The 72,089-nt window shown below is 43.5% G+C and overlaps 3 protein-coding genes across 5 annotated transcripts in view; 2 read left to right on the top strand and 1 right to left on the bottom strand.

The window, feature by feature from the left end:
* LOC115157517 (ski-like protein) overlaps positions 1-11,310 on the top strand; it is a 38,243-nt gene extending 26,933 nt beyond the window's left edge. The window contains exons 5-8 of one of the 2 annotated variants that reach the window (XM_029705833.1): positions 4,597-4,763; positions 6,161-6,450; positions 6,786-7,007; positions 10,450-11,310. In XM_029705833.1, the coding sequence (XP_029561693.1) occupies positions 4,597-4,763; positions 6,161-6,450; positions 6,786-7,007; positions 10,450-10,719 (949 nt within the window). In that variant the 3' untranslated portion in view covers positions 10,720-11,310. The remainder of the gene's footprint in view (positions 1-4,596; positions 4,764-6,160; positions 6,451-6,785; positions 7,008-10,449) is intronic. The other variant, XM_029705834.1, reaches the window with a different exon arrangement.
* Positions 11,311-27,815: 16,505 nt separating this feature from the next.
* On the top strand, positions 27,816-45,211 carry nadkb (NAD kinase b). 2 transcript variants are annotated; one of them, XM_029705831.1, is made up of 12 exons: positions 27,816-28,070; positions 28,587-28,850; positions 29,597-29,680; positions 34,508-34,637; positions 34,965-35,073; positions 35,214-35,299; positions 37,964-38,066; positions 38,165-38,370; positions 43,845-43,944; positions 44,054-44,211; positions 44,450-44,532; positions 44,991-45,211. In XM_029705831.1, exons 2-12 carry the CDS (start codon positions 28,588-28,590, stop codon positions 45,151-45,153), a joined length of 1,485 nt encoding a protein of 494 aa, XP_029561691.1. In that variant the 5' UTR covers positions 27,816-28,070; position 28,587; the 3' UTR covers positions 45,154-45,211. The 2 variants fall into 2 exon arrangements, with proteins under 2 accessions (XP_029561691.1, XP_029561692.1); XM_029705832.1 differs by lacking the exons at positions 27,816-28,070; positions 28,587-28,850; positions 29,597-29,680 and adding an exon at positions 34,164-34,305.
* Positions 45,212-59,396: 14,185 nt separating this feature from the next.
* On the bottom strand, positions 59,397-64,207 carry LOC115157515 (protein shisa-like-2A). Its single transcript, XM_029705830.1, has 3 exons — positions 63,841-64,207; positions 61,384-61,520; positions 59,397-59,607 (listed from the first exon to the last, which is right to left on the bottom strand). The coding sequence occupies exons 1-3, from the start codon at positions 64,020-64,022 to the stop codon at positions 59,432-59,434; spliced, it is 495 nt and encodes a 164-aa protein (XP_029561690.1). The 5' UTR covers positions 64,023-64,207; the 3' UTR covers positions 59,397-59,431.
* Between the last annotated feature and the right edge of the window lie 7,882 nt (positions 64,208-72,089).

Below are 72,089 nucleotides of genomic sequence, written 5' to 3'. Positions count from 1 at the left end.
TGAGTACTGGGGACTGGCTAGCTAGGTTTCTTCCTCGTTGGAAGACGTTGCCCTTGACAATCCATGCCAAGTAACTTTCCAAGCAACTTCCTAGGGAGTGTTGCTGTAGCAGTGCTGAAACCCCTGCTCTGCTTCCTACCCTGCCTCCAGTTGGACCCACCGTTGCATGTGTGTGTCAGTGTGAAGTTGTGGTCTACCACTTATTAATCTGGTCCAGATGAAGGCTGAGATTAGCTGGATTACAGGAGGCAGGGCAGCACGTGACATGGTAGACACAGGCAGGTTAGACTACGGGATTACAACTGGCCCCTCATCTGGACACCAGACCAGGGCTGGTCAATGGTTTTTACGGAAGATTTGCTACTAAAGTGCAATGTTAACTTGTGTTTTTCATGTAACAGGAGTGAGTCCCTGTAACATGTCCTATAGTATAGAAACAGTCATTTGGTTTTGGGACACCTGCTTGTAATTTAACAATGCAAGTCAAGTGGAATCTAACAATGAAGTCAATTACATTACTAAGCGACGGTGTTCTCTCGCTCTCTATTTACGACCTATATAGAGTGCTGTCAGAGTATTCATACCTCATGATTTATTTCACATTGTGTTACAGCCTGAATTCAAAATTGATTAAAATATATATATTTTTTTATACACACAATACCCCATAATAACAAAGTGAACCTGTTTTTAGACATTTTTAGTAATTTATTGAAAATTAAATACAGAAATGTCAAATTTTTTTTGTAGAAGCACTTTTGGCGGCGATTTACATCTTTTGAGTCGTCTTGGGCATGTCTTATCAGCTTTACACATCTGGATTTGGGGATTTTCTCCCATTCTTCTCAAGCTCTGTTAAGTTAGATGACGGAGTGGCGGTGAACAGCAATCTTCAATTCTCCACAGATTTTCAATAGTATTCAAGTCTGGGCTTTGGCTGGACCGCTCAAGGACCTTCACATTCTTGTTCTGAAGTCATTCCAGTGTTGCTTTGGCTGTATGCTTGGGGTCATTGTCCTGTTGGAATATCAATCTTCGCCCCCAGTCTAAAGTCGATTGCACTCTGAAGCAGGTTCTCAAGAATGAACCTGTATTTGGCTCCATTCATTGTTCCCTCTATCCTTACCAGTTTCCCTGAAGCTGAAAAGCATCCCCATAGCATGATGCTGCCACCACCATGCTTCACGGTAGGGATGGTGTTAGATGGGTGATGAGCTGTGCCTGGTTATCTCCAGACAGCGCTTTGCATTCAGGCCAAAGAGTTACATTTTTGTTTCATCAGACCACAGAATATTTTGCCTTTATGATATGTCTTTCACGTGCCTTTTTGCAAACTCCAGGCGTGCTGTCGTGCCTTTTTCTCAAGAGTGGCTTCTGTCTGGCCACTCTTCCATAAAGCCCAGATTGGTGAAGTGCTGTAGAGAGATCTATTTAATCAATTTTGATTTCAGGCTGTCACACAACAACATTTTGAATAAGTCAAGGGGTATGAATACTTTCTGAAGGCACTGTATGTATGATAACCATGTGTCTCTGTCTATCTCTCTGTAATGTCTGTATATGTATGATAAGGTAAATGTTCTGATCTGTCTCCCTGTCACGCGCTCTCTCCCTTTCAATTCAAAGGTCTTTATTGATATGGGAAACATGTTTACATTGCCAAAGCAGGTGAAATAGATAATAGACCAAAGTGAAACAGTAAAAAATAAACCGTAAACATTACACTCACAAAAGTCCCAAAGGAATAGAGAGATTTCAAATGTCATGTCTATATACAGTGGTGTAACCATGTATAAAAGTGAAAATAAATGTGTTGTATTTACAATGGTGTTTATTCTTCACTGGTTGCCCTTTTCTTGTGGCAACAGGTCACAAATCTTGCTGTTGTGATGGCACACTGGTATTTCACCCAATGGATATGGGTTATTAAAATTTGGATTTGTTTTAGAATCATTCAAATCTCAGGCTCCCGAGTGGCGCAGTGGTTTAAGGCACTGCGTCTCAGTGCTAGAGGTGTCACTACAGACCCTGGTTCGATCCCGGGCTGTATCACAACCGGCCGTGATCAGGAGTCCCATAGGGCGGCACGGCGTCGTCCGGGTAAGGAGAGGGTTTGGCCGGGGTAGGTCGTCATTGTAAATAAGAATTTGTTCTTAACTGACTAGCCTAGTAAAATAAAAAATGTGGGTCAGTGTAATCTGAGGGAAATATGTCTCTCTAATGTGGTCATACATTTGGCAGGAGGTAAGGAAGTGCAGCTCAGTTTCCACCTCATTTTGTGGGCAGTGTGCACACAGCCTGTCTTCTCTTGAGAGCCAGGTCTGCCTATTGCGGCCTTTCTCAATAGAATGTCTATGCTCACTGAGTCTGTACATAGTCAAAGCTTTCCTTAAGTTTGGGTCATTCAGTGGTCAGGTATTTAGCCACTGTGTACTCTCTGTTTAGGGACAGATAGCATTCTAGTTTGCTCAGTTTTTTTTTATTAGTTCTTTCCAATGTGTCAAGTAATTATTTTTGTTTTCTCATGATTTGGTTGGGTCTAATTGTGTTGCTGTTCTGGGGCTCTGTGGGGTCTGTTTGTGAACAGAGGACCAGCTTGCTTAGGGGACTCTTCTCCAGGTTCATCTCTCTGTAGGTGATGGCTTTGTTATGGAAGGTTTGGGAATCTCTTCCTTTTAGGTGGTTGTAGAATTTACCAGGTCTTTTCTGTATTTTGATAATTAGCGGGTATTGGCCTAATTCTGCTCTGCATCCATTATTTGGTGTTTTATGTTGTACCCAGAGGATAATTTTGCAGAATTCTGCATGCAGTCTCAATTTGGTGTTTGTCCCATTTTGTGAATTCTTGGTTGGTGAGTGGACCCCAAACCTCACAACCATAATGGGCAATTGGTTCTATATCTGATTCAAGTATTTTTAGCCAAATCCTAATTGCTATGTCTTTTTCTCACTCTTTGTGCTCTCGCTGTCTAGTTACTACCTGTATACGTATGGTAACCATAGTTACTACTCTCCCCCTCTCTAGTTACTACCTGTATACAGTGCCTTTGGAAAGTATTCAGACCCCTTGACTTTTTCCACATTTTGTTACGTTACGGCCTTATTCTAAAATGGATTAAATAAAACACATTTTTGGAAAATTTTGCAAATTGATAAAAAATACAAAAACAAAGTATTCAGCCCCTTTGCTATGCGCCTCGAAATTGAGCGCCGGTGCATCCTGTTTCCTTTGATCCTCCTTGATGTCTCTACAACTTGATTGGAGTCCACGTGGTAAATTAAATTAATTGAACATGACTTGGAAAGGCCTGTCTATATAAGGTCCCACTTTTGTCAAGGCAAAAACCAAGCCATGAGGTCGATGGAATTGTCTGTAGAGCTCAGAGACAGGATTGTGTCGAGGCACAGATCTGGGGAAGGGTACCATAAAAAAATTCTGCAGCATTGAAGGTCCCCAAGAACACAGTGGCCTCCATCATTCTTAAATGGAAGAAGTTTGGAACCACCAAGACTCTTCCTAGAGCTGGCTGCCCGGCCAAACTGAGCAGTCGGGGGAGAAGGGCCTTGGTCATGGAGGTGACCAAGAACCCGATGGTCACTCTGACAGAGCTCCAGAGTTCCTCTGTGGAGATGGAAGAACCTTCCAGAAGGACAACCATTTCTGCAGCACTCCACCATCAGGCCTTTATGGTAGAGTGGCCAGACAGAAGGCACTCCTCAGTAAAAGGCACATGACAGCCCGCTTGGAGTTTGACAAAAGGCGCCTAAAGGACTCTCAGACCATGAGAAACAAGATTCTCTGGTCTGATGAAACCAAGATTGACCTCTTTGGCCTGAACGCCAAGCGTCACGTCTGGAGGAAACCTGGCACCATCCCTATGGTGAAGCATGGTGGTGGCAGCATCATGCTGTGGGGATGTTTTTCAGTCGCAGGGACTGGGAAACTAGTCAGGACCAAGGCAAAGATGAACGGAGCAAAGTACAGAGATCCTTGATGAAAACCTGCTCCAGAGCTCTCAGGATCTGACTGGGGTGAAGGTTCACCCTTCCAATAGGTCAACTACCCTATGCACACAGCCTAGATAAGGACATTCAGACCACTCATGCGTTGAGTGGCCCAGCCAGAGCCCGGACTTGAACCCAATCTAACATCTCTGGAGAGACCTGAAAAGGGCTGTGCAGCGACGCTCCCCATCCAACCTGACAGAGGATCTGCATAGAAGAATGGGAGAAACTCCCCAAATACAGGTGTGCCAAGCTTGTAGCGTCATACCCAAAAAGACTCGAGGCTGTAATTGCTGCCCAAGGTGCTTCAACAAAGTACTGAGATTGTATCTGTAATACATTTGCAAACATTTTCTAAATCTGTTTTTGCTTTGTCATTATGGGATATTGTGTGTAGATTGATGAGGGGGGGGGGGGGAAACAAGTTAATCAATTTTAGAATAAGGCTGTAACGTAACAATGTGGAAAAAGTCAAGGTGTCTACTTTCCGAGTACACTGTACATATGATAACCATCTCTCTCTCCCTCCTCTCTGTAGTTACAACCTGTATACATATCACCATGTCTCTCTCTCCTCCTCTGTCTCTGTAGTTACTACCTGTATACATATGACAAGATGGTGGCTCCTAATGTGTCTCTGAGGGATCAGCCGGAGGTCAGCTCTGAGGTTCTGGGGGTGCTGCTCAAACACCACTACAGTAGGAGACTGGCCCACGGCCACCAAGACACTGCTATGGGTCAGTACCACACACACACACGTAAGTTATGTTCTTCTATCCTCGTGGGGACCAACTTATCCTTTTCATTCAAAATAATGTTTTCCGTAACCCTAACAACTAACCCCTTACCCTAATTATAAACTTAACCCTCAACCGAAACCTAACCCCTAAGCTTAAAATAGCCTTTGTTCTCATGAGGATTTGGGAAATGTCCCCACGAGGGAGAATTTCTTGTTTTACTATCCTTGTAGAGACATTTCTGTTTTAAGTGCCCACAGAGACAGAAGAACTTGTGCGTGCACGCTGCTGCTGTTTCCCAGTCTGTTGACCTTGAAGGGCTGAGTGAGACACAGCTGAGCTGGTGTGTGTGTGTGTGTGGTGTGTGGCCTAAAACGGTTTTGTTTACTGTGGCAGGTAGATAACATATTTTCTTTTTTTACTGGACACGTTTTATTTTTGCGTTAAAAACACAACAAAATGGATGAGCATGTTTAATGTTTTTAAAACGAGCAATGTATTTCTATTAAGTAATGTGGTATATTGCTACATTTAATTTTATATTTTTTTTACCAAAAATATCACAGATGAGACGATGTTCTAAGGTTACCTTGGTAACGGGGCCACCTTGAGTCATCGCCTGTGAGAATCTGAGCTGAGAGATGTTTCTTCTCTTTGCTAGTAGTGGAAGAAAACGCAAACATTTTGAAAAGCAGCTGAATTTGTGAACTAAACAATGTAAATATCAAAGGAACATGAGCATAGTCTCACTTTAGTAGTTAAACCAACTTTTATGCCTGTGCGCATTGCTAATAAAATACATCTTTAAGCACTTCACACAGGCACCCAGCCAGATAGTGTTGCTTGGATAGCTATAACGTTAGGATTCCTATTTCTTTGTGTATTACAAGATATGAAACAAAATGGCAGAAATACTTTTGAAAACAGCTACTGCAGCATTTATTTAGCTATAAATCACTATTCGCACGTGTGCCCATACTAGACTTTTTAGCTATTTTTATGAACTGCTTGCACTGTAGAGCCCTGAGTGTCACCACCCGCCAACATGGCTGGTGAGTTAGACATTCTTACCCCCAATACCTAAATGTACCTGCATTTGGCTCGTAGCGGGTGTTTAATTTTAAGGCCCTGTGTGTGTGTGTGTGTGTGTGTGTGTGCGTGCGCGCGCTCTCCATCCATGTGGGTGGCTGTGTATTTGCGAGTACATACAGTATACACTGAGTGGACAAAACATTGTACACGGTCTTATCTTAGTTACCCATGCATGTGTGTGGGTTGACTGCTGTGGGTGTGTGGTGTGTGTGTGTGTGTGGGTTGGTTGACTGCTGTGTGTGGGGGGGTTGACTATACTGCTTCTGTCTCTCAACCTCTCCTTGCTCCCCCTCTCAACCTCTCCTTGGTCCCCCCTCGCTCCTCAGATCTCCATGCCTCTCCCCCTGCTCCTTCCGTTGTCAACGACGCCAAGTCTCAGCAGCACGTTGTTCCTACTGCCGACCGGGACCGGCAGCAGCCAGTTTCCATGGAGACCATCCCCGGCAACAAGAGTTCTTCTGCTGTAGCGATGACCGCGGCGCTGGGGAGTAAAGATGTCCTGTCTTCTGTCTGTGAGGACGACAAGGAAAGGATCGTAGTGGAGATCGTTCAGATGTACAGCAGACAGCAGGAGAAGCTGCATTCCACCCTGCACAACCAGCTGCAGCTAGAGATGGTGAGACACTACAGACAACTAGAGATGGTCAACTCCAGACAGAAAAAATGGCATCAGCCACGGTCAAAAGCGTAGATCAGTGTTTACCAATCCCCTCCCAGGACTGCTCTAATTTGTTCCTGTCCAGCAGTAACACTCCATGTCAGCTGGTTGTCTTTAAATTTTGAATCGCCTCATTTAATTGTATTCAACATATTACATTAGTAATCATTCCTGATTTTATAGTGTACCGTTTAGCTGAACTTTGAATTGCTCCAGTTACTGAACAACTAACATAAACCATAAGGGGTATCAATCAGAAAATGTAACCGATCATCCTGTGTGTCTCTGTGTAGGAGTTGGAGGCGCTGCGTGGAGGCGAGGCTGTCAGGCTGCAGCAGTTGGCAGCAGAGCAGTGTGAGCTTCAGAGTGAGCTGGAGGCGGTGCACACTGAGCATGCCCACAGGCTGGGGCAGGTGAGGGAGGAGCAGAGGGAGTTGGAGCACAGACTGGAACAGCTGAGGCAGCAGAGCTGTGTGTGTGACAACAGACACCAGGAGGAACACTATGCTAACCAGGTATGGGATCGCTATGCCAACCAGGGGTGGGATCGCTATGCCAACCAGGGGTGGGATCGCTATGCCAACCAGGGGTGGGATCGCTATGCCAAACCAGGTAGGCTTGGACCAACAGTGTGTGTGTGTTCAGACCCCTTCACTTTTTCCACATTTTGTTACATCACAGCTTTATTCTAAATGTATTAAAACTACATTTTCCCTCATCAGTCTACACACAATACCCGAACATGACAAAGCGAAGTATTTTGTAAATTCAAAAAAGATATATATTAAAAATAAAAAACACCTTATTTACATAAGTTTTCAGACCCTTTGCAATGAGACTCGAAATTGAGCTCAGGTGTGCTCTGACAATGCATGTCAGAGCAAACACAAAGCAATGAGGTCGAAGGAATTGTTCATATAGCTCTGAGACACGATTTGTCGGCACAGATTTGGGGAAGGGTACCAAAACATTTCTGCAGCATTGATGGTCCCCAAGAACACAGTGGCCTCCATCATTCTTAAATTGAAGATGTTTGGAACCACCAAGACTTCCTTGAGCTGGCCGCCCTGGCAAACTGAGCCATCGAGGGAGAAGGGCCTTGGTCAGGGAGGTGACCAAGAGTTTCTCTGTGAAGATGGGAGAACCTTCCAGAAGGACAACCATCTCTGCAGCACTCCACCAATCAGGCCTTTATGGTAGAGGGGCCAGACGGAAGCCACTCCTCAGTAAAAGGCACATGACAGCCTGCTTTGAGTTTGCAGAAAGGCACTTAAAAGACTCTCAGACCATGAGAAAGAAGAAGATTCTGATTAACTTTTTGGCCTGAATGCCAAGCGTCACTTCTGGAGGAAACCAGGCATCGCTCATCACCTGGCCAATACCATCCCTTCGCTGAAGCCTGGAGGTGGCAGCATCATGCTGTAGGGATGTTTTTCAGCGGCAGGGACTGGGAGACTAGTCAGGATCGAGGGAACGCGGATCGAGGGAACGCGGATCGAGGGAACGCGGATCGAGGGAACGCGGATCGAGGGAACGCGGATCGAGGGAACGCGGATCGAGGGAACGCGGATCGAGGGAACGCGGATCGAGGGAACGCGGATCGAGGGAACGCGGATCGAGGGAAAGAAACGGAGCAAAGTACAGAGATTATTGATGAAAACCTGCTCCAGAGCGCTCAGGACCTCCGACTGGGGCGAACGTTCACCTTCCAACAGGACAACAACCCAAAGCACACAGCCAAGACAACGCAGGAGTGACTTCGGGGCAAGATGCAATGTCCTTGAGTGGCCCAGCCAGAGCCCCGACTTGAACCCGATCAAATGTATTTATAAAGCCCTTCTTACATCAGCCGATGTCACAAAGTGCTGTACAGAAACCCAGCCTAAAACCCCAAACAGCAAGTAATGCATGTGTAGAAGCACGGTGGCTAGGAAAAACTCCCTAGAAAGGCCGGAACATAGGAAGAAACCTAGAGGAACCAGGCTCTGAGGGGTGGCCAGTCCTCTTCTGGCTGTGCCGGGTGGAGACTATAACAGAACATGGCCAAGATGTTCATAGATGACCAGCAGGGTCAGATGATGATGATGATGATGATGATCATCATAATCATAATAATAATCATCATCAGAGTGGTTGCAACAGGTCAGCACCTCCAGGAGTAAATGTCAGCTGGCTTTTCATAGCCGATCATTCAGAGTATTTAAGCGAGCTGCGTGTCAAGAAGCAGTGCGAATTGGCACGGTCGTGTTTCGGAGGACGCATGGCTCTCGACCTTCGTCTCTCCCGAGTCCGTAGAGGCGTTGCAGCGATGAGACAAGACTGTAACTACCAATTTGATATCACGAAATTGGGGAGAAAAATCTGTGTTTTAAGAGGCACATGGCCCGAGGTTGCTTAACCAGAAGAAAAAAAGAGCCAGCCTTTTTTTCTTAATAATTTTTTTTATACTTTGAGGAACTATTGTCACTCAATGGATTCTAAAAACAGACTTTTACTTGCTGTTTACGGTGAAGAAAAAAATTACTTTGAGAAGCTCCACAGCTCATTAGTGGTGGTGAGTTAAGACGACCAGAAATGCTATCAGACATCCCCAAATGGGCACATGACCAGGTAGCCAAAAGGCCTATATTCTTCTTTGCGTAATCAGGTTCGCGTCCGTACTCCACATTGGCAGGAGCGCTCCAAACAAAAGACAATGAATAAATTGACAAACATGTCCACTCCGACAATGAGAACAGTAAATGACTGTAATAATAATGTTTTGAATGCATTAACAGAAATTACCATAACCAAACAAACATTGTAGATTAGATATTATGGAAATCAATAGTGAATGTAGGCTACTACTGGTGATGTCCTTGTTTTTGAAAGAAAAGCTAATTTTGTCCATTTAAAATAACATCAAATTGATCAGAAATACAGTGTAGACATTGTTATTGTTGTAAATGACGATTGTAGCTGAAAACGGCTGATTTATTTTAAAAATGGAATATCTACATAGGCGTACAGAGGCCCATTATCAGCAACCATCACTCCTATGTTCCAATGGCACATTGTGTTAGCTAATCCAAGTTGATCATTTTAAAAGGCTAATTGATCATTAGAAAACCCTTTTGCAATTATGTTAGCACAGCTGAAAACTGTTCTGATTAAAGAAGCAATAATACTGGCATTCTTTAGAATAGTTGAGTATCTGGAGCATCAGCATTTGTGGGTTCGATTACAGGCTCAAAATGGCCAGAAGCAAAGAACCTTCTTCTGAAACTCATCAGTCTATTCTTGTTCTGAGAAATGAAGGCTATACCATGCGAGAAATTGCCAAGAAACTGAAGATCTCGTACTACTCCTTTCACAGAACAGCGCAAACTGTCTAACCAGAATCGAAAGAGGAGTGGGAGGCCCCGGTGCACAACTGAGCAAGAGGACAAGTACATTAGTGTCTAGTTTGAGAAACAGACGCCTCACAAGTCCTCAACTGGCACCTTCATTAAATAGTACCCACAAAACACCAGTCTCAACGTCAACAGTAAAGAGGAACCTCCGGGATGCTGGCCTTCTAGGCGGAGTTGCAAAGAAAAAGCCATATCTCTGTCCAGTGTCTGTTCTTTTGCCCATCTTAATCTTTTTTTTTTGGCCAGTCTGAGATATGGCTTTTTCTTAAACCTAGCCACAAAGCCCTAACCCTAATTGTAACTGTAAACCTAAGTTTAAAATAGCCTTTGTCCTCACGGGGACTCAAATGTCCCCACGAGGGAGAATTTGTTTTACTATCCTTGTGGGGATTTTAGGTCCCCACAAGGATCGAGTAAGGACAGTCACACAGACACGCACACCTCCTGCTGTCTCCTTCATCCTCTTGGCGTCTGGCTTAGGCTGACTGGCTGTGTATGTGTGTGTACTGTTCAGACTAACCTGACTATATCTCTCTCTTTCTCTCCCCTCCCTCCCGTCCTCTAGCTGGCAGAGCTGCGTGGGAGGTTGGATGGTGCGGAGGCTGACCGGGATAAGCTCCAGGAAGAGTTGAGGAGTGAGCGGGATGCCCGGGAGAAGCTGGAGAGAATCATCTCTCAGCTCCAACAGCAGATGGGCCAGACGGCCTCCACCTCGGCCTCCTTCGTCGCTACAGGGAGCCCCTCTCCGCCCCCCACCCCCTCCTCTCACATCCCCCACACAGAGGGACACACCGCAGGCCCTGCTGAGCAGCCGAACGGCCATGCTCATAAGTAGAGGAACTTAAGAAATGCCCCTTCTGTCTCTCACCTCTGTTCTGTTCCTCCCTTCATCCCTCACCCCCCTGCTGGGAGAGACGGCAGCCCTTCAGACACAAACAACTCCCTCACCATGTCTACCCCCTTTTCCCCCAGGCTGCTTCTCTCATGTCGATTATGGTAGCCCCCCGTACCTCTCTGATTCAGAGGGGTTGGGTTAAATGGGGAAACATTTCAGTTGAATGCATTCAGTTTTACAACTGACTAGATATCCCCCTTTCCTCTGTGTCCTTTCTCCCTCCCTCCCTCCTTTAGTTTTTTGGATAAGGATTTCTGTTTGTTTATTAATTTAACACCAAATTAGTTTAATGTGTTGGTTTACCCCCGCCCCCTATTGGTAAACTGTATTTCAACTTTTTTGGGATGTATATGTTTGTTTGTTTTAATTTATAGTTTTACTGAACGAACAAACGACTGCTTGGCAGACCGATAAGAGTAGGGTGTTTAAGGACACTCTCCTCCCATCCTCTCCTCCTTCCCTCGCAGCCTCTCCTCCTTCCCTCGCAGCCTCTCCTCCTTCCCTCGCAGCCTCTCCTCCTTCCCTCGCAGCCTCTCCTCCTTTCCTCGCAGCCTCTCCTCCTTTCCTCGCAGCCTCTCCTCCTTTCCTCGCAGCCTCTCCTCCTTTCCTCGCAGCCTCTCCTCCTTTCCTCGCAGCCTCTCCTCCTTTCCTCGCAGCCTCTCCTCCTTCCCTCGCAGCCTCTCCTCCTTCCCTCGCAGCCTCTCCTCCTTCCCTCGCAGCCTCTCCTCCTTTCCTCTCCTCCTTTAGATTGTGGATTTGATGTGTTGTAGCCCACACAAAGTGTGGGAGGTCAGACACAGTTCTTTCCTGGCCCTGCCCCTTGATTCTGTTCTGAACTGCGGTTACACTAGCGTTCAGTTGCTCTTCCTACTACTACCTGGCACGCCAACTGGAGCTGCTTGGAGCTAAGATGGCGCCCACGTGGGTGTTCCCCATCTCATACAGACAGTCCAGTGCTCTGGCCCAGCTACCAGCCACACAGGACATTTCATGGATACACATTTTAATTTCACCTTTGTTTAAAAAATAATCATTATACCCATTACTTTCAAATAAGCGAAAAGTAAAAAATAAAAAAATTATAAAAAATAAAAAATTCTTAATGTGTAAATCATAAAGGTATATGAAAACATTTTTACCGAGCATTTGCAGTCGTCATTGTTAAACCTCATGAACGTGAATAAAGTGAGATCTATGAGACATGTAAAGCGAAAGTGATGAGACGGAGGGCTGCGGAGGAGAGGTTGAAGAACCACTGGGCTAGAACACACAAACACACCACATTTCCTCTCAGAAAGCTGTAGTTTGTCCTGATTTTAGTTTTGAGTTTGAGTGTTTGATTTCCCTGTTAGCAACAGTTGGTGTGTCCTGCCACCCTCTCTCTTCTGTGAGACACTCTGCATCCCAAATAGTAGACTATTCCCCGTATAGTGCACTACTTTTGACAAAAGTAATGCCCTCTACCCTATATAGTAGTGCACTATATAGGGAGTAGGTTGTTATTTGGGACGCACACTCTGAGAGCTGCAGGGGCTAGCTGTCTGCCTGGGGGAATATGGGTCACAGGTGAAAGGAATTAGTCCAGACTGACACCTGATCTGCCTGCCTAGGATCCAGGGCCCTTCCTCTTTCCCCTCCACATTATTCCACCTCACTGAACAAACAGAGCCTTGCCTGGCCCAGGCAGGGATGTACAGTCAGGCGAAGAGAGAGTGGCAGGGAAGAGAGGAGGGGGAGAGACGGGCGGGGAGAGAGTGGGAGTGCAGGGGGCAGACACCCTCTCAGGCTGGGTGGGCTGGGAGAGGGGAGCCCCTTTTGTCTCATCAGAATGTTGGCAGCTGCCATACCTCCCTCACACCAAAGCAATGCCACATGAGCCAGGGGAGTGTGATTTGTTGTGTAGAAGTCCAGGCGAACAGCACACCCAGCCCCAATCAGCTAGCTCACACAGAATGGATTTAGCCCCCACAGGCAGATCCTAAGAGGGCAAGGAAGTATTTTTATAGCCCCCCCCCAGACCCTAAGAGCCAGGCAGCATGTAAATAGTATTTAAAAGGGGGCCTTGGCTTAAACTCCAAGCATCTTTTTTTTATGCATCTGCTATACATGCAAATTGGTAGACATTCCACTGTGCTCGGACTTTTCAATGCAGATCTCTAAAGAAATAGTTCCCTTTAGAACTGTGTTTACACCATGCCCTGACACAATACTTACAATATAGTAGGTCTTATTTTGTTATTAAGCCGCAACGTTTAAACAAAGCTACAAAACCTGTTATTTTCATGAGGACAACCCCCCCCCCCCCCCCCCCCCCCCACAACTACAACGAAACAAACACCCTGGGTGTCTGACGTGAACTTCAGTCACATGCAGAACAAATCCAATCCATACTGCTCTACCGACCGTTGTTCCATATAAACTTTTGGAAATTATTTTGAGGGGAAAAAAATATATTTAATGTATCAACTAAAGATTTATATTCACTTTGTACATACATTAGTAATTTAATATATTAACTATGCCATGGGATAATATTCTAAATGTTATTATTAAAATTGACTGGACCAGGCAAGGCTGACGCTCTAAAACATCCGTTATGTTTCAGTTGCCTGAGTCTTTGAAAAATTCAGATTTGACTTGTCGTTTACTCTGATAAAGGAACACTCCGCAATATAACGTCATCGTACGCAGCAGGCATACTTCTTGTTTACCGTTATCAACAATAGCAGAATTCAAGACTGATTGGCTGTTAATAAAAAAAAATGTTACGGCATGCCTACTTTGGGACTAACAGATAGTGGCAGTCTTGGCAGATTATAATTTATTGTTGTCGCTCCGCTGTGTACACTGATATTGTGGAGCGCACTTTTTTTAAAGGGTGTAAAATTGCTGTTGGGAGTTCGGATACGACCGCAGGGTTGAATAGGGAAGGTAGTGCGTTGTTACAGTACTTCCCCAGACCTGATTACATTGATTTGTTTATTTCGTGGATAATGATTTCACCCTGATAGACTTGATGTGTAATCATAATGTATACGCTTTCTCCCTTAATCCCTTTTCGTACACTAAACTACACCCCCAGACAAATTTGAATATGCACCGAACATTTGTTTATATATAAAAAAAATAAAATAATTGAAAACAAAGGTTTGCATGTAACTACGTAAGTAAATGGATCCTTTTAATATGGTTTGTTAGTTGAATGATTTCTGACTTTGATATGTTTATGGTATAAAAACGAAGTGTTTGTGTCCTAAGTGACACTATTCTCTAGTCTCCATAGGGCTCTGGTAAAAAAAAATTGGTGCACTATATAGGAAATAGCGTGTCATTTGTGACACAAACTTCTCCCTCCCTCCCCACCTAACACACAACTTGTTGACCAACTACCTAATCATACTATACAAATGTAGCCTCTAGATTGTGCAAAGTGGAGCGAGAGAGAAGTGTTTGGTTCTGAGCGCATGTGTATTTGCCAGTGACCGAAGCACAGTAGCTATGAAAAAGGGGAGAGACTTATTATCGTGTAGCGCTGTGGGTTGTGTCCTCATTTTTGTCAACAACACTTTGTCGTCTTGGGGGTATATAGGGTCCTTGTGACTGCATTGATGTTTTACATCACAAGATAATCAGTATTAGGGTTTTGTTATTATCGCCATAGTTACCTCTAGAACAGTCTACAACAATCGTTTTGGGGTATCAAATGTATTTCTTGTACTTCTATATTTTCTGTTGGTATAAATTGAATTTTATACACGAGGGCGCTCTATATTTACTTAAGTACAATGCCATGCTAATGATGTGATGGATACAATGGACTAAAATAAGTGAAGACATACTATGCTGTAACACGGTGTGCTGGGCCCGCTTGCATTTGCAATGTTATGAGAACTAGAAGACTATGGGCCCTGGTCAAAGGTAGTGCACTATAAAGGGAATAGGTTGCCATTTGGGACTTTACCACAGACGTGCTTTGTACAGTTTTTATTTTATTTATTTTTTTATAGCTGTGTATTTTGTCCAACTCGACTTACTACTAGACCCTTGGCCTTGCTTCAGGAACACAGTTATACAGTAACTAGCATTTCCATATTTTTTTTTTATATATATTTTTTTTTACATCCATCCCCAATGGATTGTTCCCAGATTTAAATGGATAGCGCAGCGATTTTATTTTTTTTAAATAGTAAAATCACTGAACTATCCCTTTAATGAAGGTGACGTAGTGTAGAAGAGGTAGTACTCTGTAAACGATAGCTACAAGTTGGATTTGGGATTCCCTGAAGAAATGTTGGATCAATTGTTTCCATTTATGCTTTGTAGTTGGATATTTATTTAGGAACACCATTCTTATTTAGCAGCGTGGGAGCTAGCTAGGATGTTAATATAACACAAAAATTGTTATGTATGTTTTGGTTTTCTCTGCGGTATAAACACTACGTGTACGCCATGTTTTCAGTTTAAATTTAGTACACCTGACAAATCGTAGATTAAAATAAGAAAATATTTTTATGGCTGTTTAAAAACGAACTTTTCTTTTTCGTAAAATGCTATATTCTGAAAGATGTATGGCAGTGAGTGTCTGTATGACTTTTGCAAACCATGTTGCCAACAACAATGCAGTGTGATTGAGACGTTTGGTCTTTGCATGAAACGAGACACGGTTCTCCTACCTCATGTTGTGATATAAAATGTTTTTTAAGCAGAGGACACTGCATCTTTAACCGTTGGTCATAATTGATATTTACTAGTATATGATGACATACGTGTACATGCTTTTAGCTAATACCTCAGTTGTATTTCTAGTGTTCCGTTTTCTCTCCCTCCCCCTGATCTCAGACCTTGTAAACATATCCTGTATAGCCAATGATATAAATATACCCTGTATAGACAATGAACTTGGATCAAATTCTAGTAAAGTTCTTGTGTCAAAACTGATGTTGTAAGTCTTGTGTTATTATGGACGTGAAACTGGTGTCTCGTGTCGTAGACTGAACGATTTAATATTATCTTTATTATCCCTGATAGGCAATTAGCTGTACATCAGCCAGTCAAAGTATATACCAACACTATAAATAAAGTACCATAAAACAACTTATACAGCAGGGATCATACTGAACAAAAAATAACGATTTCAAATATTTTACTTCACAATGGCTGTGCGAAGTTGCTTGATATTGTTGTACACGTTGATCCAGAGCATCCCGAACATGCTCAATGGGTGAAATGTCTGAGTATGCAGGCCGTGGAAGAAGTGGGACATTTTCAGCTTCCAGGAATTGTGTACAGATCCTTGCGTCATGGGGCCGTGCATTATCGTGCTGAAACATGAGGTGATGGCGGCGGATGAATGGCACGACAATGGGCCTCAGGATCTCATCACGATATCTCTGTGCATTCAAATTGCCATAGATAAAATGCAATTGTGTTCATTGTCTGTAGCTTATGCCTGCCAATACCATGACCACACCGCCACCATGGGGCACTCTGTTCACAACATTGACATCAGCAAACCACTCTCACACAAAACCATACACGTGGTCTGCGATTGTGAGGCCGGTTGGATGTCCTGCCAAATTCTCTAAAACGACAGAGGTGGCTTATGGAAGAGAAATGAACATTCAATTGTCTGGCAACAGCTCTGGTTGACATTCCTGCAATCAGCATGCCAAACTGTACGCTCCCTCAACTTAAGACATCTGTGGCATTGTGTTGTGAGACAACTGCACATTTTACTGGCCTTTTGTCCCCAGCACAAGGTGCACCTGTGTAATGGTCATGCTGTTTAATCATCTTCTTGATATGCCACACATGTCAGGTGGATGGATTATCTTGGTAAAGGGGAAATGCTCAAACACGGATGTAAACAAATGTGTGTAAAAGTAGAGAGAAATAAGCTTTTTGTGCATATTGAACATTTCTGGCCGCTTTTTTTTTTTTTTTTTGAGGGTGTAGGGTGAAGTTGCCCGTAGTTGCTGAGCTTGGGTCAGGTTTGCATTTTTCCCACCAATGGTTAAGGTTAGGATCGGTGGAGGAGAAGCTGATCCTAGAGCTGTACATAAGGGAAATTTCACCCCGGATCGTGGCGGTCTGTTGGACCAGGACCCAGTGTGGTCCAGTAGTGGTCAGAACCACAACGGGCTAGAGGAGGAGCTCGTAGGTGTAGCAGGCGATCTGAACCAGTAGGCAAACGTGGTGCCTGCTGAGGTGGAGGCCCAGGAAAGAGGTGTCTCCCTGAAAGAGAGAGGGAGAGTGAGCGCTACAGAGTACCGATGTGTGATCAGAAAGGTAGAATAACACCCATTCCAAAGGGCTTGTTTCCTTTTGGAGTGTTTTTTTTTATTATTTTTTTTTTTTTTACCAGTCAGTAATGTTAGTAATTAAGCTTTCTACTTAATAAACAAATGCAATCAATCAGCTGAAGGTGGAGAACGGACAGGCTCATAAGGGTGTCCACCAGGATCAGAGAGAGGGGAAACGGCCCCAGGAAACTGGTTCAGATGGGCTCGGTGGAGGAGGAGGGCCCAGCCTAGCTCCAAATTTCAGTAACTTTACCTCAAAACTATACATTTTAGAAATTAATATACACATATCGAAAGCATTTAATGAGAACTGAAAGGTGTGCAAAATACAACTGTCTCATTTTACAATACGTAATTTAACAGTCCCTAACTAGCCCCGGAGCTAGGCCATCCAAAGGCAAACCAACTTCGCCACGGTTACACACCAGCTGGCTGACGCTAATTGGCAAAAGCATTTGGCTAACTCTACCACCTGCAAACACACACGAGACAGCCATGTCAAATCACGCTGTGAAACCAACTCACGTTTTGAATTTCTTACATTTCTTAACAAATCTAAAATGGAGGCTAAGTCACAATGTTTAGCCGTCCTTTAATTTCACCCCAATATGAAATCAATATTAGGGTTGAGAAACAACTGAACATTTTTTATGAGTTGTGGGTTGTGTCTTTTGAATTTAGTTACCTCGACCAACACATCAAATACATCTCCAGCAGGATGTAGTTAATCATACCCTGATGATTAAAAGATAGTTAAAACGGAAGACAAAGTCATTACATTTTTTTTTCTCAGTTCATTCACACCCTTGGACCCAATGAGAACCCTTTTGATACAGAATATATAGGGAATAGCCTACTTCTAAGGGGATCTCTTAGAAGTCTAATCTCTAGAAGTGTCTTCTATATTTCTCTCAAGCAAAGCAGAGATTCATATTCTTTCTTCTCAGTTGCTAGGCTTCTATCCAATTGGAAAAAATATTTTAATGCCAATATTCTAAAATCTGCATAAAATTAACATGTGTATTTTCACACCAGATATGTGTTTCCCTCAAATTGACTTGTTGCAGATTAAAGGCTGTGCGTGATGATGTAAGGCACATTAAAAATAACTTTTGCGGTTAAATTCCCATGTGTGGAATAGGCTAGGCTACCGACATGAGATTATTATGGATAAGAGAGAGAGCATTTTTATTTGTCAAATGGCTGCCAAGCATCGATTATCATTTCACCAGAATTGGAACACAGGAGGGATGATTGCTGATAATGTACACCTATGTAGATATTCCATTAAAAATCTGCCGTTTCCAGCTACAATAGTCATTTACAACATTAACAATATCTATACTGAATTTCTGATCAATTTGATGTTATTTTAAATGGGCAAAAAATGTGCTTTTCTTTCAAAAACCATGACATTCTAAGTGACGCCAAACTTTTGAACGGCATTCAACTCCATAGTGCCCTCAAAGCTCATCACTAAGCTAAGGACCCTGGGACTAAACACCTCCCTCTGCAACTAGATCCTGGACTTCCTGATGGGCCGCCCCCAGGTGGTAAAGGTAGGTAACTACACATCGGCCACGCTGATCCTCAACACGGGGCCCCTCGTGGGTGCAGCCCCCTCCTGTACTCCCTGTTCACTCCAACACCATCATTAAGTTTGCTGATGACACAAGTGGTAGGCCTGATCACCAACAACGATGAGACAGCCTATAGGGAGGAGGTCAGAGACCTGACCGTGTGGTGCCAGGACAACAACCTGTCCCTCAACATGATCAAGACAAAGATGATTGTGGACTACAGGAAAAAGAGGACCGAGCACGCCCCCATTCTCATCGACTGGGCTGTAGTGGAGCAGGTTCAGAGCTTCAAGTTCCTTGGCGTCCACATCTCCAACAAACTAATATGGTCCAAGCACACCAAGACAGTCGTGAAGAGGGCATGACAAAACCTATTCCCCCTCAGGAGACTGAAAAGATTTGGCATGGGTCCTCAGATCCTCAGGTTTTCCAGCTGCACCGTTGAGAGCATTCTGACGGGTTGCATCACTGACTGGTATGGCAACTGCTCGGCCTCCAACCGCAAGGCACTACAGTGGGTAGTGCGAACGGCCCAGTACATCACTGGGGCCAAGCTTCCTGCCATCCAGGACCTCTATACCAGGCGGTGTCAGAGGAAGGCCCTAAAAATTGTCGAAGACTCCAGCCACCCTAGTTCTCTCTGCTACCGCACAGCAAGCGGTACCGGAGCGCCAAGTTTAGGGCCAAGAGGCTCCTAAATAGCTTCTGCCCCCAAGCCATAAGACTCCTGAACACCTGGCTACCCAGACTATTTGCATAGCCCCCCCCCCCCTCGCCGGAATGCTGCTGCTACTCGCTGTTATTATCTATGCATAGTCACTTTAACTCTACCTACATATTACATATTTCCTCAATTATTTCGACACCAGTGTCCTCGCACATTGACATTGACTCTGTACCGGTACCCCCTGTATATAGCCCCACTATTGTTATTTACTGCTGCTCTTTAATTATTTGTTATTCTTATCTCTTTTTTTTGTTGGTATTTTCTTAAAAATGCATTGCTGGTTAAGGGCTTGTAAGTAAGCATTTCACTGTAAGGTCACAACTGTTGTATTAGGCGCATGTGACAAATACAATTTGATTCGATTTGAAATGAGGGATACAAAGTACATTTAAAGCAGGTACTTCCACACAGGTGTGGTTCGTGAGTTAATTAAGCAAGTAACATCCCATAATACTCAGGGTCATGTCTAAAAATGCTCAGTTGTCCATTATTTTATCTTCCATGGCTTGAAGAGATCTCAGTGACTTTGAAAGAGGGGTTTTAATGGAGCATAGAGGATTTAAAGGCTTAAACAGTTACACAATAATAAACAGTGTGTGTTTTGAATCTTCACAATGTCATAGAATTACTCTGTGTGTTTCATCTTGGAATGGAACAATCTGGGCCTGGTTTCCAAATAGCGATGGAATTTATGTTTACCAGTATTTTAACGATGCATCTTTCCCAACGGCCAATAGGATGGAAAGAAAGGGAGCGCTGCTCTCGGATCACCTTTTTCCATTCAAATTATACATTCAAATTATTTCACAATGCTGACGACGGATCAGCTCCTATCATGGCTGCAAATATTGAGTCAGCTTATTCTAATACTTACCCAATAAAAATGCATCAACTCACAATTTGGCACATCATCATGTTAGGCTACATATCATGAAATGGACAGTGCCAGTCAAACGTTTGGACAACTACTCATTCAAGGGTTTTTCTTTCTTTTTTAAAATTATTTTCTACATTATAGAATAATAGGGAAGACATCAAAACATGAAATAACACATGTGGAATCATGTAGTAACCAAAAAAGGATAAACAAATCAAAATATATTTTATATTTGAGATTCTTCAAAGTAGCCACCGTTTGCTTGATGACAACTTTGCACACTCTTGGCATTCTCTCAACCAACTTCATCTGGAATGCTATTCCAACACTCTTGAAGAAGTTCCCACATATGCTGAGCACTTGTTGGCTGCTTTTCCGTCACTCTGCGGTCCAACTCATCCCAAACCATCTCAATTGGGTGGAGGTCGGGTCATCTCATGCAGCACTCCATCACTAACCTTCTTGGTCAAACAGTCCTTACACAGCCTGGAGGTGTGTTGGGTCATTGTCCTGTTGAAAAACAAATGATAGTCCCACTAAGCGCAAACCAGATGGGATGGTGTATCACTGCAGAATGCTGTGGTGCTATGCTGGTTAAGTGTGCCTTGAATTATAAATAAATCACACAGTGTCACCAGCAAAGCACCATCACACCTCCTCCATGCTTCACAGTAGGAACCACACATGCGGAGATCATCCGTTCACCTACTCTGCGTCTCACAAAGACACGGTGGTTGGAACCAAAAATCTTACATTTGGACTCATCGGACCAAATGACAGATTTTCAGTGGTCTAATGTCCATTGCTTGTGTTTCTTGGCCCAAGCAAGTCTCTTCTTCTTATTGATGTCCTTAAGTAGTGGTTTCTTTGCAGCAATTTGACCACGAAGACCTGATTCACCCAGTCTCTTCTGAACAGTTGATGTTGAGATGTGTCTGTTACTTGAACTCTGTGAAGCATTTATTTGGGATGCAATTTCTGAGGCTGGTAACTCTAATGAACTTATCCTCTGCAGAAGAGGTAACTCTGGGTCTTCCTTCCCTGTCGCGGTCCTCATGTGAGCCAGTTTCATCATAGCGCTTGATGGTTTTTGCGACTGCACTTGAAGAAACTTTCAAAGTTCTTAATGTTCTGTATTGACTGACCTTCATGTCAGTAATGATGGACTGTCGTTTCTCTTTGCTTATTTGAGCTGTTCTTGCCATAATATGGACTTAGCCCTATTTGGTAAAAGACCATCAGAAATACCTTGTCACAGTGCAACTGATTGGCTCAAACTCATTAAGAAGGAAAGAAATTCCACAAATTAACTTTTAACAAGGCACACCTGTTAATTTGGTTACTTCATGAAACTTTTGACTGGTACTGTATATTATATATATTTTAATTCAGTCATCTCAGCTTTCATTTGAAGCCTCTTTTTATACGTTGCTTGTTTGTATCAATTGCAACGCCATTGGCAACTTTGTATTTTTAGTTAACTTTGTTCTAAAGTTATCACCGGTCAGAGAGAGACGGAGAGAGACGGATATACCTTGTGGACTCTATGTTAAACGGAGATCTTCTGTGTATAAAGTGATGAGGGAGGGCAAAAAAGCAACTAATGACCCACTTTGCTGTTCAAGTTTTTATTTAATTCGGCAAGTCAGTTAAGAACAAATTCTTATTTACAATGAAGGCCTACTTGTAAAGCCCTCCCCTAACCAGGACGACGCTGGGCCAATTGTGCGCCGCCCTATGGGACTCCCGATCACGGCCGGTTGTGATTCAGCCCGAGATCGAACCCGGGTCTGTAGTGACGCCTCTAGCACTGAGATGCAGTGCCTTAGACTGCCGCGCCATCTGGGAGGCCTGAGGCAGGCGTTGGAATACAAGCGTTTTCAAGTGCAATTTTAATAACGATGGTTTTGGGAAACAGCTCAGGGATTTAACGATGCTCCTTCTAACGATGAACTTCGCCTTTAAGATGCTTTTAGGAAACCGGGACCTGGGTGTTAGTTCACGCAGTATGTCTAGATGTGTCAAAATAGTGCTGAATGACGCCAATCAGTTGACACCGACTGGGTCATTCCACCGATTCGGTAGCCTTGTACGAACCAGCATGCGATATCAGGATGGTTCGTACGCAGCTACTAATTCGCGCCCTTTGAAAGTTAAAAGTTAGTGGTATAATGTCAGACCGGTCGGAAACCAGAGTGCGCATTCGAGCGGATCACTTTTGTCTAGTCGGTGACCATCTTTGATATCATTGATCACCACCTTTCAAACTGTGTTGCACTCTGGGGATAAAAATTGTCCGACATGTCGACTGCATGAACTTGTAAAAAAATCATGTGATCAAAGGTCATTAACTTTTGAGTTCTGTCATTTTCTGCAGTTACTCTTCACGTACTTTATCCTGCAGCCATTACCTGCATTGTGGGAGACTATTGTCAACCAATCATTAGGATGTTTCTGTTTGACCCACATGACCAAAGAGATGACTGAAACATTAACCAATTTGCCGTGATTTATGTGTACAGTGGATATATACAAATAAATGTGATATTTGAGTCTCCCTCACTAATTACTTGTACAATGTGTACACAAATAATATATTATGATTTCAGTTTGTAAGTGTGTGATATGGGGGGTTAGATACATGTCTATTTCAACATTTAAAAAAAGTTTATAAACAATGGCAACAATGCCATGTAGATCTGGGCCTGGTTTCCTGAAAGCATCTGCTCTGTTAAAAAAAAACACTTTAGTGTCTGATGTTCGGTGGTCCCAGACTCAACTCACACGACTTTCATCTACGGTCGGTTGCTTTAGCCTTACTGCTCAAATGCACTCGGAGTCAGGTGCCGTGCCTCTGGAGCCAGCAGCAGGAGATGGCATGTATGGCAGGCGTTACCCTCTCCCATTACATGTATTTGATATATTCTAGAGCTAGCACACCTGATTTAACTTGAAATGTCTTGGGGTCCCTGAAGAGAGGGTTGAAAACACCCTGATCTAGGACACTGATGCCATAAAACCCTGTCGTTGGCAGCTCACTTCTTAACAGGTTTTCCTGTCTAACCCAGGATTCAAATGTTTATGTTATCAGTCTGTTGGCATGTGGACTAATATGTTGTTGAGTTGTGTTCTTACACTGGTACAGTCATGCCCTATGAGAGATGTATGACTGCGCATGTGCGAAAATAAAGAAAGTGCATTTTCCCCCCGTTCTGGTTAAGACACCAATGATGAACATGTGTGTTTATTCCTCCGTTAAGTAAACCGGTATTCCTGTCCTGAAGATGTCAGCACCAACAGGTTATGGGCCCAGGAGGGAACATGGAAGCCGATGGAATAGATTATATTTCGACGGAGATGAAAAAAAGTACGAGTTATGGGAGACAAAGTTTTTGGGGCACTTGCGTTTGCTTGGGCTAAAGGCCGCCATATTGAGCGTGGATGAAGATGAAGAAGACAGAGAGAAAAATGAAGAAGCCTACGCCGAATTGATACAGGTTTTGGATGATAAAAGCCTTTCCCTGATAATGAGAGAAGCAGCAGATGATGGGAGAAAAGCGTTGAAGATATTGAGGGAACATTATGCAGGTAAAGGGAAGCCACGTGTGATTAGCCTCTACACTGAACTAACTTCTCTTCAGAAAGCCGCTGACGAAAGTGTTACGGACTATATCATTCGTGCTGAGACGGCTATTACAGCACTGAGAAATGCTGAAGAGACTTTGAGTGACGGGCTGTTGATTGCAATGGTTCTGAAAGGTTTGCCCGAATCATTTAAGCCGTTTGCCATCCACATAACGCAGAGTGACGAGCCGACAACTTTTGGCGAGTTCAAAACCAAGTTGAGGAGCTATGAAAGCACCGAGAAGTTTAGCGCCATTTCCACTGACGACAACGTGATGAAGGCAAGTAACGTTAAAGTTAGCTGGCCAAGAGGGAGAGATAAAGGGACCGAGATAACCTGCTTCAACTGTGGCCAGAAAGGGCACAAGGCCCGGGAATGTACCGTTACTGGAGAGCGCAAAGAACGGAGAAAGTGGTGTAGTTTTTGCAAGAGCTCCACTCATACTGACGCAAATTGCAGACGAAAAAGAAGAGACAATGTGAAACAAGCAACAGATGCTGAAAGCCACACATTTGCATTCAGAATAAGTGACTGTCAGGTTAGTGGACTGAAACAGAAAGGGCTGATGGTTGATACGGGAGCAACGTCACATATAGTCACGGACATCGGGAAGTTTAAGGAGTTTGACGAGACTTTCAAACCGGAAAAACATTCCGTGGAGCTGGCTGACGGAACAAGAACGAATGGTGTCGCGGAGAGGAGAGGTGCAGCGGAGGTTTACCTGAGAGACAACACGGGTCGTCGGGTAAAAACAACGCTGATGAAGGCGCTGTACGTGCCGTCGTTTCCACAGGACATTTTCTCTGTTAAAGCAGCGACAGCCAACGGAGCTTCAGTCAACTTTCGACAGGGGTGTAACAAGCTCATTCACAAGAACGGTACCACTTTTGACATCGAGGAGTACGATAGACTTTACTATCTTAACACTGTAAGTGATGAATATGATGATGGATGTCATGGGTGCTATGATATTCACACATGGCACAAAATTCTTGGCCACTGTAATTTTGAGGATGTGTCAAAGTTAGAAAATGTGACAGAGGGAATGAAAATCACAGGTAAAATTGACAAATCTACCCTCAACTGTGAAATCTGCACTCAGGGAAAATTTGTTCAGAGCAGAAACAGAGCCTGATGAAAAAGCAAAAGCGGCTCTTGAGCTTGTGCACACTGATTTGGCTGGCCCTATTGAGCCAGAGGCGAAAGATGGGTTCAGATATACTCTAGCATTTACGGATGATTATTCAGGGGCAGTTTTTGTGTATTTCCTAAAAGCAAAGAGTGATACTGTAAAAGCTACTGAGAAGTTTATTGCTGATTTGGCCCCTTATGGGAAAATAAAGTGTGTCAGGTCAGATAATGGCACAGAATTCACAGCCAAAGAGTTCCAGTCACTGCTCAGTAAGAACGCCATAAGACATGAAACTTCAGCCCCTTACTCACCCCATCAAAATGGGACGGCTGAGAGAAATTGGAGAACATTGTTCGAAATGGCAAGATGCATGCTACTTGAAAGCAACCTACCAAAGAACTTGTGGACATATGCTGTAATGACTGCTGCAGTAATTCGCAATAGGTGTTACAATAAGCGTGTAGGACAGACTCCACACTACATGTTTACTGGGAGAAAGCCTGATCTTTCAAAGATGAAAGAATTTGGATCTGTTTGCTATGCATATAGACAGAACAAGAAAAAGTTAGACTCAAGATGTGAAAAGGGTATTTTTGTCGGGTATGATAAAAATAGTCCAGCATACCTAGTCTACTACCCAGACACTGGGAAAGTTCTTAAAAACAGATTAGTCAAGTGTGTTACAAAAGGTGTAGTCGAACACCAAACTCAGACAGATTTGGAAATCAGTGATGATCTTCATGGGGAGAGATTTGAAAACCCCATGCCGAAAGCCAAGATGGCAGATCAAAACTCAGAAGAGACACAAGATGTGCAAATTGAGACATCAGATGGTCAGAGTCCACGCTATCCAGACAGAGCGAGGAAGAAACCCCAGTACTTAAAAGACTATGAGTGTAAAGTGAAATGTGATGACCAGATACCACCTAGTGTTGACTACTGCTACAGAGTAATGTGCAATGCACCACAAACCTTCAAAGAAGCAATGATTTCACCAAAATCAGAGATTTGGGCTACTGCTATGAAGGAGGAGATGGATTCCCTTAGGGAAAATGATACATTCACATTAACCACACTGCCAGAGGGTAAAAATGCAGTGGGGGGCAGGTGGGTCTATGCGGTCAAAAACAATTCAGATGAGACTGAGACATACAAGGCAAGATATGTTGCAAAGGGGTATAGTCAAGTGGCAGGAATAGACTATAAGGAGACTTTTTCTCCAACTGCAAATATGACATCAGTACGCTGTTTGATGCAGCTAGCAGCTCAGTATGACTTAGAGTTACATCAGATGGATGTCAAAACAGCATATCTACATGCTCCTATTGACTGTGAAGTGTACATGGAGCAACCAGAGGGTTTTGAAGTCAGGTCAGATACAGGTGAGCAACTAGTCTGCAAACTGAACAAGTCACTGTACGGCCTGAAACAGTCAGGAAGGAACTGGAACAAAATGTTGCATGATCACCTTAGTGAAAATGGTTTTACACAGAACCCAGCTGATCACTGTGTTTATAACAAACAAACTGCAACAGAAAGGATCATTTTGATAATTTGGGTCGATGATCTAATTATCGCTGCTAGTGATAGTGACTCACTCACAAGTGTAAAATAAATGTTACGTGAAAAATTTAAGATGAAAGATCTTGGGAGGCTTGGACATTTCCTAGGCATTGATTTTACACAAAGTGAAGGGAAAATAAAGATGAACCATACAAGGTCAACACCATGTGAACAAAAAAAATAAAAAATAAAATAAACTCAGTGATGCTAAAATAAGTATTGAATATTGTCCAACGGCAGACATGGCTGCAGATGTTTTGACTAAACCTGTAACGAAGTTCAAAAATGAAAAATTCTTGGGTTACATGTTTGGAATATAAACTGACATTTGTGAGATGAATAACTGTAAGCTAAATGTGTTGATAAAGTTAGGTTGAATACGACTTGTACAGTATAAGAGCAAGTGGGGGTGTTGGCATGTGGACTAATATGTTGTTGAGTTGTGTTCTTACACTGGTACAGTCATGCCCTATGAGAGATGTATGACTGCGCATGTGCGAAAATAAAGAAAGTGCATTTTCCCCCCGTTCTGGTTAAGACACCAATGATGAACATGTGTGTTTATTCCTCCGTTAAGTAAACCGGTATTCCTGTCCTGAAGATGTCAGCACCAACACAGTCTAGCAATATGTAGATAGATACATAGGCTACTAAATGTAGATAGATACATAGGCCACTAAATGTAGATAGATACATAGGCTACTAAATGTAGATAGATACATAGGCCACTAAATGTAGATAGATACATAGGCCACTAAATGTAGATAGATACATAGGCCACTAAATGTAGATAGATACATAGGCCACTAAATATAGATAGATACATAGGCCACTAAATGTAGATAGATACATAGGCCACTAAATGTAGATAGATACATAGGCCACTAAATGTAGATAGATACATAGGCTACTAAATGTAGATAGATACATAGGCCACTAAATGTAGATAGATACTGTAACGACCCTGGGTTTATAAGCGCGGAAATCGACTCTGCCGGACGAGCATGCTTTTGCGGCACAGTCGATAGCGCGCCGGACTTCGGGCTTGAAGGTCGAGGGTTCGAGACCTGCTCCCTGCCTGTTCATTACAATACATAGGCCACTAAATGTAGATAGATACATAGGCCACTAAATGTAGATAGATACATAGGCTACTAAATTGGCCATTGAGATGGCGGTCTGTTTGAGGTCTCTAAAGTTGCGCAGTGGTGTGGCAGGATTGACGCTCTTGAACAGTCGATCCGAAAGCAGCCGTTTCCAAATGGCTTCCACTGCGCATGCAGCTTTATGTTTTCATTCTGTCAACTGATGTTCCGATAGCTAGCTAGGTTAAGCTTTCCAAGTAAAACCACAGACACACAATTAGCATTATAACATTTGCTCTTGACCAGCTACTAGTATTTAATCAGGTTCGTTTGCTATCAAACCCGTGGAAGGTAACACAGCGCTGATGATGTCGTAAGGAGAGCTGTTAAGCAACTCAAGGTAGCTACGGCAGATTAGACATCTTTACCGTTTTTTTTTTTGCTAGCTAGTTAACTAAACTTAGTTCAGTTGACCTTGCATTGGCACTAAACCATTGTTAGCCATGTCTTGTTAGTCCGTGCTTTTCTTTGTTTAGAAGGCTGTCATGCTAAGCTTACAGGAGTGTAGGCTTTAAACAAGTTGAGATTTGGCTAAAGCTGGCCTGCTTAGATAGCTAACTAGCTAACTTACCTAACCAGCTAGTCATTTTATCCAGTTATCAAGACTAGCTATAGCCCAAAGGCCAGCATATAGCGATATTGAAACGGCTCAATACTAGCCTTTGGGCTAGTCTACCTATATAATTAGACAGGTCATGTGTTGATAGTGTTTATATATTTGCCCTGTAAACCCAATTTGCATGGTTTTGTTAACTACGTTGTTGTGACACTAGTCACTCTGCTGCAGCATGTGGTCAACCAGGGATATTTAGAGTTTCAACCCCAGTTTATGTGTGTGTACTGTGTGTTCCTACAGGATGGAGAGTCAAGAGTCATCCTGTTCCTCAGCTACACCTGAGAGAAGCTCCAACCCTCCAGAGCCAGTCAGGTCCTCGACCTCCAAACACAGGAAGTCACCTAAGAGACGACGGGAGGAGAAGAGGTCCCAATGCCATCATCAGGATGACCAGGAACACCTGTTGCTACCCGACGGCGAGCAAATCAGGTTGCCGGGCCAACACGAACACTCCGAGCCCTCTGGGTCTTCGACGGCAGAGATGGCAGAGACCTCCCCTAAGAGGTGCGTGTCTGAGAGCTGCAGATAGCCTGGGACAGTAGTCTCTTTCAGTAGCTGCTTGGTGTGCTGTCTTGTGGATAGGATTTGTCAAGACAGCACAAAAAGATCTGGGACCAGGCTAACATGAGACTACTGGGACAATAATGCCATTATAGCCACAGTACTGCCTTAGGGTAGCTAGCTGGACATGCCATAGCCACAGTACTGCCTTAGGGTAGCTTGCTGAACATGCTGTCTCTCTGACTGTCTGTCTGTTTGGCTCTCTCGCTTTTGTTCTCTCTCTCGCTTTTGCTCTCTCTCTCTCGCTTTTGCTCTCTCTCTCGCTTTTGCTCTCTCTCTCGCTTTTGCTCTCTGTCTCGCTTTTGCTCTCTGTCTCGCTTTTGCTCTCTCTCTGTCTGTCTTTCGCTCTCTCTCTGTCTGTCTTTCGCTCTCTCTCTGTCTGTCTTTCGCTCTCTCTCTGTCTGTCTTTCGCTCTCTCTCTGTCTGTCTTTCGCTCTCTATCTGTCTGTCTTTCGCTCTCTATCTGTCTGTCTTTCGCTCTCTCTCTGTCTGTCTTTCGCTCTCTCTGTCTGTCTGTCTGTCTGTCTGTCTGTCTGTCTGTGTCTGTCTGTCTGTCTTTCTCTTTCTCTGTCTGTCTGTCTGTCTGTCTGTCTGTCTGTCTGTCTGTCTGTCTGTCTGTCTGTCTGTCTGTCTGTCTGTCTCTTCGCTCGCTCACTCTGTCTGACTGTCCTCTTTTCTACCTCCTACAGGAGAGCTCACTTTCTCCATGGACCATATCCTGCTACTCACTTTGGACCCAAAGCCTGTATTCTTCCTAACCCAACCTCAGTCATGTAAGTCATTGGTGTGGGAACTTCATTGCACTTACAGTACACACTGTCTGGAATCTGTTTCTCTCTCTTTCTTTGTTATTTTAGTTGCATCGTTTGGCATTGAATCCTTACGTAACTGTCCCAGTATTACTTTTACATTTTAGTCATTTAGCAGATGCTCTTATCCAGAGCGACTTACAGTAGTGAATGCATACATTTCATTTTCATTTCATACATTTTTTTTCTTTTTTTTTTTTTCTTTGTACTTGGCCCCCCGTGGGAATCAGCAGGTAAGATGAGCATTAAGGACAGGACTGTGATTGGGTAGTAGTGTCCTATGGAGAGTTAAGGACAGGACTGTGATTGGGTAGTAGTGTCCTATGAACCGGTACTGTGAGTCAGGACACCTAGGGTACTTAGTTGCAGAGGGTCTATCCTAGGGCTGTTTCATTGACCGTATTACCGCATACACCGGCTGTCATGAGTCATGACCGCAGTAAAATTCCACGTGACTGTTGAGTCACAGTAATCTCCTTTAATGCACTCTGGACATGTGTTGGTAGTACCCAACTCACTAACGACCATCAGGTCACTGATGGCCTGATACTCAGCGCTCTATTGTCCCTCTAACCACTGACATCAATGAAAATCACATCAAACACTCATCAAAACAGTATCATGCTTTTAAAACTCACCTCACTGTGAGGTTCAACAGGTCCCAATGCCAACTGAGTGGAACACATGGTCGTTGTGGATGTTTCAAGCCTAACAACGAAATGGACAGCGCTTTCTATGGTGGTGATTCATTCAAAACACATATAAGAGCTTATGCATACCCATAGGCCTATATATGAGCCCAAACCCCACATTATAATAATGATTGTGTCATTATACAATACATAGCCTACTGCATATTACACACGGCAGAAAAACATAACAGATTGAAGATGTCTTTGGTACATAATTGGGTCTAGCCTATACTCCAACATTAAACTAATTCTAGTAATGGTCTTTTGACTGTGGACTGTATTATGCATTCTGAATGGACTGGTTACCTTATGCCATTGGGCATTTTTCCTATTTTCATAATTAATAGGCTACACATGACCTTTTAGCTACAGAATATATCACCACCATGCGTTTCCATCTCTTCTCCTCTCTCCTTCATTCCTTTCTCCAGCGTGCAGACAGAGGGGCTGTCAACAGTTTAATGAAATATGTTTAGTTGTGAAAACGGGTTACTGTCGATGTTCCCGAACAGATTTCAGTTGGTTTCCCAAATGAAGCACTGGGTAGCTGCAGGAACAGGGTTGGAGAGCCCATGGCATACAGAGTACAGGTTAGCTGCAGGAACAGGGTTGGAGAGCCCATGGCATACAGAGTACAGGTTAGCTGCAGGAACAGGGTTGGAGAGCCCATGGCATACAGAGTACAGGTTAGCTGCAGGAACAGGGTTGGAGAGCCCATGGCATACAGAGTACAGGTTAGCTGCAAGAACAGGGTTGGAGAGCCCATGGCATACAGAGTACAGGTTAGCTGCAGGAACAGGGTTGGAGAGCCCATGGCATACAGAGTACAGGTTAGCTGCAGGAACAGGGTTGGAGAGCCCATGGCATACAGAGTACAGGTTAGCTGCAGGAACAGGGTTGGAGAGCCCTATGGCATACAGAGTACAGGTTAGCTGCAGGAACAGGGTTGGAGAGCCCTATGGCATACAGAGTACAGGTTAGCTGCAGGAACAGGGTTGGAGAGCCCATGGCATACAGAGTACAGGTTAGCTGCAGGAACAGGGTTGGAGAGCCCATGGCATACAGAGTACAGGTTAGCTGCAAGAACAGGGTTGGAGAGCCCATGGCATACAGAGTACAGGTTAGCTGCAGGAACAGGGTTGGAGAGCCCATGGCATACAGAGTACAGGTTAGCTGCAGGAACAGGGTTGGAGAGCCCTATGGCATACAGAGTACAGGTTAGCTGCAGGAACAGGGTTGGAGAGCCCTATGGCATACAGAGTACAGGTTAGCTGCAGGAACAGGGTTGGAGAGCCCATGGCATACAGAGTACAGGTTAGCTGCAGGAACAGGGTTGGAGAGCCCATGGCATACAGAGTACAGGTTAGCTGCAGGAACAGGGTTGGAGAGCCCTATGGCATACAGAGTACAGGGTAGCTTCAAGAACAGGGTTGGAGAGCCTATGGCATACAGAGTACAGGTTAGCTGCAGGAACAGGGTTGGAGAGCCCATGGCATACAGAGTACAGGTTAGCTGCAGGAACAGGGTTGGAGAGCCCATGGCATACAGAGTACAGGTTAGCTGCAGGAACAGGGTTGGAGAGCCTATAGCATACAGAGTACAGGTTAGCTGCAGGAACAGGGTTGGAGAGCCCTATGGCATACAGAGTACAGGTTAGCTGCAAGAACAGGGTTGGAGAGCCTATGGCATACAGAGTACAGGTTAGCTGCAGGAACAGGGTTGGAGAGCCCTATGGCATACAGAGTTTGGGTGGAATATCACCTGTCGCACAGCAAGCGGCTGCAAGCTCCTACCTGGCTTATTGGAAAACAAACTGGTGGGAAAGCGGCCTCCATTCACTATTTGAGTGCATACGGAGGACATGTATTTTTTCCACCTGCCCCTCTTCCTGCCCATTTGATAATGGGCCATTCTAAATCAAAACTTTTAAGAGATCTGATTTTTAGGTTATTACTACTTTGTTATAATGACACTTAGTTATCTACCCACCTCGTCCCTCTCTTTTAGCATGTGCACATAGTAAGTACACCATCATGCTTTCGGGACATGTCTTTTCAGATTCCATAATGATTCTTTAGTTGTGGACTCTACATCACCACACTCCCTCTCTTGCTTTTCGTCCTCATCTTTGTAAGTCACCTTGATTTTGCAACTGTGTGTTTTATTAGTTCCTTTATGAAATATTTAGTGAACTCCATGACAGTAGTTGAAGCAAGGGGCTATAGCAGCACACAAGTAGGCTACAGATGCATGCTGGGCTGGGCGTGCCCTGAGCTCGTGAAGTGAACGCTACTGGAGTGAAATTGGAGCGGGCGAGGAGGCCGACCTTTGGGAATCACGCTCCAGTCAAATTGGGCCCTCTCCGCTCCTCGCTCTGCTCTAGCTCCACTCACGTATTCTGCCACTGGCACGCTGAAGAAGTGTGTTCTTCACGGGTGAAAATCCGGTTTCAACTGTACCGGGCAGATGTGGGCGAGTGGTTTGCTGATGTCAAAGTTGTGAACAGAGTGCCCCTTGTGGTGGTGGGGTTGTGGTATAGGCAGGCATATGCTACGGAAAACAATTTTAATGCACAGAGATACCGTAAAGAGATCCTGAGGGCCATTGTCATGCCATTCATCCGCCGCCATCATCTCATGTTTTAGCATTATGCACGGCTCTATGTCGCAAGGCTCTGTTCACATTTCCTGCCAGCTGAAAATGTCCCAGTTCTTCCATGGCCTACCTTCTCACCAAACTGTCACCCATTGAGCATGTTTGGGATGCTCTGGATCGACATCTACAACAGCATGTTCCAGTTCCCGACAAAATTCATCAACTTTGCACTGCTGTTGTAGAGGAGTGGGACAACATTCCACAGGCCACAATCAACAGCCTGATCAACTCTATGTGAAGGAGATGTGTCGCGCTGCATGAGACAAATGGTGATCACACCAGATACTGACTGGTTTTCTGATCCACGCCCCTACCTGTTTTTTTAAGAAGTCTGTGACCAACAGATAAATATCTGTATTCCCAGTCATGTGAAATCCATAAATTAGGACCTAATTCATTTATTTCAATTGACTGATTTACTTATATGACCTATAACCCAGTAAAATCGTTAATTGTTGTGTTTATTTTTTTTCAGTGTATGTTTTGATTTCTATCATTCACAACTAAAGTTGCCCAATAACTCTAAATCTAGCATATAGGACCTGTTTCAAGTGATCACCTTTAAGCTCAACATAACCACTTCATATGCGCACTTGCTCCGGAATGGGAAACATTTCCTTTTGATTCTATTCGACCAAGTTCAATTATATTCTTCTTACTTTAAAATCATATAATATTAAAATAATAGAACAGATTTATAAGCATATCTTGTCTGCTAAATGAACTAGCCTACAGCCTAGGCTGCCATTGGCATGGTGCATAGCCAGATAACATGCAGTAGGCAGACTCATTTTCTGCTCTTCTGAAACACATTTTCTTCATATCATAATGTTTCTTTAGACCTGCCTAAAATAATGGATTTATTGTGACGGTGTATATTAAATTGATTTATTATACTTTTTAAAAATGTAGATGTTTCAGAAGCGCGCGTTAGTGGCTTGTAGGAGGCTTGTATGAGTGGCGGCCTGGAGATGCTGAACTTATGTTAATAAACTGTTAATTACCATGAGACAGGCAGGCTTTTGCATGACAATAACCCCCACTCTACATAGACACACTGTCCATCTAGACAGTAAAGATAAATAATCAACCCTGGGATCTGGTGAGACTGAGTAGCTTTGGAGTTTGGACTTCGTTATCTAATTCTGTATTTACCATGTTAATGAATGACTGTTCAGAACAGCTTCGATTTTCGAAAATGAGGGATTATTTTCAGCGCGACCACCGGACGTCGTTTAAATGGTAACAATAAGGAAATTCAAGACTAGTTAGAAAAATGTATTTTTGGTAAAGGGGAATGTGGAATCGGCCAATGTCTATGGAAGTGTGTGTGTAGCTGTACTGTTCTGTGCCTGATGTTGTGAGGGTGAACTGTAAAATGTATAAATAAATGTAGACTTCTTTTAATGAAGTTTGATTGTGTGTGTGTCGTCGTCGTCCTCAGGCACATCCAGGATCCGGCCAGTCAGCGCCTGACGTGGAACAAACCACCAGTCAACGTTCTGGTCATCAGGAAGATACGAGATGAGAGCCTGGTGGAGCCATTCAAAGAACTCTGTCACTTCCTTGTTGAGGTACTGTATCATAGAGCTGAAGCGAGTGTGAGTATGTGCATGTGCTTGCATGTTGTTGTTTTATGATGCGTTTGAATAGGAGCGATGTACATTATCAATGGTAAATCTATAGAGATCAATCCAGTTTTAGAAATATTTATCTTGGTAGAAGCATGCAGTCCCAGAATTGAATGAAAGCATGAATTTTGTAGTCTTGTCTCATACATGCAGCACTATGATGATATCAGACTGTTCAGTCTGAATCAGATCTACTGGATACCTACCAGGGTTGGGCTTTCAATTCAGTATTGAGGAAGTAAAGTGACGTTCCATTTCCATGTGATCCAGGAGAAGGGTATGCTGGTGTTTGTGGAGAGGAGGGTGGTGGCTGACGTCTCCCTGACTACGGACGAGACCTTCGCCTCAATCCGAAAACAACTCTGTACCTTTAGAGAAGGTAACAGACACACACCATCTCCCATAACATCCACCCAGCAGTGTGTCAGATCCATTCCTCATCAGTAAACGTGTGTATTGGGTCACAAGGATACAACATATATAGTTCTACTGAATTCCTGAACTGTGTTTCCTGTCCAGGTTATGATGACATCTCTCACTGTATTGACCTCATCATCTGTCTGGGAGGAGACGGGACTCTACTCTACGCCTCCTCTCTCTTCCAGGTACCCACTAACACATACAGTACACCAGGGGTGGGCAACCTTGTTCCTGGGCAACCTTGTTCCTGGGCAACCTTGTTCCTGGGCAACCCTGTTCCTGGGCAACCTTGTTCCTGGGCAACCTTGTTCCTGGGCAACCTTGTTCCTGGGCAACCTTGTTCCTGGGCAACCTTGTTCCTGGGCAACCCTGTTCCTGGGCAACCTTGTTCCTGGGCAACCTTGTTCCTGGGCAACCCTGTTCCTGGGCAACCCTGTTCCTGGGCAACCCTGTTCCTGGGCAACCTTGTTCCTGGGCAACCTTGTTCCTGGGCAACCTTGTTCCTGGGCAACCTTGTTCCTGGGCAACCTTGTTCCTGGGCAACCTTGTTCCTGGGCAACCTTGTTCCTGGGCAACCTTGTTCCTGGGCAACCTTGTTCCTGGGCAACCCTGTTCCTGGGCAACCTTGTTCCTGGGCAACCCTGTTCCTGGGCAACCCTGTTCCTGGGCAACCTTGTTCCTGGGCAACCTTGTTCCTGGGCAACCTTGTTCCTGGGCAACCCTGTTCCTGGGCAACCCTGTTCTTAAAGTGCCTCAGGTACGGCAGGATTTTGTTCCAACTAGGCACCATACCTGACCAGCTAATTGATCAGTTCAGTGACTGCCTAAATTCAACACACCTGGTCTTCCAGGTCAGTTAAACCAAAAACATGACGTTCCTGCATCCCTCCAGGACCAGGGTTGCCAAGCCCTGCTCTACAGTTTGGGAGGGGGGGGATCTCTATGTACTCAGAAACAAGGTCAGTATAACAGGGGAGCCAACACAACTTTTGCTCCACCCCTGCTCTAACACAGTGGTTTTTAAAGGAACTCAGTTCGGCTTTAAACTTTCTCTTGAACGTTGTAATAGTAGACGGCGCAAGGTGCCATTTCTAAATAGGGTAGTGCATCATCAGTTCCTCTTGTCATGTCAGTCATTGTAGACCTTAGAGAGATATTTATAACTTGTCAGAAAGGTCCAGATCAACTCGACCATGTCAACTGTTTTTTAGCCCATAGATATTGTTGTAATTTCTTTGTCACTCAAATATCACATGAATACACATTAGACATGGCAAAATGTATAGAATCGGAAGAAAATTTTCTTTAAAATTGGAACATTTTCTTTGCACCCCATTTAATTATTATTATTATATATATATTTTTTTAAAGTGAAAATTGTAGGAAATAAGCTTTTAAACCTGCAAAATGTTCTCTCCACCAACCAGATGTGAAGATTTTGAGTCATGAACAGTGCTTGTGCCAATAGAAATAGACATGGTGGGGTGCGCGGGGGGAGATGTTCCCCAATGCTGGAAGGGGGGCCCCCCCGAGTGAAAAAGTTTGGGAACCCCTGTTCCAACACACCTGCACATTCTAACCAGAGTCTTGTACTTGCCTGGCTTAGGGCAGGCTGGCTGTGTGTGTTTGGTGATGAGTGGCTGTTGGGTTCTGTCTGTGGCATTTGAGGCAGTGTTTGGATTAGTCATCATCTCCATGTTAATCATCATCATCATACTTGGAACAGAACAGAATTACGGGATTTAGAGGTTTCCGTTTTCATTGGCCAGACTTGTGTACGTTCCAATGGAACCTCAGTACCTTTTTTTTACCTTTATTTAACTAGGCAAGTCAATTAAGAACAAATTCTTATTTACAATGACATTGGAATGGAACCAACATGACCATAGGGGACAGGCTCATTGGAATGGAACCAGCATGACCATAGGGGACAGGCTCATTGGAATGGAACCAACATGACCATAGGGGACAGGCTCATTGGAATGGAACCAACATGACCATAGGGGACAGGCTCATTGGAATGGAACCAGCATGACCATAGGGGACAGGCTCATTGGAATGGAACCAGCATGACCATAGGGGACAGGCTCATTGGAATGGAACCAACATGACCATAGGGGACAGGCTCATTGGAATGGAACCAGCATGACCATAGGGGACAGGCTCATTGGAATGGAACCAGCATGACCATAGGGGACAGGCTTATTGGAATGGAACCAACATGACCATAGGGGACAGGCTCATTGGAATGGAACCAGCATGACCATAGGGGACAGGCTCATTGGAATGGAACCAGCATGACCATAGGGGACAGGCTCATTGGAATGGAACCAACATGACCATAGGGGACAGGCTCATTGGAATGGAACCAGCATGACCATAGGGGACAGGCTCATTGGAATGGAACCAACATGACCATAGGGGACAGGCTCATTGGAATGGAACCAACATGACCATAGGGGACAGGCTCATTGGAATGGAACCAACATGACCATAGGGGACAGGCTCATTGGAATGGAACCAACATGACTTGGCTTCCATTCCAGCTATTACAATGAGCCTGTCCTCCCACCAGCCTCCTCTGTCTGGAACTGAAAAGGAGGACAGATGCTTTATTCTCCTTCATATTTCCAGTATGTTATAGCTACAATTACATTTGTCATTTTAGTCATTTAGCAGATGCTCTTATACCTAATTACTCCTGTAAGTGGCTCTGGATAAGTGCCTTGCTCAAGGGGACATCGACCAACAGTCTTAACCGCGAGGCACCCTGCCGCCCTGTGTTTTGATCTCTCGCTCTCCCTCACTCTCTTACTCACTCTCTCACTCTCTCTCTCTCTCTCTCTCAGGGCAGTGTTCCTCCAGTTATGGCGTTCCATCTGGGTTCTCTGGGATTTCTGACACCGTTCAAGTTTGAATCATACAAGACAGAGGTGGCTAAAGTATTTGAAGGTAGAGGATTCCTTTCAAATAAAAATAAATAGCGCTGTCAATTAGTGATATCTGCCAGTTCATAATCTGATGGTTGTCATTGTGTGTGTGTGTACCAGGTAATGCAGCCATCACGCTGCGTAGTCGTCTGAAGGTGAAGGTGGTGAAGGACATGCTCCAGAGGACAGGCCAGCCAGGCCAGCAGCAGTACCAGGGGTCTGGGGGCCAAGGCCAAGCTGGGGGCCAGCCGGACACAGAGCACAATGGCCTGCTGCCCCATGGACACACCAACAGTGAGGCTGGGAACATTACCCTACAGATGCAGGTGAGACTCAATCCCTAACCCCTAGCTCCAAACTGTTTTGCACTAGCCCCTACTCCCTAGCAGGGCTCCAAATTAAGGGGGTCCCGGGGATGATAGAAATCTCTGGTATGGTTCAAAACAGACATTGGGACCGTTGCGGGACTATAGGCCAGAGAAATATAAAATGCATACAACAGTGGTTCCATATTAAAATGTTTACACAAACCCGAAGCTGCTGAAACAGATCACATTGTGTTCACTTGTCTCGGCCATATGCGTGAATGTTCCAAAATACTATTACGAGAGAAGACCATTCTCAAACGAGCACCTGATGTGAGTGGTTTTTATAACGTGACAGAGATGTATATACAGCCTAATGGTACAAACATAGAGGGAATATCTAAAGATGCAGCAATAGGATTGTGCCTTACAGCCTTTGGACAGTAGAAGAAGAAATGCTGGTTTCACCGGCATATCAGGAAATCTCTTCTTTTTTTTTTCTTTTCTATGGTCGGATTTTAGGCTATGTAAAATGTCCAGGTTTCAAACAATGATATGGCTGGCTAGGCATTGCATATGTAATTATTTAGGTTATCGGAAATGTATAATATTAGAATATCATTCCAATGTATTTTCCGCTGGCTGCCCCTCCACCACAGAAAGCACTGAGCTAGGCTGAAACACCTGCGTTTTGGAGCTCCATTACTCAAGAAAGAGACCATGTTTGTATGTGGCTTTATTCCCTCAACATTTTTTTATTTACGTTGTTTGCAAATTGATATGTAGCATGTAATAATACCAAAATAACATGCAAAACAGGCACAAAAAATAAAAAAGACAAAAAAAACAAAACAAAGCTAAACAGGTGGGTGGTCGCCACTGAAATTGACGTGGAATTTTATGATTTGTTCTTATCGTTTTAACAGAAATCCGGATGGCAGCCTCAGAAATCTTCTGTATACCACCCCTACCTTGTCACAACACAACTGATTTGCTCAAATGCATTAAGAAGGAAAGAAATTCCACAAATTAACTTTTAACAAGGCACACCTGTTAATTGAAATGCATTCCAGGTGACTACCTCATGAAGCTGGTTGAGAGAATGCCAAGAGTGTGCAAAGCTGTCAAGGCAAAGGGTAGCTACTTTGAAGAATCGAAAATATATTTTGATTTGTTTAACACTATTTTGCTTACTACATGATTCCATATGTATTAATTCATAGTTTTGATGTCTTCACTATTATTCTACAATGTAGAAAATAGCAAAAATAAATAACCTTGAGTGAGTAGGTGTGTCCAAACATTTGACTGGTACTGTACACACTTTTTGTTTAGCTGAACAGTTGGGGCTCAAACGCCACCTGCCCTGAATGATGAGTTGCCACTGGTTATGCTGTTTTAAAATATATATTTAACCTTTATTTAATTGGCCAAGTCAGTTAAGAACAAATTCTTATTTACAATGACTGCCTGCCCCAGCCAAACCCTAACCCAGATAACGCTGGGCCAATTGTGCGCCGCTCTATGGGACTCCCAATCACGGCCGGTTGTGATGCAGCCTGGAATCGAACCAGGGTCTGTAGTGACGCCTCTAACACTGAAATGCAGTGCCTTAGACCGACTGTTGTGCTACTCAGAAGCTCAAATGGGGCAGCTGGTGGTGGAATGTAATGTCTTTAACTGAAGTTCATTCAGGAACCAGTTCACCGTGACATTGTTCTTCTCACTTTGATGTATTGTATACATGTGGTTAGCATGTTCAATTAATTCATTATCATTGTTAATAATGTATGTTTGTCTGTTTTCATTAAGATGCAAAAAGGGTTTTTCCTAACAAATTAAGTTTATGTAATATAGACTGTATCTTTCTCAGAAATACACTAATTACAAAAACACTGCAAATGACCCTCTCTCCCTTCCTCCTCTCTCCCTTCCTCCCTTCTCTCCTCTCATCCCATTTTCAAAATATTTTGTCTGGGAGCATCACCCGGTCTCCATGGCAGCAGTCATAATAAAGCGTGGCTGGTTGGATGTTAGCGGCCCTGTTGAGCCAGTTGCCGTGGTTACGAAGGCGCACCTAGACTGATTCTGACCACAGACCCTAATGCGCTCGGACTGTTTGTGTGACATACACACTCAATTAAATTCAAATTGATTTATTGGCATGACGTAACAATGTACATATTGCCAAAGCGTACTTTGGAAATTAAGTTATTTAAAGTTAATTAAAATAATCAAGATTGTCAATGAATCATTAACAACAATAATCAAGGGTACAGTGAGGGAAAAAAGTATTTGATCCTCTGCTGATTTTGTATGTTTGCCCACTTACAAAGAAATGATCAGTCTATAATTTTAATGGTAGGTTTATTTGAACAGTGAGAGACAGAATAACAACAACAAAAAATCCTGAAAAACGAATGTCAAATGTTATAAAATGATTTGCATTTTAATGAGGGAAATAAGTATTTGACCCCCTCTGCAAAACATGACTTAGTACTTGGTGGCAAAACCCTTGTTGGCAATCACAGAGGTCAGACGTTTCTTGTAGTTGGCCACCAGGTATGCACACATCTCAGGAGGGATTTTGTCCCACTCCTCTTTGCAGATCTTCTCCAAGTCATTAAGGTTTCGAGGCTGACGTTTGGCAACTCGAACAATCAGCTCCCTCCACAGCTTTTCTATTGGATTAAGGTCTGGAGACTGGCTAGGCCACTCCAGGACCTTAATGTGCTTCTTCTTGAGCCACTCCTTTGTTGCCTTGGCTGTGTGTTTTGGGTCATTGGCATGCTGGAATACCCATCCACGACCCTTTTTCAATGCCCTGGCTGAGGGAAGGAGGTTCTCACCTCAGATTTGACGGTACATGGCCCCGTCCATCGTCCCTTTGATGCGGTGAAGTTGTCCTGTCCCCTTAGCAGAAAAACACCCCCAAAGCATAATGTTTCCACTTCCATGTTTGACGGTGGGGATGGTGTTCTTGGGGTCATAGGCAGCATTCCTCCTCCTCCAAACACAGCGAGTTGAGTTGATGCCAAAGAGCTCCATTTTGGTCTCATCTGACCATAACACTTTCACCCAGTTGTCCTCTGAATCATTCAGATGTTCATTGGCAAACTTCAGACAGGCATGTATATGTGCTTTCTTGAGCAGGGGAACCTTGCGGGCGCTGCAGGATTTCAGTCCTTCATGGCGTAGTGTGTTACCAGTTGTTTTCTTAGTGACTATGGTCCCAGCTGCCTTGAGATCATTGACAAGATCCTCCCGTGTAGTTCTGGGCTGATTCCTCACCGTTCTCATGATCATTGCAACTCCACGAGGTGAGAACTTGCATGGAGCCCCAGGACGAGGGAGATTGACAGTTCTTTTGTGTTTCTTCCATTTGCGAATAATCGCACCAACTGTTGTCACCTTCTCACCAAGCTGCTTGGCGATGGTCTTGTAGCCCATTCCAGCCTTGTGTAGGTCTTCAATCTTGTCCCTGACATCCTTGGAGAGCTCTTTGGTCTTGGCCATGGTGGAGAGTTTGGAATCTGATTGATTGCTTTTGTGGACAGGTGTCTTTTTTACAGGTAACAAGCTGCGGTTCGGAGCACTCCCTTTAAGAGTGCTCCTAATCTCAGCTCTTTACCTGTATAAAAGACACCTGGGAGCCAGAAATCTTTCTGATTGAGAGGGGGTCAAATACTTATTTCCCTCATTAAAATGCAAATCAATTTATAACATTTTTGACATGCTTTTTTCTAGATTTATTTGTTGTTATTCTGTCTCTCACTGTTCAAATTAACCTACCATTAAAATTATAGACTGATCATTTCTTTGTCAGTGGGTGAACGTACAAAATCAGCAGGTGATCAAATACTTTTTTCCCTCACTGTAAATATAACTACTATGGACAATAACAATGGCAAAGATGTGGTTGGTTGGTCTGTCAGACACTGTCCCTCATCTTATGGCAGGCAGCAATGTAGTGCGCTGCCAACCCACAGCTCTCTGCATCCTCCCCCAACAGGACGGGTAGCCTATCCTCATCATAGAGGTCTTTGAAACCTTGAAATAAGGATTTCACATTTTGAGAAATTACAGTAATTGTTTACATTTTTTTAAAAAATTTTTTTAAATTTTTACAAATGCAGCTCTGTCTCGGGTTCTGCTGTGGTGCAGTGGTTGCACAGCTTTTCCTCTACAGGGAAGCCATGTTTTCCTGTGTCTACCCTTCTCAATGGCAAGGTTGTGCTCACTGAGTCTGGACTAATATTGTAGTAGTTTTTAATAATGTAGTTTTTGTTTTGACTGTTGTAATTTGGTTTATTCTGATTGATTGGATGTTCTGGTCCCGAGGCTTCAGTGTGTTAGTAGAACAGGTTTGTGAACTCAGCCCCAGGACCAGCTGGATGAGGGTCCTGAGGCTTCAGTGTGTTAGTAGAACAGGTTTGTGAACTCAGCCCCAGGACCAGCTGGATGAGGGTCCTGAGGCTTCAGTGTGTTAGTAGAACAGGTTTGTGAACTCAGCCCCAGGACCAGCTGGATGAGGGTCCTGAGGCTTCAGTGTGTTAGTAGAACAGGTTTGTGAACTCAGCCCCAGGACCAGCTGGATGAGGGTCCTGAGGCTTCAGTGTGTTAGTAGAACAGGTTTGTGAACTCAGCCCCAGGACCAGCTGGATGAGGGTCCTGAGGCTTCAGTGTGTTAGTAGAACAGGTTTGTGAACTCAGCCCCAGGACCAGCTGGATGAGGGGACTCTTTTCTTTGCTCAGCTCTTGGCATTGCAGGGCTTGGTAATGATATGAGAGGAGGTCACTGTAGATGTTTCCAAAGACTTCATTGCTGATTTTTGAGTTTTTATTATTAGTGGATTTTGGTCTAATTCTGCCCTGCATGCATCGTTTGTCGTTTTCCTCTGGACATGTAGGTGTTCAGTTCAGTTTATTTTTAAACCTAAGTAATTGTAGTGTATTTGTTACTTGAACTCTGTGAAGCATTTATTTGGGCAGCGATTTCTGAGGCTGGTAACTTCAATGAACTTATCCTCTGCAGCAGAGGTAACTCTGGGTCTTCCTTTCCTGTGGCGGTCCTCATGAGAGCCAGTTTCATCATAGAGCTTGATGGTTTTTGCGACTGCACTTGAAGAAACTTTTCCGGATGGACTGACCTTCATGTCTTAAAGTAATGATGGACTGTCATTTCTTTTTGCTTATTTGAGCTGTTCTTGCCATAATATGGACTTTTACCAAATAGGGATATCTTCTGTATATCTATGCTATCATATATATGCTATGGATACCACCAGTAAACAGTTGGCGCTAACTAGTAAGCTAATTGACAAATGTGAACTTAGCTAGCTTACCAACATGGTCGTTTTTCATCGTCAAATGTTGACCAAGCAATGACTGGTTAGACAAGGCATCAAATACTGTTTCACCTATCTCAGTTTAATCATTAAACCATTATTCCTTGTTTCAACACTATACTGTTCAAAAACGTGGTGTGTGTGTAGGTTCTGAATGAGGTGGTGGTGGACCGAGGCCCTTCCTCCTACCTGTCTAATGTTGACCTGTACCTAGATGGACGCCTCATCACCTCTGTACAGGGAGACGGTGAGTACAGGACATGACACAGCGCCACAGTGGTGGCACGAACAAATACTCTTCAATCTTCAGTACCTCTCTCTCTTCTCTCTCCTCTCCCTTTCCTCCACCGCCCCAGGTGTGATCGTGTCGACCCCTACAGGCAGTACAGCGTATGCAGCAGCAGCGGGAGCCTCAATGATCCATCCTAATGTCCCAGCCATCATGGTCACACCGATCTGCCCACACTCCCTCTCCTTCAGACCCATAGTGGTGCCTGCTGGGGTTGAGCTGATGGTGAGACTGGGGAGGAGAGGGGAGAGGGAGGGGATCTGTCTGTCTTATGGCTGTGTTGACCTCTTCCACTTGTCTGTCTCTGTTGACCTCTTCCACATGTCTGTCTGTCTGTCTGTCTGTCTGTCTGTCTGTCTGTCTGTCTGTCTGTCTGTCTGTCTGTCTGTCTGTCTGTCTGTCTGTCTGTCTGTCTGTCTGTCTGTCTGTCTGTCTGTCTGTCTGTCTGTCTGTCTGTCTGCAGATCACCCTCTCCCCTGATGCCAGGAACACTTGCTGGGTGTCGTTCGACGGCAGGAAGAGACAGGAGATCAGCCATGGAGACTGGTAACTTCACTGTCCTTCACCTTACCACCATTTACTACAGTGTAATAACTTTCACATACTAGCAGGTAGAATGGAAGATCCATGCAAGAACACTACATTTTTACATTTCACATTTTGGTCATTTAGCAGATGCTCTTATCCAGAGCGACTTACAGTAGTGAATGCATACATTTCATACATTTTTTTTCTCCGTACTGGTCCCCCGTGGGAATCGAACCCACAACCCTGGCGTTGCAAACACCATGCTCTACCAACTGAGCCACACGGGACTAATCAACCCTAATCTCCCTCCTCTCCACCCTTCCTCTCCCCTCTCCCTCTCTCCCACCTTCTCTTCCCCACTCCCCCCACAACTCTCCCTCTCTCTCCCCCTCTTACCACTCCTCTCACCTCCCTCTTCTCCCCCTACTCTCCCTCTTCTCCCTTCTCCCTCTTCTCCCCCTCCTCTCTCCCTGCAGTATAAAGATCACTACGTCGTGCTATCCGGTACCATCCATCTGTTGTCATGATCTGGTGTATGACTGGTTTGAGAGCCTGGCTCAGTGTCTGCACTGGAACGTCAGAAAGAAACAAGCTCGTCTGGCTGACGATGTCTCGGATTCCTCAGATACAGAGAACTGAACACAGACAGACACATAAATGTGCACAGGAATTGAAAACACACAAGCACATAAGAATATATACAGTTGAAGTCGGAGGTTTACATACACTTAGGTTGGAGTCATTAAAACTCGTTTTTCAACCACTCCACAAATTTCTTGTTAACAAACTATAGTTTTGGTAAGTCGGTTAGGACATCTACTTTGTCCGTGACACAAGTCATTTTTCCAACAATTCATTACAGACAGATTATTTCTCTTATAATTCACTGTATCACAATTCCAGTGGGTCAGAAGTTTACATACACTAAGTTGACTGTGCCTTTAAACAGCTTGGAAAATTCCAGAAAATTATGTCATGGCTTTAGAAGCTTCTGATAGGCTAATTGACATAATTTGAGTCAATTGAAGGTGTGCCTGTGGATGTATTTCAAGGCCTACCTTCAAACTCAGTGCCTCTTTGCTTGACACCATGGGAAAATCAAAAGAAATCAGCCAAGACCTCAGAATAAGAATTGTAGACCTCCACAAGTCTGGTTCAACCTTGGGAGCAATTTCCAAATGCCTGAAGGTACCACGTTCATCTGTACAAACAATAGTACGCAAGTATAAACACCATGGGACCACGTAGCCGTCATACCGCTCAGGAAGGAGACGCATTCTGTCTCCTAGAGATGAACGTACTTTGGTGCGAAGTGCAAATCAATCCCAGAACAACAGTAAAGGACCTTGTGAAGATGCTGGAGGAAACCGGTACAAAAGTATCTATATCCACAGTAAAAGGAGTCCTATATCGACATAACCTGAAAGGCCGCTCAGCAAGGAAGAAGCCACTGCTCCAAAACCACCATAAAAAAGCCAGACTATGGTTTGCAACTGCACATTGGGGACAAAGATTGTACTTTTTGGAGAAATGTCCTCTGGTCTGATGAAACAAAAATAGAACTGTTTGGCCATAATGACCATCGTTATGTTTGGAGGAAAAAGGGGGTGGCTTGCAAGCCGAAGAACACCATCCCAACCGTGAAGCATGGGGGTGGCAGCATCATGTTGTGGGACTGCTTTGCTGCAGGAGGGACTGGTGCACTTCACAAAATAGATGGCATCATGAGGCAGGAAAATATGTGGATATATTGAAGCAACATCTCAAGACATCAGTCAGGAAGTTAAAGCTTGGCCGCAAATGGGTCTTCCAAATGGACAATGACCCCAAGCATACTTCCAAAGTTGTGGCAAAATGGCTGAAGGACAACAAAGTCAAGGTATTGGAGTGGCCATCACAAAGCCCTGACCTCAATCCTATAGAACATTTGTGGGCTGAGCTGAAAAAGCGTGTGCAAGCAAGGAGGCCTACAAACCTGACTCAGTTACACTAGCTCTGTCAGGAGGAATGGGCCAAAATTCACCCAACTTATTGTGGGAAGCTTGTGGAAGGCTACCCAAAACATTTGACCCAAGTTAAACAATTTAAAGGCAATGCTACCAAATACTAATTGAGTGTATGTAAACTTCTGACCCACTGGGAATGTGATGAAAGAAAGAAAATCTGAAATAAGTCATTCTCTCTACTATTATTCTGACATTTCACATTCTTAAAATAAAGTGGGGATCCTAACTGACCTAAGACGGGGAATTTTTACTAGGACTAAATGTCAGGAATTGTGAAAAACTGAGTTTAAATGTATTTGGCTAAGGTGTATGTAAACGTCCGACTTCAAGTGTGTGTGTGTGTGTGTGTGTGTGTGTGTGTATATATATATATTAATTTCACACAGTCTTGTCAGGGAATTATACTAGAAAGCAGTCATATTCATGTTAAACAGGTTATGATGCTAACTGACTGATGATTCAGTTAACATGTAGTATTATAGTCCTAATCATCACTCTGTTTTAGTTTGCATCTCAATCAGTTACATTCCAAATATTCTGCTTGTCCCTTTAGACGGCTACAGGCCACACAGCTGATCTGGGAGAATGATGAGTAGAATAGATGGCTACAGGCCACACAGCTGATCTGGGAGAATGATGAGTAGAATAGATGGCTACAGGCCACACAGCTGATCTGGGAGAATGATGAGTAGAATAGATGGCTACAGGCCACACAGCTGATCTGGGAGAATGATGAGTAGAATAGATGGCTACAGGCCACACAGCTGATCTGGGAGAATGATGAGTAGAATAGATGGCTACAGGCCACACAGCTGATCTGGGAGAATGATGAGTAGAATAGATGGCTACAGGCCACACAGCTGATCTGGGAGAATGATGAGTAGAATAGATGGCTACAGGCCACACAGCTGATCTGGGAGAATGATGAGTAGAATAGACGGCTACAGGCCACACAGCTGATCTGGGAGAATGATGAGTGGATAAGTCCCAAATGGCACCCTATTCTCTATACAGTGCACCAGATTTCTATGGGTCCTGGTAAAAAGTAGTGTGCTGTTAAAAATACAAATGCTATTGCAACCTCTTTGCAATAAGGAATTGAGACCAAAAGCTCAAGAGAAGTTTAAAGTGTTTTAATACCAAGGATACAGTCAGCTGAGTGCATACATTTAGAAAGCTCATAACACATTTTATACTCTTCCCTTGTAGGCGTCACCTCCCCAGCTATACATTTTATGACCCCAATGAGTTTCCCTCCTTTCCCCTGTGGAATGTCCATGGTCCCTCAAAAGCTGTAGTCTGTCCAATATCCCTCAAAAGCTGTAGTCTGTCCAATATCCCTCAAAAGCTGTAGTTAGTCCAATATCCCTCAAAAGCTGTAGTCAAAAGCTGTAGTCAAAAGCTGTAGTCAAAAGCTGTTGATAAAGTATTATTTGAGTATCTTTCTCACCTCCTGATGTTAATTCTGTCAAGGTTGGGATCAATTCCATTTCAATTCCATTTCAATTCAGAAAGTAAACCAAATTCCAATTCCACATTTTTCTAATTGAAAGCATTGGACTAGAATTGGAATCTGCTTTTCAGTGTACTTCTTGGATAGACTGGAATTTAAATGGAATTTGACCCCAATCCTGGTCTCTACATAACAGAGTAGGTCTTCTGTCGTCAGGGCTAATCAGACACTGCACAACATACATAAAAATGGAGGCCCATAATGTTGAAGTTTTGTAAATGATTTGTATTTTACCTGACCACTTGTGTAATATTTGTATATTCTGGTCGTAGTGTTTCAAAACTATTTCAACAAGACAAATGCTTTAATAACCTTATGACGGATCAAACAAAGACTGACTTTCATCTCCGATTTCATTCAGTGTTCAACTGTAGACCAATTATTTCATATTTATTCTGTACATAGATATTGTAGTCAATCACCACATTCATTATATTCATATTTACATATAGAGCCTCTAGTTTAAAGGAGAACTTATGCTTAGTATGTTAAATGGTTGTCTATAGTTCATACACGAAGAGGCCAATTTCCTGAATATTAAAAGGGGCAATCTGCAGTTGCTAGAATTATAAAGTAATGATATAGTACCATTAATTCTTGAAGAATATGACTTAAAAATGCCTCAGGAGCTTAGTTCCACATGTCATACCCCATCAGAACCCCAAATATAAGCTTTGTAAACAATGTAAATGTAAACAAACACTTTCTATCCTAATGACATGGTGGAAACTTCCATTTTGATTTCATGGATGGTCAGTCCCTGCATCAATAGCTCTAGGAATTTGAGTGATTACATTTCTTCAGCTCAACCCTCTGCTTTTTACAGAAACGGGTGGAGAAAAACACTTTGTTATTGTTTCAACTGCTGATTGGCCTTTTAAAGGAGGTAAGTTGGAGGAAAGAATTATGACCCTTTATGGTTGGTCACAAGCGTTTCACCATGTTATTAATGAGATTGTCCCTTACAGTTGTGTTATTGAGGGGTGATTTTGTGTTTAAATAAAGTACTTTGTATGCATCACAGGTACGCTGTATGGCCAAAAGTATGTGGACAACCCTTTAAATTAGTGGATTTGGCTATTTCAGCCACACCCGTTCATGACGGGTGTATAAAATCGAGCACACAGCCATGCATTCTCCATAGACAAACATTGGCAGTAGAATGGCTATACTGAAGAGCTCAGTGACTTTCAAAGTGGCACCCTCATAGGATGGCACCTTTCCAACAAGTCAGTTCGTCAAGTTTCTACCCTGCTAGAGCTTCCCCAGTCAACTTTAATTGCTGTTATTGTGAAGTGGAAACATGTAGGAGCAACAACAGTTCAGCTGCGAAGTGGTAGGCCACACAAGCTCATAGAACAGGACCGCCAAGTGCTGAAGCGTGTACAAATCGTCTGTCCTCGGTTGCAACATTCACTACCGAGTTCCAAACTGCCTCTGGAAGCAATGTCAGCACAAGAACTGTTTGTCGGGAGCTTCATGAAATGGGTTTCCATGGCCGAGCAGCCGCACACAAACCTAAGATCACCATGCGCAATGCCAAGTGTCAGCTGGAGTGGTGTAAAGCTCGCCGCCATTGGACTTTGGAGCAGTGGAAACGCGTTCTCTGGAGTGATGAATTACACTTCACCATCAGGCAGTCCGACGGACAAATCGGGGTTTGGCGGATGCAAGGAGAATGCTACCTGCCTGAATGCATAGTGCCAACTAAAGTTTGGTGGCGGAGGAATAATGGTCTGTGGCTGTTTTTCATAGTTTGGGCTAGGCTCAAATATTCCAGTGAAGGGAAATCTTAACGCACCAGCATACAATGACATTCTAGACGATTCTGTGTTTCCAACTTTGTGGCAGCAGTTTGGGGAAGGCCCTTTCCTGTTTCAGCATGACAATGCCCCCGTGCACAAAGTGAGGTCCATACCGAAATGGTTTGTCGTGATTGGTGTGGAATAACTTGACTGGCCTGCATAGAGCCTTGACCTCAACCCCACCGAACACCTTTGGGATGAACTGGAACGCCGACTGCGAGCCAGGCCTAATTGCCCAACATCAATGCCCGACCTCACTAATGCTCTTGTGGCTGAATGGAAGAAAGTCCTCCGAACAATGTTCCAACATCTAGTGGAAAGCCTTCCCAGAAGAGTGGAGGCTGTTATAGCATCAAAGGGGGGGACCAATTCTATATTAATGCCCATGATTTTGGAATGAGATGTTCGACAAGCAGGTGTCCACATACTTTTGGTCATGTAGTGTAGACATCTATGATTTTGTTGTAAGATTTGGACTGGTGCGGGCCAACCAAATGTGGTCTTGTTTTGGGGCAGAGCTCATTAAAACAAGGATATTACATATTTCTACCTTTTTGTGTAGGTATTTATTAAGGATCACCATTTAGTTCCTGCCAAAGCAGCAGTTACTCTTCCTGGAGTTTATTATGGATCCCCATTAGTTCCTGCCAAGGCAGCAGCTACTCTTCCTGGGGTTTATTAACGATCACCATTTAGTTCTGCCAAGGCAGCAGCTACTCTTCCTGGGGTTTATTAACGATCACCATTTAGTTCTGCCAAGGCAGCAGCTACTCTTCCTGGGGTTTATTAACGATCACCATTTAGTTCTGCCAAGGCAGCAGCTACTCTTCCTGGGGTCCAGCAACATTAAGGCAGTTTATATACAACAACAAAAAATATTACATGACATACATTTCATATCACTTATTTATTTTATTTTACCTTTATTTAACCAGGTAGGCTAGTTGAGAACAAGTTCTCATTTGACCTGGCCAAGATAAAGCATAGCAATTCAACACATACATCAACACAGAGTTACACATGGAATAAACAAAACATACAGTCAATAATACAGTAGAACAAAAGAAAACAAAAAGTCTATATACAGTGAGTGCAAATGAGGTAAGATAAGGGAGTTAAGGCAATAAATAGGCCATGGTGGCGAAGTAATTACAATATAGCAATTAAACACTGGAATGGTAGATGTGCAGAAGATGAATGTGCAAGTAGAGATACTGGGGTGCAAAGGAGCAAGATAAATAAATAAATAAATACAGTATGGGGATGAGGCAGGTAGATAGATGGGCTGTTTACAGATGGGCTATGTGCAGGTGCAGTGATCTGTGAGCTGCTCTGACAGCTGGTGCTTAAAGCTAGTGAGGGAGATATGAGTCTCCAGCTTCAGAGATTTTTGCAGTTCGTTCCAGTGATTGGCAGCAGAGAACCGGAAAGAAAGACGACCAAAGGAGGAATTGGCTTTGGGGGTGACCAGTGAGATATACCTGCTGGAGCGCGTGCTACGAGTGGGTGCTGCTATGGTGACCAGTGAGCTGAGATAAGGCGGGGCTTTAACTAGCAGAGACCTGTAGATAACCTGTAGCCAGTGGGTTTGGCGACGAGTATGAAGCGAGAGCGTACAGGTCGCAATGGTGTGTAGCGTATGGGGCTTTGGTGACAAAACGGATGGCACTGTGATAGACTGCATCCAGTTTGTTGAGTAGAGTGTTGGAGGCTATTTTATAGATGACATCACCGAAGTCGAGGATCGGTAGGATGGTCAGTTTTACGAGGGTATGTTTGGCAGCATGAGTGAAGGATGCTTTGTTGCGATATAGGAAGCCGATACTAGAATTAATTTTGGATTGGAGATGCTTAATGTGAGTCTGGAAGGAGAGTTTACAGTCTAACCAGACACCTAGGTATTTGTAGTTGTCCATGTATTCTAAGTCAGAGTCATCCAGAGTAGTGATGCTGGACGGGCGAGCAGGTGCGGGCAGTGATCGATTGAATAGCATGCATTTAGTTTTACTTGCGTTTAAGAGCAGTTGGAGGCCTTGGAAGGAGAGTTGTATGGCATTGAAGCTCGTCTGGAGGTTAGTTAACACAGTGTCCAAAGAAGGGCCAGAAGTATACAGAATGGTGTCGTCTGTGTAGAGGTGGATCAGAGAATCACCAGCAGCAAGAGCAACATCATTGATGTATACAGAGAAGGGAGTCGGCCCGAGAATTGAACCCTGTGGCACACCCATAGAGACTGCCAGAGGTCCGGACAACAGGCCCTCCGATTTGACACACTGAACTCTGTCTGAGAAGTAGTTGGTAAATCAGGCAATGCAATCATTTGAGAAACCAAGGTTGTCGAGTCTGCCAATAAGAATGTGGTGATTTACTGAGTCGAAAGCCTTGGCCAGGTCGATGAATACGGCTGCACAGTAATGTCTCTTATCGATGGCGGTTATGATGTCGTTTAGGACCTTGAGCGTGGCTGAGGTGCACCCATGACCAGCTCTGAAACCAGATTGCATAGCGGAGAAGGTACGGTGGAATTCGAAATGGTCGGTAATCTGTTTGTTAATTTGGCTTTCAAAGACCTTTTAGAAAGACAGGGTAGGATAAATATAGGTCTGTAGCAGTTTGGGTCTAGAGTGTCACCCCCTTTGAAGAGGGGGATGACCGCGGCAGCTTTCCAATCTTTGGGAATCTCAGACGATACGAAAGAGAGGTTGAACAGGCTAGTAATAGGGGTTGCAATAATTTTGGTATGGGTCCAGATTTTGCAGCTCTTTCAGAACATCAACTATCTGGATTTGGGTGAAGGAGCAATGGTGGGGGCTTTGGCGGATTGCTGTGGAGGGTGCCGGGCAGTTGACCGGGGTAGGGGTAGCCAGGTGGAAAGCATGGCCAGCCGTAGAGAAATGCTTATTGAAATTCTCAATTATAGTGGATTTTTCGGTGGTTACAGGGTTTCCTAGCCTCAGAGCAGTGGGCAGCTGGGAGGAGGTGCTCTTATTCTCCATGGACTTTACAGTGTCCCAGAACTTTTTTGAGTTAGTACTACAGGATGCAAATTTCTGTTTGAAAAAGCTAGCCTTAGCTTTTCTAACTGCCTGTGTATATTTGTTCCTAACTTCCCTGAAAAGTTGCATATCACGGGGGCTATTCGATGCTAATGCAGAACGCCACAGGATGTTTTTGTGCTGGTCAAGGGCAGACAGGTCTGGAGTGAACCAAGGACTATATCTATTCCTAGTTCTACATTTTTTGAGTGGGGCATGCTTATTTAAGATGGTGAGGAAGGCACTTTTAAAGAATATCCAGGCATCATCTACTGACGGGATGAGGTCAATGTCATTCCAGGATACCCCGGCCAGGCCTAATTAGAAAGGCCTGCTTGCAGAAGTGTTTTAGGGAGCGTTTGACAGTGATGAGGGGTGGTCGTTTGGTCGCAGACCCATTACGGATGCAGGCAATGAGGCACTGATCGCTGAGATCTTGATTGAAAACAGCAGAGGTGTTTTTGGAGGGCGAGTTAGTTAGGATGACATTGATCATTTGTGTGAGATTGAGGGCATCAAACTTAGATTGTAGGATGGCTGGGGTGTTAAGCATGTCCCAGTTCAGGTCACCTAGTAGCACGAGATCAGAAGATAGATGGGGGGCAATCAATTCACATATGGTATCGAGGGCACAGCTGGGGGCAGAGGGAGGTCTATAGCAAGCGGCAACAGTGAGAGACTTGTTTCTGGAAAGGTGAATTTTTAGAAGTAGAAGCTCGAATTGTTTGGGTAGTAATACAGAACTCTGCAGGCTAGTAATACAGAACTCTGCAGGCTAGTAATACAGAACTCTGCAGGCTATCTTTGCAGTAGATTGCAACACCGCCCCCTTTGGCAGTTCTATCTTGGCGGAAAATGTTATAGTTAGCGATGGAGATTTCAGGGTTTTTGGTGGTTTTCCTAAGCCAGGATTCAGACACGGCTAAGACATCCGGGTTGGCAGAGTGTGCTAAAGCAGTGAGTAAAACAAACTTAGAGAGTAGGCTTCTAATGTTAACATGCATGAAACCAAGGCTTTTACGGTTACAGAAGTCAACAAATGAGAGCACCTGGGGAGTGGGAGTGGAGCTAGGCACTTTTCACAACAAGATGAAGTGTTTGCCCTCAGGCCACTACTCTACTACCCCATACCTGCTTAGGATACATCACCGTGAAGAGAATGACATTCATACATTATCCATAATTATGCATTTCTGTATAGTACAGATCAGGGACCCATAATCCTGTTACCTGATTTACATTTTTGGGGAAACGTCACATAAAAAAAACGGAAATTTTACCGTAATTCTGTTACCAAACTTTGCACCTGCACAGTTCTTCCAGTAAATATGTTTTTATGAAGTATTTGTTCAAAGTAGTCCTTGTGCATGGAGTTGTATTGTTTGTTAAACTTTTAAATCAATGGTTTTTGTTTGGCATCTATTTTGAAAGTGTGAAATTAGAATTTAAAAACTATGTAAATACTTTTCGTTTGATACCAGAATGTTTTCTTATTTATTTTTTTATTAACCTTTTTTTTAGCTAGGCAAGTCAGTTACAATGATGGCCTACACTGGCCAAACCCTTACGACGCTGGGCCAATTGTGCACCTCCCTATGGGACTCCCAATCATGGCCGGTTGTGATTACAGCCTGGAATCGAACCAGGGTCTGTGGCGACACCTCTAGCACTGAGATGCAGTGAATTAGACCGCGGCGCCACTCGGGAGCACTGGGCCCTAGACATCCCACTGCTCTTATGAAAAATGGGTTGTGAACTAATTTGTATATTTTAGCCATCCATTCACCCATGTCTTCTGGTTAACGGTTTGCTTGTAAAATACACCTTGTCCACTAGAGGGCTGTCTTTTACCACTTAGAACCCTCAGTAGGTTGGTTGTCATAGAGACAAAGCTCTTAGATGATGGATGAGAACCAAACATCAGAAGCCATTTGGTTGCTCCTGAAATGGCACCCTATTCCCCATATAGTCAACTACTTATGACCAGAGCCCTATTTATTTAATCTTTTTTTGTAACTAGGCAAGTCCGTTAAGAACAAATTCTTATTTACAATGACGGTTTACCCCGGCCAAATCCTAACCCGGACGACGCTGGGCTAATTGTGCGCCTCCCTATGGGACTCCCAATCCCTGCCGGTTGTGACTACAGCCTGGAATCGAACCAGGGTCTGTGCCAACACCTCTAGCACTGAGATGCAGTGTCTTAGACCACTGTGCCACTCGGGAGCACTGGGACATCAGACATCCCACTGCTCTTATGAAAAATGGGTTGTGAACTAATTTGTATATTTTAGCCATCCATTCACCCATGTCTTCCTGTCAGTACTAGTCATGATTCGACCAATCGAGGATTGTCATTGGCTGATAATGGCAGCCAACTTGTCATTGCAGCCATTCCTGGACTTCCCTTTTCTACTGCACCATTATAATTGAAATCATAGTACCATGATGGTCTTCTTATTCACTACCAATCATAGGCTATTATGTACCGTTTTCCCAAGAGAACCCCTTTCAACATCTAGGCTAAACTCTGTAACCTGAGGCGCTGATAAATTCTCCATGTTGTTTAATGTCTTCCATGCTGTTACATGGCTCCCTCTGGGGCTGACAAATGACATCTGATTGACACTCATGCAATCTTTGATCATGTTAGGCCTGCCGTACAAAGTGTCAGATCTGGAAACTTACCGTTTTACCCAAAAACCCTGCCTGAGGAAAAATACTGCTGTTTTGTGAAATAGCATCCTAGAGAGAAGCTATAGGAATCATTAGAAGAGAGACCGTGGAATCTGAAAGCCTTAGGTTACCTTCCACACAACAACTAATCAGCCAAATATCAAGAGGTTTGGCTCATCCGCCGAAATTGGCAATTTGTTAATGTGTCTGGATACTGAAAGACAATTTGGGGTGTTTGAGTAGATGTTGACAGTCAGATGCGTGTGAGAATAGGCTAGAGGGGTGTGAAAATAGGCTAGAGAGGTGTGAGAATAGGCTAGAGGGGTGCGAGGGTAGATGGGTGAGAGACAATTAACTGAGAAAGGGACATGGGGTCAACTCAGATCTTTTGCCAATAATTGGGAAAATATCCAAATTAGGTTTCCTGTGTAAACACAGTCTTTGTGCAGCAGTATGTTTGTTGATTAACAGGAGCAAATACTGACTTGTGAAGATTCTCATTCCCAGACACTTCCGCCCAAATGCGCAAAGAGCCTGGTGGACCAGAGAGTCAAACTTGGCCTTCGTTAGCCAGTACAGAGAGCCGGGAGAAACTCCCAGCGCATACCGTAGGCACTGGTTTAATCGGCTTAATCTACCTTCCAATCATCTCCCACAACACCTTCCCCTAACCCTGCCCGTACGCTAGCACACCACAAGCACAGAGCCACGTCTCGTAGTCTGATTCTCTAAAATTAACCACTAGGCTACTTGCCGCCCCAACATAGCCATACTGTTGATGATGACATGCCCCCCTGGGTAAAAACTGATTGAATCAACATTGTTTCCATGTCATTTCAACAACAAAAATCAATGTGATGACGTTGAATCAATGTGGAAAACTGATTGGATTTGCAAAAGTCATCAACATAAGGGAATTTTTGTTAAAAAAAAATTGTCACTGTGCTTTTCACACACTTTATAATGAGGGGAAATGGTAACCATCCTCATGTTACTGTAGCTTCAAATGTGTTACTGCAGTGTCAAGATAACCCCATACTTATGGGGATGACGTAAGCTTGTTTTGTCCTCGCCACCATTTATTTTCACCTGCGATCGACCGCTTCATTTGTGCGGTCCTCTCTTGATGAAGAGAATATTTATTTGGAGTTGATTTTCCTGTCTTCTCAAGGACTGTATTGAACCATGTGTATGAGAGAAATAATGGACATTTGTCTACTCCTTCTTTCCTGTTATTGACTCAGTGCTTTTAACACACTGTTTTTATGATGAGGGGAATGATGGGGAAGAAGTCCGGACAACGTAGTTAAGGTGCAGGAGAATAGAAGATGAGATGTTTGATGTCTCGGGGCTCTTTTCAATCCGCGTTGTGGGAGTTCAGATTTACAACGTGATTGAAAATGTAACGGTAATGTTCCTGATTTTAACGGAGACTGCATTCACGGTAAACGCTGCATATGTCGGCTCAGTCGAAAATTACCTTTACATTTCTATTGTGGAATGTGTAACCCTTCAGGTTCACAGACTGAATAGAGCCCTTAATTGTGGTTGGAAATTGTGACCTCATCAACACTGAGTGGCAGAATGGTTTTACTGTCTTCATTCCCATGTTCCTCTTTATCCAGAGTCATATATGGAGATTCTGTACATACAGTATATATAATGTGTATATACTTTATGTACATACACTGTGTTTGCTGTTCATGTTGGAGAGGGTGAGCTCCAAACTCCCCCGCTCTCGTCAACAGTTGTCCCATTTTGAGTTTGTGTTTTATGTAATCACAAGGGGGGGTTGGCATTGCTCCGTGCTCTTGGATAGCTTATGTAAATGTTTGATCACAAATTGATATAGCATCTGCTTCTCATACTTTTTTCAAATGTATATAAAGAAATAGTTTGTTTTTATAAAGCACTTTGAATATTGAAAGGACACATGCACTTCTTTTTGTAAGTACATTTTAATGTGTTGTGCACTCAGCCGAAGCACACGCGAATAGATTGAGAAAACATAAAATGTGTTGCCTGCTTTGATAACACACCATCAAGGTGCAAAATATTTCTTTGATAAGTTACTCTATTTTGAAGCATGACTAACAAAGAAGTGACTCACACAACTGATGTCTCATGGCATGCAACCATTGTATATGGCAAATTGGTGACACAATGACTTTAAGACCACATGAATTAAAGTGTTTCTGAACATGTTTGGGGGGGGGGGAACAGCAGCATGGACAGCGGTGGAACATATGAGGATAAGTCCTATTATCTCTGCCATAATCAATGCTGAGTTCTGAGAAAATCCAACAGTTTACAGTTCAACATGCAATGTTTCAACAAGCAATTTCATGTATTTTATACAATGACAGACATTACCTTTTTAAAGCTGAAATCCACATAAGGGCAAACGACGCCGCTGTTCGCGCCAGCGCATTTGTTATTGTTTTTGTTGATTAAACCGAGTTATGGAGTGTCCAGCGTCGTGAAAATAAATAATTACAGTATATACACGCTGTTGGTCTATCGCGCGTGGAATGATGATGTCAGAGGGGGTAACTTATTTGTTGTTGTAATATCGCAAAAGGACGTGGCAGTTTTACCGTTATGGATTCCACCTTTGACGTTTTGACCCTAGCGAAAACAGGGGCCAAGTTAAGGTAACTCGAACTCTGAGGCATTCTGTTTGTTGTACTATGTCTGATTTACTTCCTTATCAGTTCTATTGGATGCAAATACGCTGTAGACACTTGTTGTCCCACTGGCAACATTCTCAACCAAATAAACATTTCACACACAGACACGTAGACGATCAAAAACAGTGTCCAGATAGAAGGTGAAGGATCACACAAAGGGTTGAATGCAGACTGTCGACGTTGAAGTTCAGTAATGCTGGTTTGAGGAGCTTGTTATCCAAGAGTGTCTGTCTTGAAGACAGATGAGCTTCTGTTAAATCAGACACAGTTAAAATGGATTTCTCATCACAAAATAATTTATGAAAATATTTCCCTCCGTCCTTTCCCTTGCTTCATCAAACAACATTGGAATACAGAGGTGAGGCAAGACGGACAATGCTTCGGCTTCACAGTTGTCCAGTGTGGCTTCTGTCTTTCTGTTTGTTGAAGTTTATTTTCATCAACAACAAAAAAAAGAAGCTCAACTGAAATGTTTCTGGAGTGGGTTAACCAACCAACTACTGATTTGAACATTGATAAACTCAGTACTAGTCCAGTTCATACAGAACATGGTCATAAATGGTTGTTGGTTCTCCAGTCCTCCCACTCTGTGGCGTAGTCTTCTATACACTCATTAAGTAAGCATCTGGCTGCCTTTAGACGTCAGCGCCCTTCATATTAAAGGCCCAATGCATACATTTTTATCTCAATATCAAATCATTTCTGGGTAACAATTAAGTACCTTAACGTGATTGTTTTGAATCAAAATGGTCAAAACGAAACAATGGCTTCTTAACAAGAGCTATTTCTCATGCAAGCACTTTGAAAGGACTGTCTGGGGGGAGGGGAAAACTCAAAACTAGCTGTTATTGGCTGAGTTTTGGAAACTCTTTCTTATTGGCCTATTAATATATTAACCAATTTACTGCCTGGGGATGTTACCAGTCAGGCCAAAACTCCATCCCACCAAAACAGGCTGAAATTTCAGGCAGTCTTTACAAACAGCTCTTACACTAATAGGGCATCATCATAATTCCAAAAAATGTCACAGTATTATCCCAACCTAAATATATATCAAACACAAATAAATCACGTTTTTGACTCCACTGGGCCTTTATGCGTCCTACGAAGTACCCTCCATATTAAGCGTCCTGCGAAGGGCCCTCCATTACCTCCTAAGCAAACCTACAAAGTGCCCTCCATATTAAGGGCACTACGATGGGCCCTCCATGTTGACGGTGGTGACGAAGCACCTCTGGAACAATCTCTCAGGGTCGGGTGGCTGGTTGTCACAGTCCAGCTTCCTGCTGAAGAAGTGCTTCCTGAAGCCCTGTGGACCGATGGAAGGTGCTGGGCCAGAGTGGCTGGGGCCCTCACTGGGGTTCAAACCTGGAATACCGAGACACACCCGCAGGCACACATGCACGCACAGACACACACTCACTGCAGATTTACTTGTTCATTGTGAGATGGAATGTGTGTTTTTGCAGTCCTCTTTTTTTTAAATTCCCAATCAGACATCACTACTGGCCCATCATTATGGTATGTTGCTAACTGGCTCATCATTATGATATGTCACTACTGGCCCGTCATTATGGTATGTCACTAGCTGGCCCATCATTATGATATGTCACTAGCTGGCCCATTATTATGGTATGTCACTACTGGCCCATTATTATGGTATGTCACTACTGGCCCATCATTATGGTTTGACACCAGCTGACCCATCATTATGGTATGTCACTACTGGCCCATTATTATGATATGTCACTACTGGCCCATCATTATGATATGTCACTACTGGCCCATCATTATGGTATGTCACTACTGGCCCATCATTATGGTATGACACTAGCTGGCCCATCAGTATGGTATGTCACTAGCTGGCCCATCATTATGGTATGTCACTAGCTGGCCCATCATTATGGTATGACGCTACTGGCCCATCATTATGGTATGTCACTAGCTGGCCCATCATTATGGTATGTCACTACTGGCCCATTATTATGGTATGACACTAGCTGGCCCATCATTATATGTCACTAGCTGGCCCAACATTATGGTATGTCACTACTGGCCCATTATTATGGTATGACACTAGCTGGCCCATTATGATATGTCACTACTGGCCCATTATTATGGTATGACACTAGCTGGCCCATCATTATATGTCACTAGCTGGCCCATCATTATGGTATGTCACTAGCTGGCCCATCATTATGATATGTCACTACTGGCCCATTATTATGGTATGTCACTAGCTGGCCCATTATTATGGTATGTCACTACTGGCCCATCATTATGGTATGTCACTAACTAGCCCAAATTTATTGTATGTCACTAGCTGGCCCATCATTATGATATGTCACTAGCTGGCCCATCATTATGATATGTCACTACTGGCCCATCATTATGATATGTCACTAGCTGGCCCATCATTATGATATGTCACTAGCTGGCCCATCATTATGATATGTTACTACTGGCCCATCATTATGATATGTCACTAGCTGGCCCATCATTATGGTATGTCACTACTGGCCCATCATTATGATATGTCACTACTGGCCCATCATTATGATATGTCACTACTGGCCCATCATTATGATATGACACTAGCTGGCCCATCATTATGGTATGACTCTACTGGCCCATCATTATGATATGACACTAGCTGGCCCATCATTATGATATGACACTAGCTGGCCCATCATTATGATATGACACTAGCTGGCCCATCATTATGGTATGTCACCAGCTGGCCCATCATTAAGGTATGTTACTACTGGCCCATCATTATGATATGTCACTACTGGCCCATCATTATGGTATGCCACTACTGGCCCATCATTATGATATGACACTAACTAGCCCAAATTTATTGTATGTCACTAGCTGGCCCATCATTATGGTATGTCACTAGCTGGCCCATCATTATGGTATGTCACTAGCTGGCCCATCATTATGATATGTCACTAGCTGGCCCATTATTATGGTATGTCCCTAGCAAGGCAATAATCATGATATGTCTCTACTGGCCCATCATTATGGTATGTCACTAGCTGGCCCATCATTATGATATGTCACTAGCTGGCCCATTATTATGGTATGTCACTAGCTGGCCCATTATTATGGTATGTCGCCACCTCTGGTCACTTGTGTTACCTGGTGCTCGTAGTGGCAGGCCGTTGTCAAGGCGACTGGGCTTAGTGGCGATGAAGAGGTAGCAGAGGACACAGACTGTGATGAGGAAGGCCAGGAGAACCACCGCTGCTATGGACAGACCTATCAGAGCCCCAAAGCTGGGGAGGGAGAGAAGGAAGGGGGGGAGGTGAGGGGGAGAGGGAGGGGATGGAGAGGGGGGGGAGAGAAGGGAAGAGAGAGATGAGGGGAGAGAGGAGGGAGAAAGAAGAGAAGAGAACACATCAAAAGAGAGTGAAAGAGCGAGTCTCAACGTCAACCGTGAAGAGGTGACTTTGGGATGCTGGCCTTCTAGGCAGAGTTGCAAGGAAAAATACATATCTCAGACTGGCCAATAAAAAAGAATAAGACGGGCAAAAGAACACAGACACTGGACAGAGGAACTCTGCCTAGAAGGCCAGCATCCCGAAGTCGCCTCTTCCCTGTTGACGTTGAGACTGGTGTTTTGTGGGTACTATTTAATGAAGCTGCCAGTTGAGGACTTGTGAGGCATCTGTTTCTCAAACTAGACACTCTAATGTACTTGTCCTCTTGCTCAGTTGTGCACCGGGGCCTCCCACTCCTCTTTCTATTCTGGTTAGAGACAGTTTGCGCTGTTCTGTGAAGGGAGCAGTACACAGCATTGTACGAGACCTTCAGTTTCTTGGCAATTTCTCGCATGGAATAGCCTTCATCTCTCAGAACAAGAATAGACTGAAGAGTTTCAGAAAGTTCTTTGTTTCTGGTCATTTTGAGCCTGTAATCGATCCCACAAATGCTGATGCTCCAGATACTCTAAAGAAGGCCAGTTTCATTGCTTCTTTAATCAGAACAACAGTTTTCAGCTGTGCTAACATAATTGCAAAAGGGTTTTCTAATGATCAATTAGCCTTGGATTAGCTAACACAATGTGCCATTGGAACAAAGGAGTGATGGTTGCTGATAATGGGCCTCTGTACGCCTATGTAGAATATTCCATTAGAAATCAGTTGTTTCCAGCTACAATAGTCATTTACAACATTAGCAATGTCTACACTGTATTTCTGATCAATTTGATGTTATTTTATTGGACAAAAAATGTGCTTTTTAAAAAAAACAAAAAAACAAGGAAATTTCTAAGTGACCCCAAACTTTTAAACGGTAGTGTATGTGGCAGGGTCTACAGGAAATCACGGACTACAAAAAGAGAACCAGCCACTTCACGGACACCGACGTCACGATTCCAGACAAATTAAACACCTTTTTTGCCCGCTTTGAGGATAATACAGTGCCACTGTCATGGCCCGCTAACAAGAACTGTGCCCCCTCCTCCTTCTCCGTGGCCGACGTGAGTAAAACATTTTAACGTGTTAACCCACGCAAGGCTGCTGGCCCAGACGGTTTCCCTAGCAGCGTCCTCAGAGCATGCGCAGACCAGCTGGCTGGTGTGTTTACGAACATATTAAATCTCTCCCTATCCCAGTCTGCTGTCCCCACATGCTTCAAGATGGCCACCATTGTTCCTCTACCCAAGAAGGCAAAGATAACTGAACTAAATGACTACCGCCCCATAGCACTCACTTCTGTCATCATGAAGTGCTTTGAGAGACTAGTCAAGGATCATATCACCTCCACCTTACTGGCCACCCTAGACCCACTTCAGTTTGCATACCGCCCTAAGAGGTCCACAGACGATGCAATCGCAATCACACTGCACACTGCCCTATCCCATCTGGACAAGAGGAATACCTATGTAAGAATGCTGTTCATTGACTACAGCTCACCATTCAACACCATAGTACCCTCCAAGCTCATTATCAAGCTGGAGGCCCTGGGCCTCAACCCTGCCCTGTGCAATTAGGTCCTGGACTTTCTGACGGGCCGCCCCTAGGTGGTGAAGGTAGGAAACAACATCTCTACCTTGCTGACCCTCAATACTGGGGCCCCACAAGGGTGCGTGCTCAGCCCTATGTAAGATATTACTGCACTGTCGGAACTAGAAGCACAAGCATTTCGCTACACTCGCATTAACATCTGCTAACCATGTGTATGTGACCAATAACATTTGATTCGATTTGAAATCCCCTTCCAATAAGGTTAACCATTTCCCATGATCAATTTGAACTTTTACACATTTTCATGTTTGATTTTAATTTAGGGATTTATCACCTTCCATAAGATTGGCATACAATAGCTTATAGTTAATAAAACCACCATAACTCCAGTGCAAACCAATTGAAATGTGAAGATCCTATAAATCTGTTATCACTATCCTAAAAAATATCCTTCATTCTAGTTTATTAATCGTGTGCGCTTTGCTGTATAATTATGATCAACAACCTCTCTCATCTTGTGGTTTCTTGCGATAAAATAAAGCGTCATAGTCTCCCCATGTAATAACCTTACAATAACTACGTCCAAAAAGCGCACCTTCATAAAGGCTAGTAAAGATCCCTTACGCACCTGAGCCACCACATGTATCCATACTCATAAGGGAAAAAGCTGTTGGGATCATCACAGCAATACTTGATATCGTTAAATCCGCAGCAGAATGTCGCGCTCGGATCGCTCCCTTCTTTAGGACATGAAGAGCCATTCATGAACACATTCTCTGCGCTGTAGTAGCTTGTGCACTCCGAACTCATGCTGGTAGAAAACACACTCTTAGGGAGAAGAGTCGGAGATATGATTCCCTTGTAATTCTATCCACATCCCTTGTAATTCCACATCCCTTGTAATTCTATCCACATAAGTGCCCCTTGCTCTGCTGAAAAGTGCAAAACATTTGTTCCAAGGATGCCACTGAAATGGGACGAAACTTTGCACCTCGACATTTCATATAGAATTCTAGAGTACCCCTCCCATCTCTCTCTCTCTCTCTCTCTCTCTCTCTCTCTCTCTCTCTCTCTCTCTCTCTCTCTCTCTCTCTCTCTCTCTCTCTCTCTCTCTCTCTCTCTCTCTCTCTCTCTCTCTCACAGTGAAGAGAAAAACTGGATAGGAGACAAACCATATCTCTACAAAAGTGGACTAATTCATTAAAATCATATCTAATCCATTTTATCTTCCTATGATGTCACAAACACGAAGGCTACATTTAGTTTTCTTAAACTTTGTTAATAAGTAGACTGACATCCTTAGCCAGGTTGCGGTGTGTGTTATTCCGTTCCACTCCTTGTGCTCCGTGTCATTTGCCTTTGGAATGTTAACACTACTGGTAACTAGACTATTACATAATTCAATTCAAGCTTGAATTGAACGTAAGCAGTTTGCATGAAACATGATTGATGTAATCAATGTGAATACAGTAATATGAAAACCTTGAAGTGGAGGACACTCTTTCTTTATGTGTAGATTAATTATTGCATTGAACATGTCTAAGAAGCACTAATTTCAAACTACAACAAACCCACTAAGCATTTACCATCAGGCGACGTCTTTTGGATATCTTTTAGATATTCTTTTGGTGCGGTCCGGACCGGCCTTGATTTGACCTAAAAAAGGCATCTAAGATTGGTTCAGAATTGGCCCAAATATAGACGTCTATGATAAGTCCAGTAGGGTTTTTGCCTTTCATGCCACAACCCGGGTTTGTTGTTCGCTACATTGGTGTCAGAAATGGGAAGGCAGCCATGACCGTTAAACATCATCACTGGTAACCTAAGCAATATGGTGGAATCTCCTACTAGCCCAGAATTCCACTGATCCTGCTTTTAGACTTGTGGGAAGTAGTGAACGAGTAAAGGCCTACACTTCCCACTAAGCATTTAACGACGGCAACGTCTTTTAGATGACTTTTTTTGGTTCTGTCCATACCAGCCGTCTTTTTTGGGGTCTTGTTTTGGTGCAGTCCGGACTAGTCATGATTTCAACGTCCAAGGTTTGCTTCAGATTTGGTCCGGACCGGCCTATATTTGGACCAAACATAGACGTTTATAATTGGTTCAGATTTGATCCGGTCTGGACCAAATCTGAAGCAATCATAGACATTTCTGTTTCACAAGTTTGAACAGCACAGTACAGTACAGTAGAGCCCAACCGACTACAGTACATTACAGTAACGAAAAGTAGAGTATAGTGTACTGTACTATAATGTCCTCTACTTTACTGAACTAAGCTGTGCTATACTTTACTTTTCTTTACTGTACTGTGTACTATACTGCACTGTACTGTACCGTACTGTTATCCACTGAATTAAACTCGACTGTCCTGTATCGTACCGTACTCTACTGTACTAAACTGGCGTAATGTAATGTGATGTTCAAACTTGTGAAACATACCCTAGACGTCTATTTTTTAAAATATTTTTTTTATTTCACCTTTATTTAACCAGGTAAGCTAGTTGAGAACAAGTTCTCATTTACAACTGTGACCTGGCCAAGATAAAGCAAAGCAGTACGACACCAATAACAATACAGAGTTACACATGAAATAAACAAGCGTACAGTCAATAACACAATAGAAAAAAAGAAAGTCTATATACAGTGTGTGCAAATGGCGTGAGGAGGTAGGCAATAAATAGTCCATAGTAGCGAAGTAATTACAATTTAGCAGATTAACACTGGAGTGATAGATGAGCAGATGATGATGAGCAGATGATGGTGTATAAGTAGTGATACTGGTGTGCAAAAGAGCAGCAAAGTAAATAAAAACAATATGGGAATGAGGTAGGTAGATTGGGTGGGCTATTTACAGATGGACTATGTACAGCTGCAGCGATCGGTTAGCTGCTCAGATAGCTGATGTTTAAAGTTAGTGAGGGAAATATAAGTCTCCAGCTTCAGCGATTTTTGCAATTCGTTCCAGTCACTGGCAGCAGAGAACTGGAAGGAAAGGCGGCCAAAGGAGGTGATGGCTTTGGGGATGACCAGTGAGAGATACCTACTGGAGTGTGAGCTACGGGTGGATGTTGTTATTGTGACCAGTGAGCTGAGATAAGGCGGGGCTTTACCTAGCATAGACTTATAGATGACCTGGAGCCAGTGGGTCTGGCGACGAATATGTAGCGAGGGCCAGCCGACTAGAGCATACAGGTCGCAGTGGTGGGTGGTGTAAGGGGCTTTGGTAACAAAACGGATGGCACTGTGATCTGCATCCAGTTTGCTGAGTAGAGTATTGGAAGCTATTTTGTAGATGACATCGCCGAAGTTGAGGATCGGTAGGATAGTCAGTTTTACTAGGGTAAGTTTGGCGGCGTGAGTGAAGGAGGCTTTGTTGCCAAATAGATAGCCGATTCTAGATTTGATTATGGATTGGAGATGTTTAATATGAGTCTGGAAGGAGAGTTTACAGTCTAGCCAGACACCTAGGTATTTGTAGTTGTCCACATATTCTAGGTCAGAACCGTCCAGGGTAGTGATGCTAGTCGGGCGGGCGGGTGTGGGCAGCGAACGGTTGAAAAGCATGCATTTGGTTTTACTAGCGTTTAAGAGCAGTTGGAGGCCACAGAAGGAGTGTTGTATGGCATTGAAGCTCGTTTGGAGGTTAGTTAACACAGTGTCCAAAGAAAGGCCAGATGTATACAGAATGGTGTCGTCTGCGTAGAGGTGGATCAGGGAATCACCCGCAGCAAGAGCGACATCATTGTGATATACAGAGAAAAGAGTAGGCCAGAGAATTGAACCCTGTGGTACCCCCATAGAGACTGCCAGAGGTCCGGACAACAGGCCCTCCGATTTGACACACTGAACTCTGTCTGCGAAGTAGTTGGTGAACCAGGCGAGGCAATCATTTGAGAAACCAAGGCTACTGAGTCTGCCGATAAGAATATGGTGATTGACAGAGTCGAAAGCCTTGGCCAGGTCGATGAAGGCGGCTACACAGTACTGTCTTTTATCGATGGCGGTTATGATATCGTTTAGTACCTTGAGTGTGGCTGAGGTGCACCCGTGACTAGCTTGGAAACCGGATTGCACAGCGGAGAAGGTACGGTGGGATTCGAAATGGTCAGTGATCTGTTTATTAACTTGGCTTTCGAAGACTTTAGAGAGGCAGGGCAGGATGGATATAGGTCTATAACAGTTTGAGTCTAGAGTGTCACCCCCTTTGAAGAGGGGGATGACCGCGGCAGCTTTCCAATCTTTATGGATCTCGGACGATACGAAAGAGAGGTTGAACAGGCTGGTAATAGGGGTTGCAACAATGGTGGCGGATAGTTTTAGAAAGAGAGGGTCCAGATTGTCTAGCCCGGCTGATTTGTAGGGGTCCAGATTTTGCAGCTCTTTCAGAACATCAGCTATCTGGATTTGGGTGAAGGAGAAATGGTGGGAGCTTTGGCGGGATGCTGTAAAGGGCAGTTGAGCGGGGTAGTGGTAGCCAGGTGGAAAGCATGGCCAGCCGTAGAGAAAGCATGGCCAGCCGTAGAAGAAACGGTAAATCTCTACCATAAACACACAGGGATCTACTCAATATTCAAAATGAAGTCACAGTGTGTCAATCGAGTCTAGTTTTTTTTTAAGCTTTTGAAAAATCGAACATAAGTGCAGATGGGAACAATAATACATATTCTGCTGCACTCTTTAGTTGGCTCCTCTTTCCTATATTACTATGACATAATGCCTACTTCATTGAGAATGTATGTGCAGTTTTAATTTGTCCATAGAAATAAAACATATTTTCAAAGTCTGTAAATTATGTATTTTCAACATCCATAAGATACGTATTTTCTGCTTCTGTATAAGACATATTTTTGACATCCATTTAAGACATCTTTTTGACGTCCGTATAAAATGTATCTACTAACCTTTCATTCAGCACGCACGTGAAATGTACGTGACGCCAACTTCTGGAAAAGAGATGTATTTTTTTTGGTCTCCTGAGGAGGGCTCCGGTGTTTTTAATGTCATTTCTCTTATGATTGGTGTGCTTCTTCTGCAACTTGTTTATTATTACAAATTAGGCACACAGTCAAATATTTTCCAAAGACAAATTCAGACAGAACTTTCATAATTTTAGTCTTTTGTTTGGTTTCAAACAACTTCTGCATAGCTGATGTTTTGACAGTGTGGGAGGTGGAACTGTGACAGTGTCCAAGGTGGAACTGCGTCAGAGCTGTCAAATCCACAAGCCGCTCCCGACATTATACCTAAAGCATACATTGCCATTGCCTGCACGCGTTGTTTACCAGTTCAAACACTGGAATGTGAGAAGTAATGTACACCTTGATTAGGCTGATAGAAATCCTCATTATTTCGTTGAATGATTTTCAATTTGAGCGTAATTATTTCTATTGGCCTATAGCCTACACTTTCTCATTCTGAATTTCTAACACCACTGGGAAGGGTGTGGCTTCGTGACAATGATCACAAGAGCAGCTCTTCAGCAATTTGACAGCTCCAACACAAATTCACCTTTGACACTGGCAAAACATCAGCTATGCGGGTATCGGCTATCGGCAGTTAACGCTTGATCTGATTGAATCTAGGCCTTAACTGTTGATGATGAAGTTGAAGATGAAAAAAGAACAAATAACTTCTCTCTCTGTACTTTCCCTCCATCACTGGAGTGAAAACAGAATTAATTATATTTTTTAATAGTTTTTTTTATATCTAATCCATCTTGCTTTATTTTTAAGAACCACTAATTTCTCACGACAACAATGAAAAAAATAGACTACTTTCATAATTTGAATATTTTGTTTGTTAATCAAAGAACACAGTTGTTACAAAAGCTTGTTGATGAAGTCGAAGGACTTCAGTTTCTCATAATTGGATCTCAGTAGTGAAGGAATTGTATTGAACAATGCTTAATCATTGTATTCTCATGGAATACAACATTTCCAACATTTCCAAACAAAACAACAAAACTTTCTCTCAAAGATTTTTGGACCGCAGTAATTTCATGGGCTGTGCCTTCCATCCCACTTCTGACACCAATGTAGAGAGTGGTGGTGCAGGGAAGCGAACCCCCCCAGCTAACACATAACGTTCTGAGAACCCTACATTTCTTAGAGCTTGGTGAGAGCGTGGTTGTCCTATGGTTATTTTTCATGCAACCGTCCCCAAAGCCAACACCTCCTTTGGCTGCCTTTCCTTCCAGTTCTCTGCTGCCAGTGACTGGAACAAATTGCAAAAATCGCTGAAGCTGGAGACATATATTTCCCACACTAACTTTAAACATCAGCTATCTGAGCAGCTAACCGATCGCTGCAGCTGTACATAGCCCATCTGTAAATAGCCCACCCAATCTACCTACCTCATCCCCATATTGTTTTGATTTACTTTTCTGCTCTTTTGCACACCAGTATTTCTACTTGCACATCATCATCTGCTCATCTATCACTCCAGTGTTAATTTGCTAAACTGTAATTACTTCGCTACTATGGCCTATTTATTGCCTTACTTCCTCACGCCATTTGCACACACTGTATATAGACTTTATTTTTTTCTATTGTGTTATTGACTGTACGCTTGTTTATTCCATGTGTAACTCTGTGTTGTTGTTTGTGTCGCACTGCTTTGCTTTATCTTGGCCAGGTCGTAGTTGTAAATGAGAACTTGTTCTCAACTAGCTTGGTTAAATAAAGGTTAAATAAAGGTTGAAATAAAAAAATAAAATAATAATAAACGTTCTGGGAATGGTGCAGGATGTTACTTAGGTGGGAAGTTCAGTACTTCAGCATAACGTTTTCTCCAAGTTTCCTCATGGTTTTATTTAAAGTCATGTTCTCAGAACATTAGGAAAACATTCCATAAAAAACTGAGGAAAACATTAGTAACTGTCATGGAAATTCTTTATAGGGACACTGGAAGTCAATCTAAAATGAATCACTTTATTATCAGCACGCTGGATTGGTTCCAACCAACTTAATGCACCAAGTACACATGTCAATCAGGAGCTCTCTCGGGTCAGTCCTGTTAAATCTCTTATATACAGACAAGTTATATTTGCATGATTTAGCTTATTTATCATTTATAATTAATTAATCATTAACGTCTGCTTCATCGTCTGCTTCATTCATTTGACTGACCAATACTGGGTCATGCATGTGACAGACCAATACCTCACGACAGACCAATACCTTAAGCTGAAACCTTAAAACTGAGATATTGTTTGTTCTCAAAACAAGGGTCTGGGTGTACTGCCAAATTGAAGATACTGATAGTGAGGATTCGTTCAATCAGTCACTTGCATGAACACAGAAATTGGTTATTAGAAAAGCACAAGAATAGAACACAGAAATTGGTAAATAGAAAAGCACAAACATAACATTTTCCATCACATAATGTTCAAAGAACATTCTAAGAATTGTATTTAAAAACATACATTCTGTTCTCGGTGTCAACAAAAATCTATCATCTATCTTGTTAAGTGTGTTCAGGTGTGTTGGCTTCACCCAGAAATTGGCCACACCTGATCTTAATGAGTGCTTGTTACCTTTGAAATGGGGTCTGTTTGAATAGATTAAAATGAGCAGCTTTGTATCAGTAAAAAAATTGGCATTCTAGCTCCGTCTGGATGGCATGTACTAAAACCATGAAGAAACCATGAAGAAAGAACAGAAGATCATAGGTTTGTATCTCACTGATGCTGGGCCACAATAAAAAAAAAGAAATGTGTTTGCATGATTAATGCCTAACCAAATTAATTTCCTATCTGTGTCCTATCAGTGTCCTATCTGTGTTTGGAGTTCAAAACAGTTAACCCAAACTAAGCTAGCAGTGCAATTAAAAGTCTTATTGAAACAGGTTCTCAGAAAGTTTTTTTAGTTACCTTCAAAAAAACCTAATAAATCATCCCAGGAAAACTTTCAGAGAACCATAGTAAAACGTTTTCAGAACATCCCAGTGTAGGTTCCGTCCCTCTCTTCGCCCCAACCTGGGCTCGAACCAGGGACCCTTGCACACATCAACAACTGACACCCACCGAAGCATCGTTACCCATCGCGCCACAAGAGCCACGGCCCTTGCAACACAAGGGGAAACCCTACTTCAAGTCTCAGAGCGAGTGACGTCACTGATTGAAACGCTATTAGCGCGCACCACCGCTAACTAACTAGCCATTTCACATTGGTTACACTCACCCCCCCTTTGACCTCCTCCTTTTCCCACAGCGACCAATGATCCGGTTCACGGCACCAATGTAACAGTGTATGTTCCGTCCCTCTCTTCGCCCCAACATTTCCCAACATGTTCACCTCAGTTCTCAGAACGTTGTTTAATAACCAAACCCCTCCGAATCATTCAGCACTACTGAGAAAAGAATGCACTACGTTAAGGAATAGGATGCAATTTGGAACTCAGACAGTCCTAGATGCATCTTAATGGGTCTGCAGAATGTAACATAATGTTCCAAATTATTTAATGTTCCCTAGCCTTTATCTCATGAGTATATAGCTTTATACGGCACAACACAACAAGACATGTATTCATGCTGTACCATCAGATGAAGGACGTACTAAGGAAGATTCAGTAACTGAAATACAAACTGAAAACAATTGACTAAGTAAGTTTCGGAGTAACTAAAAACTGCCAAGCAGTTGCCATACTAAGTTGTGATGCAGCCAGTCAAGATGCTCTCAACGGTACAGCTGTAGAACCTTTTGAGGATCTGAGGGCCTAAAACCTGGTCGCCTCTGCCTGGTGGCAGACACTTGGCTGCAAGTGGATCTTCCAGCAAGACAATAACCTCAAGCACTAATTAAAATCCACAAAAAAATGTTTAATTGACTACAAAATCAGTATTGTATTATTTATTGTATACAGTCATTTTTGCTC

The sequence above is a fragment of the Salmo trutta genome, chromosome 21 (assembly GCF_901001165.1).
Source record: "Salmo trutta chromosome 21, fSalTru1.1, whole genome shotgun sequence".
NCBI classification, from domain to species: domain Eukaryota; kingdom Metazoa; phylum Chordata; class Actinopteri; order Salmoniformes; family Salmonidae; genus Salmo; species Salmo trutta.
Note: the sequence above shows the minus strand (reverse complement) of the source record. Positions and strands in the feature narration are given on the sequence as shown.

Excerpts from the sequence above, each read along its gene's own strand:
- LOC115157515 (XM_029705830.1), bottom strand. The coding sequence starts at position 64,022 with ATGAGTTCGGAGTGCACAAGCTACTACAGCGCAGAGAATGTGTTCATG. Across the intron at positions 61,521-63,840 it reads GGATACATGTGGTGGCTCAG|CTTTGGGGCTCTGATAGGTC; the intron begins GTGCGTAAGGGA and ends CTCCCTCCCCAG. Across the intron at positions 59,608-61,383 it reads CCTGCCACTACGAGCACCAG|GTTTGAACCCCAGTGAGGGC; the intron begins GTAACACAAGTG and ends TCGGTATTCCAG.
- nadkb (XM_029705831.1), top strand. The coding sequence starts at position 28,588 with ATGGAGAGTCAAGAGTCATCCTGTTCCTCAGCTACACCTGAGAGAAGC. Across the intron at positions 35,074-35,213 it reads ACTCTGTACCTTTAGAGAAG|GTTATGATGACATCTCTCAC; the intron begins GTAACAGACACA and ends TTTCCTGTCCAG. Across the intron at positions 44,533-44,990 it reads GAGATCAGCCATGGAGACTG|TATAAAGATCACTACGTCGT; the intron begins GTAACTTCACTG and ends CTCTCCCTGCAG.